Here is a 72089-nt window from a genome sequence, read left to right as displayed (position 1 = left end):
TGGAAAGAGGAAAAGGGGATTTGGTTGTTAGTGGTTTCCTGTAGATATCTATATCTATTTTTGGGAGGTACGTTCAATTGAGAGGTCTAGAAAATTGGGGGCGTTGTTGGTTTCTTTTTCTAGTGTAAATTGTACGTTTTTATGTAAGGAATTTAGGCAATTGAAACAGGAATAAAGGCCAAAAATGTCATCCACGTAGCGTTTATAAAACTTAAAATGGGTGTTGATTAAAGGGGTTTTGAAAAGATATTGAGTTTCTGGATTTGAAAGGAAAATTTCCGCTAATAGATGGGGAGTCCGGATTTATGAGTGTATTTAATAGTTAAAATTGAAAAAAATTTGTTTTAAGCAATAGTCAAGACAATTAATTTGGACATAAGTGTCGTCGTGAGAGTCAGAGTCTGAAAGGAATTGTAGGATAACCTTTTTACAATCATCGTATGGGACGCTGTTGGGGAATATTTTGATAATGTCAAAGGAAATAAGAAATTGGGAATCGTTAAGATTTAATTTAGAAATTTCGTGAGCGAATTCATAATTTTGAAACAGGGGTGTTTGTAAAGGAAACGATTGGTCTCATAGAGATATTGAGTTTGTGTATCTTTGGTAAGCGAGGGATTATCGGGTTCATAAGGAGGAAGAAATTGGGGTGTACATTTTCTGAATTTTTGGTTAAAGTTGTTGAAGTTGATATTAGAAAAAGAAAAATCATCACCTTTAAGGGAATCATCGAATTTGTCCACGTAGTCACATTTGTTTAAGATCACCAGAGCGTTGCCTTTGTCAGCCTTCGTGAAAATAGCCGATTTTATGTATGATACATTCGAGATTGAGTTTAAGTTCGTGCACTGTTTTTTTATCAGCTTTGAAGGAGTTATATTTTAGACCCAAATTTAGGAGATTCTCTTTGTCAAAGGTGGTAGAACTGAAATTCGATACATTGGAGTGGAAGTTGAATAAAGAAGCAGGGGCATTCGGTCGAGATTGTGAATGAAAATTAAGTTTCTTACGGTTTTTTAGTTTAGTTTAACCTCTAATTCTACGTGGTGAAGCCATTTATGTAAATCTTGGTGAAGGTAGTCGAGATGTAAGTTAAGGGAGTTTCTGACTTGATACCAATGGTTGATTTCATTGCGTAGCCATTTTCGTTTACCTGTGATGATACCGTTTTGGGATCTGTTGGAGTCGGTCTTCGTCTTGATGTTAATGTATTTAGGAAAAAGTTCTTCTTTTAAGAAAGTGCTGTTAAACCATATGTTAAGTGAGGTCCTCTTCATTTTTTTTACTCAGTTTTAAATAATTGTGGACTGTTTGCCCATCCTGGTTCGAAATGGGGTTCCAATTATTATATAAACGGAATACCTTCCCCATGAAATTTAATAATAGTTATATGTAAAATCGTATAAAAAGACGACTAGTTTCGACGTTTCAGTAATTTTCAGGTGAAAAACTAGAGTAAAAAAATTGCAGAAAAATTTCTAAATTAAAACTTATCGATTCCCGACGACACTTGTGAAATCCTACTTCATTGTCTTGACTATTGCTTAAAACAATTTTTTTTTTCAATTTTAACAATATTCAATACCCCCAAAAATCCGGGCTCCCCATGAGCACCTCTCTGCTCTATTAGCGGAAATTTTCCTTTCAAATCTAGAAACTCAATATCTTTTCAAAAACCCTTGAATCTACACCCATTTTAAGTTCTATACGCGCTATGTGGATGACATTTTTTTACCTTGATTCCTGTTTCAAGTGCCTCAATTCAATTTACACTAGAAAAAGAAACCAGCAACACTCTCAATTTCCTAGACCTCTCAATTGAACGTACCTCCCAAAAATAGATATAGGTATCTACAGGAAACCTAAATACTACCCCTAACAACAAAATCCCCTTTTCCTCTTTCCACCCTCTTCAACATAAACTTTCTTAAGTCCGTTATTATTTTCACAGACTATTCCACTTACCGCGTAGCGAATAGAAATTTAACCTAGAACTCAAAACCATCTATGAAATTGCAGAAAACGCTAACTACCCTAAAGAACTTATTTCCAACCTACCTACAACAAAAACTCCTTTACAAACACAACTTCAATAGATCCACGCAATTGTCTCCCGCTCCCGGAAAAAATCATCCCTTCTATTGTTTACCCTTTATTGGTTCAGCCTCGAATGCCTTTTTCAAAAAACACAATATAAACATAATCTTCAAAGCTGACAACAATGTTAAATCCAAAAGACCCCATCCCCCTCACCCAAAAAAAATGGCATTTACAAACACATTAATTCTCTATCCTGCATAAAAACCAACAATACTTCCTTATCAATCAAATTTTCCTTAGCTTCCCACATATTGGACACTGGTCATTCCTTTAACCCTAAATTAGACTTTGAAATTTTACATGTATGTGACAAACGTCAAAAACTCAACTTTCTTGAAATACGGGAAATTGCTACCCAATCAAAATTAATCCCGGAAAAAACACTTAACGAAATTCTAGGCTTCAATCACAACTTCCTATTTTTACCATAATTTCTTGCACCATCCTGTATAAAATTTGCTTTTACAGTTTCCTTTGCCAATCTCGGCGTCTTAATCTAACTTTTCACGTCTTCCACGGGCTAAAGGTTCTTCAATTATTCAATTAAAATAATGTAATCCATTCTCCAGTAAGTTTTTGTTATTTATTGATACATATTTTGTTTCAATTTTATTCCGTTTATAATCAACCCCCATTTAATGTTTCTGCCTTAATCGTGTGGTTCCAAACCAACCTGCCCTTAATTAGGTTATTAAAAACATAAAAAACTCCGTCCCGACCTTTATACCTCCGTTTATTGTAAGTACCTACAACGACTACTCTAAGATACTTAAATCATTTTTAGTTTTATCGATACAACAAGTATTTCCAACTTTACATTACTCTATTACCGGAAATTTTAACCACCAATTGAAAACTACAACCACCCTTTTAGTAAGTACTCCCTAGAATTTAGTACAAATTTTTTATAATGCATATTTTTTACTCTAGTTTTTCACTTGAAGATGACTGAAACGGCGAAACTAGTCGTGTTTTTATAAGATTTTATATATAACTATTATTAAATTTCATGGGGAAGGTATAATCCGCTTATTTAATAATTGGAACGCCAGGATGGACAACCAAATTTCACATTGGGGAGCTTAGGGGGGGGGGGGGTCGGGGACGGTGACAGCCTTTCTCTCGATGTTCCATTAGTTTCCGATGCCTCCATCCTTTCATCTCGTTTCCTTCTTTCTTGTTTCCCCCTTCCTTATTGTTGTCCTCTCCCCCTGCCTACGTTCCATTCCGAGACACCGGTAGGATATGGTATTCAGGGGCGGACTGGCCCGGGGGGGGGGGGGGCGATTGCCACCTGGCCTGTACGTCATAATGGCCCGTTGGAATTTTATAAGCATGTGCTGTATTTAGTTTCTTGCACTATTAATAAATTATTAACACGTTTCTCTAATTGGGGTTGATGTTAAGTTGTTAAAAAATTCTGTTTTGATTGTAGTGTTTTACAATGAATTTATCATTTTTTGTCGTAGTATTTTGAAAGTGCTGAAATACAATGATAGGCGACGCGCCTCGTTTGGATTGTATATTTTGTTACTTTTAATTATCAGCTGCAATTAAAAAAAAACCTGTATTGTAATTGATTTCCGAAAAAGGAGTACTTTAAAATGAAGCAAAAAATGTTTTTGTGGTGCACCGCAGAGCTACCCCCCGCCCCCATGATTACTACACTAATACTTTAATGGCCCGTAACCTATGCAATTCCACCTGGCCCGCCCCTGACTAGAAACCAATTTCGAAAGAAAATTCAAAGGGCTGTAACTTTTGAACTAGTGGCCCAATCTTGAAACTGTTTGAAATTATGGATTCTACAGGCCACATTCTATAAGAAAATTTTTTTTCCGGGTCGATCTGAGACAATTTTTTTTTCGGTGCTCAAAAAAAGGCAGTGTATAACCTTCCTTTTTTACCAAAAATCGACTGCACCAAAATTTCTCGGGAAAACACTTTTTCTTATTAATTTTGGTGCGTAGAATCCAAAACAATTCGTACTTTTTCGATAAGACTTCTCAATCAAAAGTTATAGACTAGAAACCAATTTCGAAAGAAAATTCAAAGGGCTGTAACTTTTGAACTAGTAGCCCAATCTTGGAACTCTTTGAAATTATGGATTCTACAGGCCACATTCTATAAGAAAATTTTTTTTCCGGGTCGATCTGAGACAATTTTTTTGCGGGCCTCAAAAAAAGGCAGTGTATAACCTTCCTTTTTTACCAAAAATTGACTGCACCAAAATTTCTCGGGAAAACACTTTTTCGTATTAATTTTGGTGCGTAGAATCCAAAACAATTCGTACTTTTTCGATCAGACTTCTCAACCAAAAGTTATAGACTAGAAACCAATTTCGAAAAAAATTCAAAGGGATGTAACTTTTGAACTAGTAGCCCAATCTTGGAACCGTTTGAAATTATGGATTCTACAGGCCACATTCTATAAGAAAATTTTTTTTCCGGGTCGATCTGAGACAATTTTTTTTTCGGGGCTCAAAAAAAAGGCAGTGTATAACCTTCCTTTTTTACCAAAAATCGACTGCACCAAAATTTCTCGGGAAAACACTTTTTCTTATTAATTTTGGTGCGTAGAATCCAAAACAATTCGTAGTTATGGACTAGAAACAGGGGCGGACTGGTTCGGGGACGCGGGTGGCGATTGCCACCTGGCCTGTACGTCATAATGGCGTAGTATGAAAGTGCTGAAATACAATGATAGGCGACGCGCCTCGTTTGGATTGTATATTTTGTTACTTTTAATTATCAGCTGCAATTAAAAAAAAACCTGTATTGTAATTGATTTCCGAAAAAGGAGTACTTTAAAATGAAGCAAAAAATGTTTTTGTGATGCACCGCAGAGCTCCCCCCCCCTCCCCCCCGCCATCTTCATTACTACACTAATACTTTAATGGCCTGTAACCTATGCAATTCCACCTGGCCCGTAAGTACCCAGTCCGCCCCTGATGGTATTTGTTCTTCCTGTTTATATGTCCCCAGTAACCCATCTGCCGGACCTACAGGAGCGGTATTGTATATGTATCCGCCTCTAAAAATGGACTCTGGATAGTGCAAACCATCAACATCACCAACGTGTTTCTTACATTGCCTTGTTTTTTAGGACCTTCTACAGTTTTGCCTTATTTAGGACTTTGTGACAGAGGTCACTGTTCACAGGCTAAAATTTAATGCCTCCGCAACTCTCACCCACTCACTTCTCTTACTGGCGTGACTTATAAAAGTGGGGCACCATTATCTCTTTCTCGTTCAAAGTAACGAATAACATTAGAAATAAGTTGCTTACTTTTTCTTGGTAAACCTGATGACATTTTTGGGTTACACAACTTTAGGCGCAAAATATTGCAGTGTCGCTATGTAAACGTAAACTACCACAAAAACAGAATTAACCATAGTATAATATACGAGTAGGTACGTGGATTGTATTATCATTGGCGGTTTATGAAAATTGAACAATTATCAGCAATGCAGTAAAGAATAGTTAAAAGTTATTTCTCATAAGTAATGTTGAGGGTAATATAATTGGTTACTTACATAATACATCAAAAGCTCGTTTCTGCAAATGGAAGCAAAAAGATTTAATGCACGCCCATAAAATATGCATCTATTTATTTGCGCGATATGGTGCGTAAAGTTCTCAAAGCTTCTATTTAATAAAATTTAAATTGCTTTCTAGAGCATATTTTGAATTTAAGTCGTATAAAGTTTATGATCGATGCTAACACGTTTTATGAATTCTGCTACGTTGGATGATTTCCTTAATGTACACCTGGTCACCGCATAAACGTGTAACAAGGTTTATGACCATCAGGTACTAAACCATTTGAAATTGACTATCAAATCTAATCGGATGATCTAATGGTATTGTTTCAAGAGATGTACTCATCTTAAATCGGCATGCGGACGTGTTAAAATATGCAAATCAGCGATGATAAAGATCCGATTGTTGTAGACTCCAAGTTGCGTGTCCTTTGTAAGGATAGTGCCTTAAGCATATAATAAATTTAAAAAAAATAATACCGGCCGATTGCAATAAATCATGATGGTTCTATGAAAAATCAGATTACAAAATGGAAGGTGTCCTTCACTCGGATGGCTAATTTTACAGAACCTACCCGCTACATTTCCGTTTAGTCGGCTTTGAAGGATGTTAAAGTGTAAGAAATGAGGATGGGGGTTGAAAAAATACACGTGAATGCATAACTAAATTGGCAATCTACAACTTCGAGGGTCACGTGACCCAAAACACTGGAAGGCAATCTGCCGAATCCGGTCCCGGATTTATACACAAGCGGAAGTGGGTGCGTTTAGGAATTCCGCCCGATGATTTGCGGCCGGTGTGTGACCATCCACCCTCATACCATCAGCAATTCCCTTAACTCACCGCAGGACTGCGGTATGTCAGAACTGCCCCGTTGTTTTTTGCGCGTGTGTTTTTGCAGATCGCTTTTAGGGGATGTATATATATTTATTAACTCCGGCATCTCCGATATAAATCAACATTTTTGTGCTTCGCTAAAGTGTGTGTAAAGATAAGGTGTTGATTTATTGGTCGATTTGCTCTGTTGTTTTTTTATACGGTGGTATCAGTGTATATCATGAGCTCTAGGGTATTTCATTTATCTCATCAACTTGCCTTTTCTGAAAACTTATGAGGCATAAACATAAATAAGACATTTACTTTTTGTTCTTAAACTCCGAACCGATCGAATTAAGACGTTACTTTTATTTTTGTTTTTCAAAGTGAAGTTTATCGAGAAATGACATGCACCGAGACTGAAGCACGAATCGTAAATTTGAATGCATTAATGGAATTCGTATAATAAACCCATACCACCCACCACGTATTATACACTTACAGTCCGTGTAATGAGTGTAATTCGCAGTTACAAACTTCGTAGCAGTCTGAAAACTTTGTAATGCAAATGGGGCAAAGTTTCCTATTTTTTTCAATAGGTAGTAGAAACGTCTCCTTCAACAATAAGATTTAAAAATGGTTTAAAAACATTAAGTTGTTCATTAGTTTGTGTTAGTTTGGTGCTGATTTAAGTACATTAATTTATATAATTTCAAATCGTTTAAGTGTAGTGTGTTAAAACTTAAAAAAGGAATCGAGGATTAAAAATTAAATTTTAAATTTAAATAAATGTTGATTGATTAAATTAATGAGACTTAAAATACCAAATTTAATTCATTTAATCCTCCATTTGTTTGTTTCTTTGATGATTGTTCTTCATTGTCGAATTCGACACAACAATCGTCATGTGCATCAGAGTCTAATCTCCAATAAATACCCCTTTTTCTTAACGCAAACAACTGGAGTCGCGTAGAAGAACTCCATGAGGCATGGAATCTTTGTAAAGAGCAAGTTTTGGGATCAGCTTCTCAAAGGCGATGCATTAATATGGGATTCCTAATTGAAATATGCACACCCTTCTAGATACTTGCTCCACATTAAATTCTCCAAATGAAAATTCACGCAAAAGTTTCTCCGCGACGTAACACAAACATTCGCTAAAAAATGACATGCAAATTCTAAAGAATTCAAAAAGATTCCAAAAATCTAAAAATTTCAAGCTCCTAAAACCCAAAAACTCTTCCTTTTCATTCGTTGCTAAAAACTATCTTTCTGGTTCAATTTTTCAATTTAGTTTGCAGAGGACATAGAGGCACCTATTTATATTTGATTTTCTCTTTGATTGATTTAAACTTAAATTTTGGGTGCTCTTCAGACACCAAATTTTATTGAGAAAATGGCCAAACGCATCAAAATCAATACTGTTTATTTCATTAAAGATTGAGTATGATTAAAAAAAACCTCTCTTTCGAGTTCCGAGAACATGTAATGTAATGGTATCACAGCCATGGTCGTGATTTTAGTCGCTGCAAAAAAGGAATTAAACGAAAACCTTCACGTAAAAAGCTACTTAGCTACGCATAACTAATTGTAGAATGAATAGTACCTATTTAACGCTCATACAACAATTGTAAACGCCATCAGAACGTTAATTTATTTCCTAGCAGTTTCTGTGGCCGTTTCTTATTTTAATTACAAAAGAGCGAAATATACCAATATATTAAATCACAATAGCTATGGTCACATAAAAGTAAAATGCCAAAAATAGATATATCGTCTCCATTGTGTCGTATATATAAAACTAATAATTTTGGTATTAACCCTCTAAGAAAAAATACTTTATTCGATTTTATGAACTGCAAAGATTTTATGAACAGCGCGATGCGACAGCGTTCTTGTGTAATAAAATATAAAATAGTACGGATATTTACTTATGTGCGTTTTTTATATTGCATATATCACCATATAAATAAAAATAATATACCACCGGAGTTTGACTTAACAAAAGCAATCTTTTTTTATGTAGCGTTAAAATGAAAGTGATCGGGATTAATTTGTATAACGTGCTCATCCCGAAAGAAACTCGCTTTGTTTGGAAATCGAAAAAATCAAATTAAGTATTGGATGGTTAAATAAGCTAACGGTTCGACTAAGACATCGCTGCCGCTAACTTAATTTATTTTAGCGGCTTTACAATTTATTACCGGCAGTAAAATACTATAAAATAAATAAGTAAATCCTAACATAGCCTGTTTCCAGATGCTTGTAAATATTCGCCTTCAGGAAAAGGGGTAGTGTCCCAGGAATATTCACTCCCTCCGAAATATATGGCAATTCGCCGCCAGGGTATTCGCATTCTAAGTACCATCGGAATTATTCGCGGAAATCCTTAAAATGCCAAGACCTTGCGATTTTCGGCATTTTTTAAGAGATTGGACATTATATATTCATTATTCAAAATGTCTTAATTTAGTTGAAGTGCGGAAAGAGAGCCACAGTTCGAAAATTTAGGTTATCGGAGCCAGTTTGGAATTCAATTTTTGATTTTTTTCCCGAAGAAATACAATTTTTTGATCTGCTTGAAAATTTCATGATATAAAGAATTTAACTGGATGGATGGAGTCAGTCTAATGTGCGTAATTTCCACAAGTTCAATATCAATGGACTACTGTTCTTTTTTGAGGCTTAGTCATTCTATTACAGCCGTTTTAATGAAGGTCAGCATAAAGCAAAAGTTGCTTACTGCGTAAATTGTGAACAATGCATGAACCTAAAACTAACTCGGATTTGTTATAAGAAGTCATTCATCAATAAACAAGTAAAAAGGATTTCTCTGTAAGGCGAGTAACTTTATCGCATTTTTCATGCATTGATCAGTAGTTCCCAAAAGGTCACAGAACGGACACAATGTGCATGCGCAGTCCAATTGTCAAGATTTTTCTTAGTTCAGGTGCCCGATACGGTTATCTTTCCCAGAAGCATCTGTTATTAATATTTAAAAAAAATATCCCTATAAATAAGAAATTTGACAGTTATGCGATATGCTTATCTGTACTAGAGACATCTATGGTTAAAATTTCAAAAAAATATCTCTATAAATAGGAAAGTTGACATTGCGCAATTTGCGAACGCGCAGTTTAATCGGCAAGATTTTTCTGGGTCAGATGCCAGAGCTATACGCTATCGAATGCAAAAAAACGATCTAAATATTTTGAAAACTGTAGGAGTAGTTAAGACCTCGGACAGACGGACGGACAGAGAAAGTGGCTGCAATTTTTGCATTTTTTTGGACGTGAAAAAGTTACTCAGTAATTAAGTGGGAATTTTTTTCCCTCTAGGCATTCGCGGTGTGAGCTTGAAAGCAGCCGGTACGGTCCCTAAGCACATTCGCAGTTTGATATTCAAGGCGACCTGATAGCTCTTAAGAGTGTCAACCCCTTGAAATAAGAAAGCTTATTTCATGGTCATTTGGGGCTTATTTTTTTAAAGGCAACCACTAGTTTTCATTACTTATTATACATATATTAAAGAGTGTCGATATAGAAGCATAAAAAACCTACATTACATAATCAAATCAAGGAAAACGGTTGCGTTAATTAATTTAGTAATTTCACTAGTTTTTTTAAGAAAAGATGCGCCAACTCCATCATGTAAGAAGGAGCACCAAAAAACTTTTGAGGCGGTAAAGGATTTGCTTTCGTCGGATGTTCTCATATGAAGAATTTTTGTGGACAAGATCACACAACATTGATTATTTTATATAAGTAGCATAAATATTGTTTAAACAATATAAATAATTATTTCCCCCTTCTAAAAAGTTTTTGATTTTAAACAATACAAACAAAAACAAACATTAAAAAACCAATAATCAAAATCGGAGCTGTTTCCGAGGACTTTCAGAAAAACGCAGAGATCGCAAACTCTTTTTTTGATTTTTGAATTGAAATCGACAAATCTACTTTTTTATAATAATCATTAATATGCAGCAGCAGTGTTGCCAATTTGGTGATTTTGTCACTAGATCTGGTGAATTTCAAGATCAATTTCAGACTTTTTCATCACGATTCAGACATGTCTAAAACCTAGTGATTTTCAACATACATGTGAAGACTATCTGGTGATTTCAAGAAAAACCGCAATGCTATTATATATAAATTTGTGAATTTTCGAAATGTTCGCGTTTTTTCAATAAAAGTGTGTATTCATTTATTTAAAAAGTCCTATTTCCTGAAGTAGGTAAATAGTCCTATTATGTTATGAAAGAAACAAGATACGAAGAATCGCATAGGATTTTCAGTAGGGGAATTTTTTGGCAGCTCGCTTTCGGAAACGCGACTTTTAATTCGGCTCATATTCAATAGCATTGATCCTTGAACTTGTAGAAATCGATTGGTAAAGGTTGACATCGCTGTCTCTTTTCGTTCTCGAGTTATACGAGGAACAAACGGACGCACAACACCGTCACATAAGGGAAAATTTTCTTCCTTTCGAAAAAATTCCCCTAAACCTAATGTGATTTTAGGGAATTTGTCAAATGTTGAACGTTTGGTTGCATACTTATTTAATAATAAAATTGGTGGTTTTGTTGTGAAAAGTTACTAGAAATCACTAGATTTTGGAGAAAAAAATCACCAAAAAAATTTCGTTATCTTTCTTTCTTTCCTGTTCCACCACCTAGTGACTTCTGGTGACTTCCAGGCGGCCATTCTCAGATTTCTGTCATTTACTACTTGGCAACACTGTGCAGCAGGTTAGTAACAGCCACGTTGTGTATGTTAGAGGACGAGGTGTTGAAAGAGGGTACTCACAGAATGACCAGATGTATCTGTCGCACTAATCGTATGGTTCCTAATTTGGAGATAATAATAATAATAATAATAATAATAATAATAACAGTCTTTATTAATATAAACTACAACATAAGTATATTTTATAATAGAAATGAAAGTTAATGTAAGAGACATACTCATGGTCATCATTATGACCGCCTGAGGGGTTGTTGCCTTATTCATTTTATGAAAAAGAAATTTAAAAAAAGAAAAAGAAGCACAACTCTTATAAACGTGAAATTAGAAGTTAAATTCCTGAACAAAAGAATATCTGTACTTCCATGCAAATGTACAATAAGTTGCGAGTGCTATCCAGTCTTTACCGTTTAAATACTCTTTGAACTCAACAAGTGTCAGCACATTTTTATGTAGGTATTTTTTACGAATTGTTTTCAATATTGGACAAACCCCAACAAAGTGAAATATGTCTTCATCTTCCTGAAAATTACATAGTGAGCATAATTTTATTTGTTCGTAATTGTATTTATTTAGATATATCAATTCCCCCCTGACTTTAAAAATCCAGCTAATATAATTGCCAACAAGATTAGAGTAAACATATTTGTTAAGTTGATCCAGTTCTTTGTATAGGGGATGTCTGATACTATTAACCGCTTTTAGTCTATATTGTTCTTTAACATCGTCTTTCAGCGCACTTAATATTACACTTGCCTCCATACTCCCACTTATAAGATCATTGGTGTTGAAGCCATATTTAACACATAGGATGTTCCAATCAGCGTACCAAAATAATTTCATTTTAATGATCTCCTTCGCCAGAATCTTGGGATAACGCGTACCTGGTAATTTTAGGCATCTTCTAATATAGTTGAAATGAAGATGGAGCGTGTACAAATACGTGGGGTAAAGATCGGTTTCCAAATAAATCATGTAGTCTGGCGTATTCCTAGGTAGCCTCAGGCATTTCTTTACGAAGAATTTAAGCGGTATCTCTACTGTTCTATGATTGAGGAAGCCCCATACCTGTGATGCGTAGCACACAATTGACCGACATGCAGCATTGAAGATGTCCAATTTTGATTGAAAAGGAATTTTGTTGTCCAAAATTAATTGGTTAAACGAATTTATAGCAAATTTTACACTTTCTACTTTCTCTTTAAAGTGATCTTCCAAAGACAATTTTGAGGTAAGCGTAATTCCCAGATACTTATAACTGTTGACCACCTGTATTTGTTCGGATTTATAAAACCATTTGTCCTCTTCGCTTCGTCGCCCGCCGTTCCGGAACACCACAATTTTTGATTTTGAAAGGTCCGATGCCAAAAGTACCAGATCGTCTGCATACGCTAGTAGTTTGATTGTGGTGGAATTTATTCTGATACCCCCATTCAAATAATCATCAATATCGTTTATGAACAGTGAAAAAAGTAAGGGACTCAATAAACACCCCTGTTTTACACCCATAGCTGTTTCAAAAGCCTTGGTTAAACCTCCCTGACACCAGACTGACGCTGAAGTATTTCTGTACATATTTCTAATAACCGTGATTATTTTACTGGACATGCCCAGATTCATGAGCTTGTAAAATAATGCGAATCTGTCTATCCTATCGAAAACAGCGGATAGGTCAACGAAAAAAGCAAACACTTTTTGCCTTTTCCTGCTTAAATGGATCTTGATTATACTCATCAAACTAAAGATGTTGTCAATCGTAGAGTAAGATTTCCTAAATCCCGCTTGGAATTCTTTTAGTATGCTTTCCCGATTCGTCCACGACGTAATTCTGTCCAGCAATAAACCAGCAAATAATTTACTCCCTGTGTTTCCGAATGAGATTCCCCTATAGTTATTTGGATCATTCTTCGCTCCTTTTTTGTGAATTGGGAATATGATCGATTCTTTAAAGTTGTTCGGTATGATTCCAGATACATAAATTTCATTAAAACATTTAAGTAAAGTTTCTAAAAACGTCACTGAACTATTTTTGTAGAACTCATATGGGATTCTATCTTTTCCTGGAGCTTTATTGTCTTTGGCTCTTTTCAACACCGCTAATAGCTCATTCATTTGGAAAGGTGCATCCAATAAAACGTTCTTAATGAGCGGCTCGGCGTGGGCTATTCGTCTTGCAGTTAAGGATGGGTTTAGTAAGTTTTTAAAGTGGGTATTGTTGGATATGGCGATCACACAATTTTAATTATACATAGAGAGTGTGTGTAGTAGTTGTTTTTTTGAGAAAAATAAGGTTCTAATTTTACTTGTCACGTTAGGTACTTCAAATAAAGTTCTTTATCCGTTATTCTTGAATAATTCTTCATCACGCGGTAAATCCATTCAGTTCAATAGGTTATGGGCCCAGAGAGTGAAAATTAGTTCAATAGATATTGTTTTTGAAGAAGTGACAAAGTATATTAGTAAGGTCCATTTGCGTGGAAATCAATTTCATTATTCACGAACGGCGAAACGAAGCAAATCTTACTAATAATATGGCTGAATTTAAAACGAAATTTGAAAAGCTGGATAACACCAACTATTCCATCTGGAAGTTTAAAATGGAGCTGTTATTAATAAAGGAAGGTTTGTGGAAAGTGATTAAGGAGAAAGCGCCCACACCAAAACAAGAATTGAATTCGTCAATTGTAACGAATCAATTAGAAATTGATGCTTGGTACAAGTTGGATAATCAAGCTAGGGCATGGATTGGGCTTTCAGTTAAAGACGATCAACTCACGCATATCTGGAAAGCAAAAAGTGCTGTTGAAGCATGGAGCAATTTAAAGGAATATCATGAAAAGAGTACACTCAGCAATAAAGTGCATTTGATGCGGTTGATTTGTTCACTAAAAATGGACGAAGGCAGTAACGCAATCGATCACATCAATCGAATGATGCAAGAGTTATTCATAAAGCTCAGTGATATTGGTGAATGGTCATTATCAGACAATTGGAGCGTTGCAATGTTGTTAAGTAGTTTACCACGAAGCTATGACACATTGATTACGGCTTTGGAAACGCGCCCAGAAGATGAATTGACATTTGCGCTGGTAAAGCAAAAGGTAATTGCTGAATATGAACGAAGATTGAACACGGTGAATAGTGATTCGACAGATTGGACAGAAAAGGTATTGAAATCTGTTTCCAAGGAAATGAAGTGTTTTTTCTGCAAGAGATCGGGTCATATGAAGAGTTCTTGTGAAAAATACCAAAGGTGGAAAGATAAAAAGAAGAAGGAAGATACAATTAAAGGTAATATTGCGAATGATCGTGAAGTTATGTTCATCACTACGAACAGTATGCATCACAGTGGCTGGATTGTTGATTCGGGTGCAACAAGACACATAACCAATGACAGGAAGTTTTTTTCGTCACTCGATGAATCATATAAGAGTATTATTGAGGTCGGAAATGGTGGTACTGTGTATGTTAAAGGTAAAGGTAGTGGTAAATTGACGTTTATGGACAGTAAAGACAATGTACGACGAGCTATCGCAAATGAAGTACTGTATGCGCCAAATATGGTTGGAAATGTACTCTCTGTTCGTCGCTTAGTTGAAAACGGTTTAACCATTGAATTCAACAAGAAGTTTTGTGAAATCAAAGCGGATGGACAACAAATTGGCGTTGCAGATCTAGTGGGAAATTTGTATCGCTTACGGCAATCGCATGTGGTGTATTCGGCGATTGAATCTCATAAAGAAAAAGTTGCAGCAGCGGTCTATGTGAAGAATAGCGTTCTTACCAAAGCGACGCGGCGTAAGCTGGACAATGCAGCTGTGGAAATGAAGTTTCTTGGTTACGATAATCACTCTAAGCATTGAATAAAAACACTATAAGAAGCCTAACCCCGTGGAAATAAAGCGCGACAGAGTTTGAACTGAGAATATAATGGGAACACTGTCAATAGAGTAGTCGATTCTTGAACTGAGAAGAATGAGAATTTGCTTTCCTCCTATTTACCGCAAAGAGAGTTCGGGGGTCACAACCAATGCGGGTGCAAGGGGATTTGTGAGATTTGTCGCGCTTTCTTCCATAAGCGTTAGGCTTCTTATAGTGTTTTTATTCAATGCTCTAAGGTATATCGATACTATGATCCACAAAGAGACAGTAATGACAGTGACAGTGTCACATCAAAAATTAATAAATTGGATGACAGACATAAAGTAACTGTTCAGGAGGAGTCAACTGTCATTGAAAGTAATTTAAATCAATGTGACAGCAATGAAGAAGATGAACCAGAGGTAAATGCAGAGTCGACATTAGTAACACGAAAGTCTGCCAGAAGCAATATAGGCGTCCCACCAAGTCGACTAATTGATGAAATTCATGTTGCCAATGATCAAGTTGTAGAGCCAACTAATTACCATGAGGCAGTCAACATTAAGTTGCGAACAATTTTGTACGATGACAATCAAAGTTGCTTAAAGTTGATTAAAGAAGAAAAATTCGCAAATCGGACAAAGCATATTGACATAAGGATTTATTTTGTGAAGGACTATGTGGATAAAGGAATAGTGAAGTGTGAATATTGTGCAACAGAATCGATGATTGCTGATTTGCTCACTAAACCACTAGGAGTTAATAAACATATTGAGCTCCGTGGAAAATGTAAAATTGCATGATCGAGGAGGAGTGTTGGATATGGCGATCACACAATTTTAATTATACTCGTACATAGAGAGTGTGTGTAGTAGTTGTTTTGAGAAAAATAATGTTCTAATTTTACTTGTCACGTTAGGTACTTCAAATAAAGTTCTTTATCCGTTATTCTTGAATAATTCTTCATCACGCGGTAAATCCATTCAGTTCAATAGGTATTCCATTCCGCCGCGTTAATATCCTTGTGAAAGTTATACCTTGTGTTCTTGAACTGGCGCACTAAGCCCCAAAAATCTTTCGCATCCCTTACCCGACTAAATTTTGCAATTGCATCTTCATAAAAACTTTTTTTCTTTGAACTACATAAGTTTTTGTACTTATTTCTAGTTTTGTGGTAATAATCCTTAATAGTGGCTGAATTCGTTCTTCTAAAAATATGCAGCAAATTATATAGGTTCTGACGTGTTATTTTACATTCTTTATCATACCACTTTTGTTTATAAACGTACGTTTGGTTTTTGTATGTCATGTCAAATTTACGTGCTGTGTCAACTATCACTTTTGTTAATTGTTCCGCAGTTGGTGTATATCTTATTGGATACTCGTCGAGTAAGCTATCTAATTCGTTAATATATCTGACTCTCATATTTGAATTCCACTTTAATTTAGGGACAAGCGGTAGCAGAACATTACGTCGTACTGCTCCCATTAGATACTTGATGGCTATGGGTAAATGATCGGAAAAAAATTGTTCGCACACACGGAAACTTTGTATATAAGGTAGCACATTAATGGAGGCCGCACACAAGTCTATTACGGAACACCCTGTCGTTCCTAAGTAGGTATATTCTCCTGCCAAGTCACCTAAAGTTCGTCCGTTTAGAACTATTAAATTAACATCCTCCAATAGGGACAGCAGGTGCTTTCCATTGGTGTTAAGTATATTATCTTTAGAATTTCTATGAATTTCAAGGTTAGAGCTCTCTGCTACATATTGGGGTATAATTTGTAGTGTACCAATACGACTATTAAAGTCTCCCATCAAAATGAACTGAGAGTTAGGATTATCATCTAATAAGCTAGACAACGCATTAAACTCAACCTTCCAATTGTTGCAATTCAAGTAGATTGGAAGAACATACAAGACACCCGCCTGACTTCTTATTTGTATAACATCTACATTTGACAAACTTATAAAACTAAACATAGTTCTACTCCAACTGTCCTTCCGAATCCCATATATTGATCCTGCACTAGCACGCCCGTATTTGCTATGCCTAACAGCCGGTATAAATTTTAAGCTATACTCCCCTATCATTCTTACAAATTTAGAGAAACCAAGCGAAAACCTTTCTTCATCGACTAAAAAACATTCGAATAACAAAAATACCTCAAACTGTCTTAAAAAATGTATGAATTCTAAATTGTTCCACTTACTTTTTAATCCTGCCACATTATAGGCCACAATGTCCACTGCACTTGCTTCTTCCATATTAGTTTTGAGATTTGCTGCCTCCTGTAGATGCGGATTCTGAATAGGTTCGGGAACGAAAAAATTCTCTCAAGTGAGGTTGAGTAGGTTTGCGAATTGGTGATTCCTTATTGATTTTCCTCTTCTTGATCCTTGACTCTGGTCGAGCTGTGTGATCTCTGCAAACTTCTTCGGCAGATTCATCATTCCCAGCGGTCTCCTGATCCTCCAGATGTAATTCCTTGAAGTGGACAAATTTTCCATCGAGCATTATTCCATTCCTCCTCAGCTGGCAAATCTGACCTGCTTCCCTGTAGATGTTTCTTAGTTTAATCATTTTCTTTCTCCGCTCCCGCATTTCTTCATCGTAGTCCTCCGAGAGATATATTTTACTGCCCTTAAGCTTTCCGGCGTTCCTCAAAATTTTTCTCTTGAGAATGTTGGAGACGCATGCCACAAGCACGGGTCGATTTTTGACATCCTTTTTTACCAAGTCGTCGCACGTAATTAATACTGTCGCTCGTTGTTGTTACCTCTATTACATTATTACACAGATCCTGGATCGTACTTTCCAAGTCCTCTTGATTTTCCTCGCTTGTGCCTTGGATCCCGTAGAAGATTACGTTGTTATATCTTCGTAAATTGTCTATCGTCTTTTGTTGTGATTGGACAATTTCATTCAGTTTTTTATTATCGCTTTTTAATTCTTCGTACCTTTGCACATGTTGTTCTAGCAGTGCCGGTATATTAAATTTATTAATTTCTTCTCGGATAGTTTCTCGCATCTCGATTTTGAAGCTTTCGAACAACTTGACCAACTCACTGCCTTCGCTTCCCATTTTCTTTTATGTGCAATACTACAGATTTTCGCTTTTCGGGAAATAGTTTATTTTGCGTGTGTACTATGCTTTAAAATGCAAGATTGCGCACTGCAATTTTATTTACAAACGGAGCGTTGTTGATACCTATACAAGTTTATCTTTATCACAAGAGGTTAAACGCCTTTCAGATAAATCGGTGTAGCTTTTGGAAAGGTACTTACATTAATGTAATTATTCCTCTAATATCGCACTGAATTAGGTACTGCTATTTTTAGATTAGTATAAACCGCCCACTAATATTACTTCCGTTTCATAATTTTATTACAAAATAACAATATTTAAGTATTTTAATACGCGTTATTCAGAGAGCACCGAATTTACGTGTTTCGTGTTAGACACTCAAACAACAAACCGAATTTGGAGATTGTCTTATTATAAAAGCAGTAAGTCTTGAAAACCTGCAAAATAGTTAATTTTTATAAACCTTTACTTTCCTCAATTTTTCTCAGAAATACATTAGCAATGTACTTCTTCCCGTTAAAATTTTTGCCTTTCATTCTCAAATTGTTTTGTACTCCTTTTCACGTTTTAAAGTGGACGAATTTTCCTCTCTAGACAAAACTGCGAGAATCGTCGAATGAAACCATATCAACTCAAAAATTTTTATTCACTTTATTGATGTTAATAGTGGAAATAAAGTGGCCTTATAAACATTTAATTTGCCCTTTAGATTAAAACATAAAATATTAATTTCACGATGAGATTCAATATAGCCAAATGAGCATTTTGTTGTTGGGAAGAAATTCTCCAAAGTAAACCAACTTAAGATCACAGTTATATTGTTTTGTTAAATATGAACTAGAAATTGCCTATTTGTTAAAGGAAGGGTTGGTAATCTTATAGTTATACCCGGTGTGGAATGCCTACTAAACGCAGTGTAGCTTTTGGCAATACGCAATAAAGCGATAGCAATTGTAAGCAGAATGTTTGATGGTTCATATGTACTTGCAAAACCCTTTACTTTCACTTTCCCATTATTAAATAATCAATCAACTTTGCTTACTAAATGTCATTAAACGACTATGAATATTTATCAAACATTAATTTAATGCATACGAAATGGGGGCGAAAGGGGTGCTCTCCCTGACATCCATCTGTCCATCTCGAAAAGCCTAATTGCCCAAAATATTATTTACATTCTGGTGTACGTAATCAGATAGTACTAGAACAAAATTATGAGCTGTAATTCAACATTAACAATGCATTACGTATCGTTTCATTTTTAGAATTCGTGCCTACGTAATGGCCCATCCACTTAAAGAAAATACTTTTAGGAGATAAAATGCTTAAATAAAGGCATAGGGTCTGAATTATTAAACGTAGATTAATTTTTGATTTTGTCAATTGGGAAACTTTCGAAGAAGATTATGCCAAGAAAAACATTAATCACGCGTATTTTTTTGGGATACGATCAATCAATCATTTCCCATTTTTTTAAATCCCAGCCGTAGACGGATACTACCTTACGCTATTAACACATTGGGGATTATTCATTCTCAGAAATTCCTGGTGGCCCTCGTTTGAAAAAAAAAACGGTCGGTGTTTCGGTTTAAAACCCCAATTGAAAGAACCTAGACATCGAGCATCCGTAGTAATTTTACGTGAAGCTGAATACCAAACAGCGGGACTACACATTCACATGTAGGTAAAACGGTAGAATGGAGGCCAGGGCAAATGGTCTTCCTACAGCTGATGGAACAGCTGATGGCATGTTCGGGGTGCAAGATATAATTGTGTGACGTCACAGACTCCGTATGCTTCCTGTCACCTGGTCAGAACCATTCTTAAATATAGACGAGCTTGCTATGCGCGTACAAAGATTTTTATCTACTTTTCTTCTTGCCCAAAAGTTTGGGGGCTTACGAATTACGGAGTTTAATTAAATTGTAGTTCGACTACGTGTAGAATCATTAATAATAATTTATGGAAAAAGGGATGATGTAAATTAATGATCTGTCTAACCTGATTTTCTAATTAATAATAAATTATGAAGGATACATATAGCCGTGCGTATCTCAAGTGTTAATTATTCTAATTGCTCTACCAGGCAAAATTAACTAACTATGGCAATAACAATGCTTTACAATCATCTTAGCGAAAATAAAGACAGGAGCATAAAGTTACTGTATTGCTTACTGTGGTATTTAACGTCTCCCATTCATTACATAATTAAACGCGGCTTCTATTAAAATGTCATCATTAAATACAAATTTCATCCTCTGTTTCTATGTTGTGTAGTGATGTGGATTGTAAAATAACGATTTGTAAGTTACATAAAAAACGGTTATATTACGCGTACATAACTTACAAGAGGCCTTTTTTTGAACCCCGAAAAAAAAATTGTCTCAGATCGACCCGGGAAAAAAATTTTCTTATAGAATGTGGCCTGTAGAATCCATAATTTCAAACAGTTCCAAGATTGGGCTACTAGTTCAAAAGTTACAGCCCTTTGAATATTTTTTCGAAATTGGTTTCTAGTCTATAACTTTTGATTGAGAAGTCTGATCGAAAAAGTACGAATTGTTTTGGATTCTACGCACCAAAATTAATAAGAAAAAGTGTTTTCCCGAGAAATTTTGGTGCAGTCGATTTTTGGTAAAAAAGGAAGGTTATACACTGCCTTTTTTTGAGCCCCGAAAAAAAAATTGTCTCAGATCGACCCGAAAAAAAATTTTCTTATAGAATGTGGCCTGTAGAATCCATAATTTCAAACAGTTCCAAGATTGGGCTACTAGTTCAAAAGTTACAGCCCTTTGAATTTTTTTCGAAATTGGTTTCTAGTCTATAACTTTTGATTGAGAAGTCTGATCGAAAAAGTACGAATTGTTTTGGATTCTACGCCCCCAAATTAATAAGAAAAAGTGTTTTCCCGAGAAATTTTGGTGTAGTCGATTTTTGGTAAAAAAGGAAGGTTATACACTGCCTTTTTTTGAGCCCCGAAATAAAAATTGTCTCAGATCGGCCCGGAAAAAAAATTTTCTTATAGAATGTGGCCTGTAGAATCCATAATTTCAAACAGTTCCAAGATTGGGCTACTAGTTCAAAAGCTACAGCCCTTTGAATTTTTTTTCGAAATTGGTTTCTAGTAGTGATGTGGATTTTAAAATAACGATTTGTAAGTTACATAAGAAACGGTTATATTACGCGTAACTTACAAGAGGTCGGTTTTTTAATGTAATTCATGTCTTTTATGAAACTTAACGTAACGTAATTTTTGTAAGTTACATAAATGTAATATCTATTTGATACATTTTGATCGGTACTACCACAGAGCATCAACGGTACTACCAACGTAAACGATTCTCCGTTGAATCTAGTTTGGTTTAATGAAGATGATACAGCCTCTAATTCGCGATCTGGAGCTTCTTCCTCCAAACGACGCGTGATGGCGAAATACCTACTGCTTGGGTATTTTATTTAATACCTACACCAAAATATATAATTTAACAAATGTTTTTATTTTCAGACACTCACAAAATTCAAAAAGGTTTATACAATATTGAAAAAAAACATAAACGACAGGTAATTTTACAAAAATATTTGTAAATTACATAAAAAACATAAATTACTGGTAATATTACTGTAAAATTACGGTTTTTTAAAAAAAAAATGGTAAGTTACATAAATTACATAAAATACATAAAAAACATAAACAATTGGTAATTTTACACGTAATATTACGCACTTTAAAAAAAACATCACTAATGTTGTGATACGAAATGCTCATTACGTTGTATGATCAACATTCCTAGTACAATGCTATGGGTTGAATTGGAATGGGTACCGATTTTACGTTAGCATTTTTCAAATCAAAATTGAAATGTACAAAACATACGGCACCGAATGCAAAAAAACCCAAAAAGCAGTTTGAATAATTAAAGCAGAGGCTGGACAAATGAACTTTCTTTCGTTTGAATTTTAGACCTTGATAAGATATGGGGGAAATTTAGAATAAAATCTTTTAAAAGACAAAAATCAAAAAAATTAGTAGCAGTCCTTTTAATATTGTGATAAATAGTGTAAATAATTGTTATTGCAATTTTTCTTACAAATAAACTTATGATTATGATTATGATTAAAGCGATCCGAATGAGGTGAGTTTTGTACGATGTTTTTTTACATAACATCAAAGTTCCCTGGAAAATTCTGAAAAACTAGCTTTTATTTTTGCTCTAGCACGTGAAAATATTTATTTTTATTTACATTTTATTTTGACGTTCAGTCTAAAAAGAGAACTCATCTTCAACCAAAAATGCCCATGAGGTAAAACACTAATGTGCGCATAGTTTTACGAAATCATTCTAATTATGCAGCGTATCTTAGATATATTAAACAAGACTCTTAATCAGACCTGGGCAGAATACTTTCAAAAAGTATTTGAATACTAAATACTTGTACGTCCAGCACAAGCAAATATTAAATACAGATACTTTGAAAAGTAGTCGAATACTTTCAAAAGTATTCGATTATTTTGAAAAGTATTTCATTAGATTTCTTTGAAAAGTATTCAAATACTTGTCACTCAAATACTTTAAAAATTTAAAATGTTATTAGTCAGGTACCAGGCCCTCCGGAACTTTCTTATATCAGTTATATCCTTAAGAAAACGTGTACCAGTTTTCAAAACGATCGTACTTCGTGCACATGACACGTACACCTTTCTGAAATTAATCCTAGCGATTTTGAAACAGGTCCTTTTCTGTCCGTCCGTCTGCCCGTGTGCATGATAACTTGTTTAGAAACGTGCGATGAAAATTGGTACACATGGTCTTAAGGATATAAGAAAGGTCCCTATTGTTTTTAAGTTACGTAGACTATCAAGACAAAAAGTTTCACTCCAGGATCGTTCGGTGTATTCGTTGTATCGGATTTTTATATTTGATTTTGTGATAATGGAAACTTCCCCTAAACATTTCTAAATAGTTCTCAAATATTTGAATAACTTAAAGGTATTTGAATACTTTTTGAATACACTTTGTGAAGTATTCGAATACTAAATATTTTCGAAAGTATTTTGAGTTACAAATACAAATACTGCTTCCATAAAAGTATTTAATTATACAAAGTATTTGAATACTTTAAAGTATTTGAATACTTTAAAGTATTTGAATACTAAAAAGTATTTACAAAATCGAATACTGCTCAGCTCTGCATGGGCAGATGATTCTGTCACGGTCCATATCACGCCACATGCTTTCACCCGTTGCAATACAAAATAAACAACCTAGCAACAAAATTTGTGAGTTTCTGTACATTGCAAACCGCAAATCCCTACAACTTAAAATTAGATTTTAAATACATGGAGGTTTCATGTGTTGGAAGGGAAGGATTACATTTAAACATAAAAATTGACTTTTAAATAGATAATACTTAGATCCGCATTGCTCAAGTCATATTTTTTTGTGTAATTATTATTTTATGGACAGAAATTTCTCTGCAAGTATTTCTCGAGATGATGTACAACTTGAATCTTTTAATGCAGCCATAAACCGCAGATGGAGTCAGACTGTATTATATCTTAAAGGTTTGAGGTGCCATTTAATTTTGGATTACTTGGAAAATTGGCGCCACACTATATGTTTAATGATTTATTATATCTAAGTTTTAATGGGTTCTGCGTGCGTTACACTACCGATGTCTTTCACTGCCTACTTAACGTAAATGCTAGAATTTTTCTCGGTGCTTATATCTATAATGCGCCACTTACTCATCGCATTCGTCACTTTTCTCTACATTATGAAGCCACATTTCTGTGTTCAATCAAATAACATACTTTTGACAGTTATAAATCAAATGGAAAAGGGGTGCGATACATCATATAACCAACGCCTGCGGATCAAACGACCCCCGTGTCGTGTTATTTATTTTACCCCATCACGTTTTCTCCTCTTTCGTGCACACGTATGTATGTAGGAATAATTTCGGAATGTATAGCGCTTAACGCCACTAAAGTTACTAACGTTAAATATTAATTACACTTGCAATGACCAATTGAAATGCGAGATATAAAGACTATACAGGGGGGGGATTTTGTCCGGAACACTGGTATATATCTTCAAAACAACAAGAAGCTTTTTACGGTATCAGAATTTAGTTACACATTATTATTCCACTTGCTCTTTCATAAGGGACCAGAAAATAGTTATTTGTTTCATTAGTACAAAAAATGTCAGTTTTCGGGACGAGGAAGATAGTTGCTGGACGACGCGTGAGTGGAGTCCAGCAACCTTCCGAGTCCCGAAAACGCATTTTTTGTACGAATAAAACATAAAATTTTTTCTCCAACCCCCTTTACTTCAAATTATATTCGAATTTAGATTCAGTCACAGTTTCACTACTAGTATAAGAACTTCTGCTTTCTTGTCCTCAAGTGTCATGCCACTCTAGTTTTTAGGTTAACTTATAACCTATTCGTTCTTACTTCTCACCTCTCGCGACTTTGTAGGGAGCAAATCTTGAGGTAGCATGTTCTGCCGTTTCTATAATCTCTGGCGGAGGCAATCCATGTCGCTATCAGTTTCAGTCATTTTATTGTATACACAATTAATATTGTTATATTTTGTATTGAAATAAAAAACTTACCATACAGTTTTTTAATTAAAATTAATTGCAATTAAATTTTTCAAATTTTGAATTCAAAATGACAGATAATAGTGCAATGAGTCTGAAGTAGATGGCGTTACGCGCGACGGCGGGTTGTATACGTATTAAAATTACGTTCACCGAATATGTAAATTACACTACCAACTTTCAAGGTCAATTTCTTTTTGGTACTAGGACTAAAAGTATCCACTTTTTGTACAGTTGCCATGGTGAAAGCGATTAATCCGCAAAACGTCAATTTTACGTACCGAACACTGTCACAAAATAGCGTCTTATTCAGGTGGTTGGAGAAAAAATTATTTTGCAACTCAAGTTGTTACGATAGTTCCCAGAATTTTTTCCTAAGTTTGTTGATTGTCACATTAGTTTTAGTAATTTTTTGAGTTTTTCTTTTTAACGTAAATTAGGATTTTCGTTCACCCTGTGTGGAAACGGGAAAAGAATATTTCCACTGCAGAAATGAACTGCATGCGGTAAGAGTCCTCTAATCAAAATCATCCCTCCTGTAACGGGCTAGTTGCACTTACTGACTTACAGGGTTTAAACACCCTGAACTCCAAAAATAATTTCTACGGCCCCGGGTTTCTGTAATAATTAATCTTTTTCAATGCCACGTCCAGCTCAGTAATAAATAAACCTTTAATTACTGTTACCTTGGGGAACGTTGGTTCTTTATCTCTTCTTATAACCTGAAACTCAAAAACCCGATGCTCTGATTTCTTGATAACCCTGAAATAAATACTAATATAACTTGACTTGTTTGAATATACGAGAGACACTAGAAAAGAAATCTACCTTAGCTTGAAACAAAAGACATGCAATTGTTTTGATTATTTTATTTTCGTGCGGCCAGGTAGCAGTATTCGTGGAGCTCGTCCTAGAGTTCGACGAAGGTGGTGAAGGAAGTTCGTACTACCTTCTTTCGGTGATGTTCTTTCGCCCTGTATATACATTACATAGCTAACCTTTAACAAGCTACAACTCGGTTCGTATAGGTCATACAGCAATGATTAAAAAACCATTTTCTTCGTTTTTTTTAAAAGCTACGATTTTGTTCTCCGCCGATTTTTTTTATAAAATGCATATTTTTCGAGTTTTTCACGAATAACCAATTAAAAACATTGATCTTTTCTATGAAAAACTCATACTTTTGGTCGCAAATAACTGGAGAAGTATTCACTTTCCACAAAAAATGAAATAGAGCACTTTTTACTTAGAATTAATTTGTTCTGTTTATTCCTGGGCTAAAATCACAATAAAAAATTTCCACACCTGAGATGGAGTTGCAACCACCCCCAGGGTGAAAGCGCCCTTTGGCATGATTTTGATCCTTAGGCTATTCCCTACCCACTGTCAAAAAGTTCAAGTTAATCGATTCGTTTTGAAAAAATTGCCAGGGGCAAAACCTGGACTAATATATTGATCAAGTGTTTGGATGTAACTCAGTTAATTTACAAGATTGAGAAGGGGTATTAAGAATCATTATGCGCGTCACTCTGTAATCGGGCGCAAGCCTTATGAGGGATAATAAATAAATAAAGAAGATCAGAGCAATCGTTTTTGAGATACTTTAAATAATTGTAGAATTGTAAAAAGTCAAATAAAATATTGTTCCTTCTTATTAAATTTAAATCAGTTTTCATTGGAATTTGGATGAAATATAACAAACAAAGCATGTATCATTTGTAAGTGCGGTTTTACAGATACTTGAAGGTGTGACACCACCAACGGATACGTCTCGTCGACATTTATCATTTTTCCTTTGTAATTAATTACCTTTTCCGACACTCCCTTTTCAAGTTATTCGCATTTGATACGCTTCGTCAACGTGCATCATTTTTTATTTGTGAGCACCTTCTTCCGCTACTAGGCTTTCGCCCCCCCCCCTCACCCCCCTACATGTCTATAACTAGTGACGAAGTATTATCAAAGGTCAAAATATAAAGTGCTGTATGAAATGAATTATGATAATGCCAAATTTAAGGGTTCAAAAATTTCTGATGCCTTTGCTTGCCTTTTTTTGAGCCCCGAAAAAAAATTGCCTCAGATCGACCGGGAAAAAACATTTTCTTATAGAATGTGGCCTGTAGAATCCATACTTTCAAACAGTTCCAAGATTGGGCTACAAGATCAAAAGTTACAGCCCTTTGAATTTTCTTTCGAAATTGGTTTCTAGTCTATAACTTTTGATTGAGTAGTCTGATCGAAAAAGTACGAATTGTTTTGAATTCTACGCACTAAAATTAATAAGAAAAAGTGTTTTCTCGAGAAGTGCAGTCTATTTTTGGTAAAAAAGGAAGGTTATACACTGCCTTTTTTTTGCCCCGAAAAAAAAATTGTCTCAGATCGACCCGGAAAAACATTTTCTTATAGAATGTGGCCTGTAGAATCCATAATTTCAAACAGTTCCAAGATTGGGCTACTAGTTCAAAAGTTACAGCCCTTTGTTTTTTTTTCGAAATTGGTTTCTAGTCTATAACTTTTGATTGAGAGGTCTAATCGAAAAAGTACGAATTGTTTTGGATTCTATGCACCAAAATTAATAAGAAAAAGTGTTTTCCCGAGAAATTTTGGTGCAGTCGATTTTTGGTAAAAAAGGAAGGTTATACACTGCCTTTTTTTGAGGCCCCAAAAAAATTGTCTCAGATCGACCCGGAAAAAAATTTTCTTATAGAATGTGGCCTGTAGAATCCATAATTTCAAACAGTTCCTAGATTGGGCTACTAGTTCAAAAGTTACAGCCCTTTGAATTTTCTTTCGAAATTGGTTTCTAGTCTATAACTTTTGATTGAGAAGTCTGATCGAAAAAGTACGAATTGTTTTGGATTCTACGCACCAAAATTAATAAGAAAAAGTGTTTTCCCGAGAAATTTTGGTGTAGTCGATTTTTGGTAAAAAAGGAAGGTTATACACTGCCTTTTTTGAGCCTCGAAAAAAAAATTGTCTCAGATCGACCCGGAAAAAAAATTTTCTTATAGAATGTGGCCTGTAGAATCCATAATTTCAAACAGTTCCAAGATTGGGCTACTAGTTCAAAAGTTACAGCCCTTTGAATTTTCTTTCGAAATTGGTTTCTAGTCTATAACTTTTGATTGAGAAGTCTGATCGAAAAAGTACGAATTGTTTTGGATTCTACGCACCAAAATTAATAAGAAAAAGTGTTTTCCCGAGAAATTTTGGTGTAGTCGATATTTGGTAAAAAAGGAAGAATGTGGCCTGTAGAATTTTTTTAAATCGGTACTCTCAACTGAGAATATAATAATAATAGTAATGAGGAAACCAACTTCCTTTCAGAGAAGTTTTGCCTTAAAGTTGTTGATATTTGTATTATTTCAAGAGCCATAGACCAACTTAGAAATAGAATGAATAGTGGCCCCGATGAAAGTCCGACATTTTTTTTAAACAATTAAAAGGTATTATTTTTTGATAACCGCACTTTGGAAAATGACAAAGATTACCCCAGTCCCCAAATCGGGTCCTGAAAATGTAATAAATATAACTATAGACCTGTCTCAATTTTGAATAGGTACTTCTGCAAAAGTATTCGAAAATGTTATGTATTTGTCGTTGATAGACATCGTTAGGTGCTGTATAACGCCTGCTCATCATGGATTTTATCCTGGTCGATCCACCGAATCTAACGTTTAATTATATGCACAAAATTTTGGATAGTAGCGGTAGAATTGACGTTGTGCATACTGATTTTACGAAAGCGTTGTCCATCATGCTTTATTACTTATAAAACTGAAAGATTTGAGTGCTTTTATTACTGTTACAATTAGAAGCTTCTTAAATTAGGAGTCATTTAGTTTTTTCAGGGGTTCCGTAGAGCTCTAAGCTTGGGCCCCTATTTTTTATTTTTTTTATTAATGATCTCCCAAAGATTTTTACCTCCCTTTGTCTTCTCTGTGCTGACGATTTGAAGCTTTACAAGGAAATAAGCTCAAGTTTTGATTCATTGGCTTTGCAGAACTATTTGGGTGCACTCAATAAGTGGTGTATTAAAAATAGATTATTGTTAAATGTCAAGAAATGTTCTGTAATGTCCATTTCTCGGAAGAAGCCCGAATACAGTATTAATAAAGAACGCCTTGATTCAAATTCCACTACGAAAGGTCTTGGTTTTTAACAAAAATTTCTCATTTGTAAATTATATTGATTATTTAGTAAGTAATTCTTTTAATGATTGGGTTTATAAAAAGAAATACTAGACACTTTAGTAAGGAAATCATTATGTTATAGTGTGCTTTTGTTAGATCTAAGCTTGAATAGTGTTCTACCATATGGACTTCACACACAAGCAAAACATAAAAAAAATGGAATCAAAATCATTTTCTTAAATATTATAAAAAATTGAATTGGTTTTAAGAGGATACAATTTTGATGTGTAAAATTCTAGTTTTTACTTTTCCGCAGATTACTCTACGAATGGAAATGAATAAATAACTCAGTCGCCGTGGGAAATGTTGCACTTTTTGAAACTTACTTGAATCGCGCTAAAAACGAGGATTAATAAAAAATGTATAAAGTCGTATCGGTTGAGCTGAGTAATGCAGTTTAAATAATCAATACTCGTATACATATTTACCGTTCGAATAAAAATTAGGGTCCACTATGGCTTCCGTGTGACTAATATGAAAAAATAACACCATTTATGCGACCGTCAAAATATTTTGATAAACTAAAAGGATAATTTACGGTTGAAGAGTAATGCACATAGTACGTATGACGTTGTAATAATGGAATAATAATGGATTGTTAGTGGTGTGTGTACGTGTGAGCTTTTATATTAAATAATGCGGCGGGAAAGATAATGCAGCTATTGCAAACGCAACGACCAAATTACTTTTATGATAAACGACACTTTCATTTAAGCCTTTCGTTTTCCATTCTTTGCTTAATTAAGGATTCCCTCATCGACTTATTTCTACATTCGCGCGTTGCGTCGACCAATAAAACTATCTGTCATAGAACAAAAGCCCTGATTTCGCTCGCGTAGTGGTCGCTGGTCATCATTCAATCTTCACACAAACAGCCTGTCAAAATGCCACACACGGAAACCATGATTCCCTAGATAATGCATAAAACATTCAAACATTGTAATTTATAATACAAAATTTCCCAGATCGTATCGCGGCCATTTTTCAGGCACGCATGTTGAAAGAGCCAGAATTAGATGGACATAAGAGTCAGAGTGGCCGGGCAGCTTCACGGCCAGTGGCGTTCGTTAATGGGCTATTACCGAATAGGTTTTTTAATTAGCTTTAATCAACAAATAAAATCAACAATTGTTCTTCGTATGTTTCGTGCTTTTAGCACTACATAATTGATGTAACATATTTTATTCACGCATATCCCCTGTTTGTTAAACTATCAAACTCCTCCTCCACGTTACACCGTTTTTTTATGACAAATTGTAACAAAAATTAAAATTAGCGCCTCGTACACATTCTTAAGTCACGCAACGTGAATAAGAACTAAACAAGAAGTGTCGGACTCCTATAAAAGGTGTACTATAGTGCTACCTTGAAATGCAAAAAAAACGGTAGTATTATGCGAGATGTAATTAGTAAAATGGTTGATAACAATCGCAATGTTATGAGGTGTTTACAGGTGTATAGAACATGCGTTCCAACTCTGGTCGAGTGCGGAAACTTCCCGGTTGTTGTTTCAGAATATTTATGCAGGAGAATGCATTGATGTTCTTATAAAGTTTAGGGAGCGGAAATCGCCACCAACCAAATATTTACGCCAGCGCAACTGGAGGTAAACGAAAACTTTCCCACAAGTTTCAATTTCCTGTTCAGCAGCCTTGTAGACAGTGGATTACCATTTTTTTCAAAATCTATAATTTTCAAGATATGAAACAACAGGTTTTCCACATTTCACTTATTCCACCGTTCCTGCGATAAAGTGCGTTTTCAGCTTTGGGGAAAGATATTGCTGCGTAAATTTAATAAAATTAATTATTAATGTTTACAGAAACTAACACTATTAATGAGAAACGGTCTTTAAATAGATTGATTTATCGGATTTATACCACGTAAATTTATACTTACAATGCTTAAGACTGAAAGACAATTTAATCTGCTTATACATATATAGAAAACAAAAAGTTTCTATAGAACCCTCGCATCATCATATCAACTTCATAGAAAGAACCGACTTGATGGTGACTTGATGGCGCCTTGATGTCACCCTAGAAAATTTGCTACAATATCTCGTTTTAGTATCCATATTTTCCTAGTAAATTTCTTGCCCAACAAGTTTCTGTTCTGTGGGACAAGCCTGTAAATCTATCTTTGTTGCACTGCAGGAAGCTGGAGAGAAAAGAAAAGAAGTCATATTGCAAGTCAACGCTACTCTTAAAAAATGACAAATTATTCATTTCAAATTGGCCAAAGAGGAAAAAAAGATTCTTATGATCAACAAAAAAGATTCTGTACTGTAAACAAATTCACCTTGCAATTGAGGAGTTCTTATTTTGGGTAAAGTAATATGGGCTCTTACCCTAGCTTCGTGTGGTTTGTATCTTGGCCAAAGTTCATATTTTAGTTAATGGCTCGTGTGATTTGTATTTAGGGTAAGGCGGATTAATGTCGACTTTTACCACTCGCACCTTTGTAAGGGAGGTATTGCATCAGGGTAACAAACGTCCCCTCCCCCCAACATTTTTAGGGATATACACAACTAATCCCAATCAAACAAAATCTCGATCCTGCCGGTCTGTCTGCCTGTACTGCCATTTCCGACTGAACCGAAATTTTATCGACATGAGTACTCAGGGTAGTCGAACCCCTGGGAGCAGCCACCCATGCCCATTTAATTTGGTGTCTCTGAGGGGTTGTGATAAATGGCTTGAATATAGGAAAGAGAACCATTTCTGCTGAATATAGAATAGGAAATTTTTTGGGGTGACAATATTGTTATCGCCCCACACGGGATAAGCAGGATTGCTTAAGTACGTGTCTAACTAATTTACAACAAAATTACTTATGATTGGATCAATGAGCTTATTTCGTTATTTAATTCGCCGTTTAATACGTTTCAGAACGTGTAAAAATATTCGAGTTTAGTTTTATAGTTTCTTCAAATAACTAATGAGCTGTCGTGTACGCGGATTAATGTGTCCATATTAATAACGTTTAGTACAAAATCCGTGTTGAGTTCTGAAACATATTTCTACTACTTCTACTATTAACTTAAAACAAAAGGCACACAAAAAATATTTGAAAACCAAAACCGACAAAGATAGGAATATGATTACTCAGTTAACCAGGTTATACGGAGGAAGAAAGATGCATATTTTAGAACTATAATTGCAAAACAGGAGCATAATCCTAGTGCAGTGTGGTATAGCTTTAAAAACATTCGGCGGTACAAAACTGAATGCAAGTAGGTCGATATTTTGAGAGTTTAAAAATGTAGGTTTATAGCCTTTACGTTCCATATTAGTCGAATCTTTGAAGGAATTGAATGCCCCTGAGTGTAGAATACTAAGAATTCGCATTACTACCTTTTTAGTTACCAATATGAAAATAGAGAGCTTTATAAAACCTTGGGACCTACATTTACAGAACCTCAGTTGAATTTCAAGGTTTTGTAACTCCTCTTTTCAGTATACAAAAATTTCCATATGTATTTTTGTTAAAAAAGGAAGGTTATACACTGTCTTTTTTTGAGCCCCGAAAAAAAATTGTCTCCGATCGACCCGGAAAATATAGAATTATAGAATGGGACCTGTAGAATCCATAATTTCAAACAGTTCCAAGATTGAGCTACTAGTTCAAAAGTTACAGCCCTTTGAATTTTTTTTCGAAATTGGTTTCTAGTCTATAACTTTTGATTGCGAAGTCTGATCGAAAAAGTACGAATTGTTTTGGATTCTACGCACCAAAATTAATAAGAAAAAGTGTTTTCCCGAGAAATTTTGCTGTAGTCGATTTTTGGTAAAAAAGGAAGGTTATACACTGCCTTTTTTTGAGGCCCGAAAAAAAAATTGTCTCAGATCGACCCGGAAAAAAGTTTTCTTATAGAATGTGGCCTTTAGAATCCATAATTTCAAACAGTTCCAAGATTGGGCTACTAGTTCAAAAGTTACAGCCCTTTGAATTTTTTTTCGAAATTGGTTTCTAGTCTATAACTTTTGGTTGAGAAGTCTGATCGAAAAAGTACGAATTGATTTGGATTCTACCCACCCAAATTAATAAGAAAAAGTGTTTTCCCGAGAAATTTTGGTGTAGCGATTTTTGGTAAAATAGGAATGTTATACCCTGCCCCCAAATATAATTAAAATTACTTTAAAGCTCTGGTCGTAACAGTCTTTTGAGGTCAGCAGGGCGATTTTAAGCCTTATCTATAACAACAATTCAAAAAACAAGAGAGATCCTAACTAAAACCGTAAAAAAAAAGATTCTGAATTGTATTTATTAATTTAAGTCGAATCCAAACAAAGGACTTTGGCTATTTTGCTGTCTTGATTTAATTTCAGTGATACCATTCCTTTGGTTGCATTAAATTTTGTTTAGGGGTGTATGTATATTTTAAACAGGAGAATGTTCAAGTAATTTATTACGTTATCACGAAATAAGCATCACTTCTTTTTATGAATCAAACTGTTTCCAATTCCTGAGCTAGCCGTGGAATAATTAAAAATTAATTGTCACATTTTAGTTTAGAGATTCAATTTTATTTTATGCAAATGAGGTCTTCCCTCGTTGTAAATGTAACTAAACCCATTGCATGAGATGGGATAAAAACACAGCGGGTCTGGACCCTTCAGTAAAGAAGGTAATTTTTGCCCTACAATCATCAGTATAATTATGAAATCTTCAGGGGTTACAATAACTATATGATTATTATTTTTGTGGGGAAATGGGTCGAGATATTTTAGCGGCCAATTAATTCAAATTAATCATCTTCCGTCATCATTTATGCTTGCACAAACGTAAACCCCCCTTAGATTTACCAAACTACATGTGAGAGTGTTTCTAAAATTACGTTCCCCAATTTGTTTGGAAGGCGGAGCCGCATCAGCGAATAGCGTCTCACTAATGACGTGGATAATATTTTCGGATGCGGTCAACAAAATAACCCATTGGTCGTTATTACAAAAATATAATCCATAGATGCTTCTGGCGACTGATTTTCTCCTGTTTGTCAATGCAAAAAGGAGCTAAAGAGCGTTTTTAAGTTTTGCGGAATTAAGGAAAGCGTGTAATTTCGCAATTATTCACGTGCAGCTACTATTTTACATACGTTTTCACAGTAGTTGTTAGCTAAAAGGCTTTCTCAATTACCAAGTAAATGTATTTGCAATATAATTTGCGGCGGTCTTTGTAGAATTACGCATGTACGTCTTTTACATAATAAAATGTAATTTCGTGTACCCAGTTGTACGCTATAATCGCAATTCCGTTACATCGGATATTGCACAATTTAAGGTATACTATTTTTAAAATCAACGCAGAGGCCTCTAAAGAAGTGTAAGCAGTGACGCATGAAAGTACATGTCAATTTGAAACGATGAGGCCGTTTGTCTTTCCAACACGGTCTATTAATATAGTTTCAGACTCCCTTTGAGATTACCTTTCGACCCAGTGCACGTTCATATAAGAAAAAGGGACGCGAAAAGCGCAGATTTCATGCAATACTAATAAGGTCAGGTCCCTCTGTTTCTTTCGGGATAGAATTCTGTAATTTACAGTTGATTTATAGAATGAATGTTTAAAAGTTATAGAAAAAAGCCGCAAGAAAAACCGATCGGCCGTCGGCGTGAAGTTGAGAGGTAATCTGAATAAGGAATCGTTTTTTGATGTATGACAAATTTCCCCAAACTTAAATTCGCTTATTATTTTTACATGTGGGTAAAGTTGAAAAATAGTCGCCCTATGTGTGGATAGTAATTCAACTTGTCAAATACACTGTTCGGGCATTCAAACGGAAAGGATTAACTGTACATCGACCGGACGTATTTGTTTTTGCGAGGTTATGTAAGTTACAAATGAAAAATATGTAAATTAGTGCGAGATTTAATTCAAAACTAAAAGCACCATTTACAACGCCGAGCTTTTTCTAAAACCACGTGATTTTTTCACTAAAAAAACACTATTAGTGGGCCCTGTAACCGTAAACCTACCTTACAATAAGGGGCTAGTAAGAATTTCTAATCCGTTAATTAATCCTATTTACAATTATCTTACTGCACGAAAGGTAAAAAACGCTATCCTAAAGTGGAGAATAGCAAGCTTTTTGGGAAATTTTTCAATAATGCCTCAATACTCTCTTTCACTTATTTGCTTATTCAGTTTTACATATTGTACTTTGACCATCACCGTGCTCTCATTACTTATTTGTTAACTAATTGTCCTAAAAATCTATCATCCCGTTACATTGATGCCACCTTTGAAATCAAGTCATATTTCAAACATACATCATTGTAAAGCTTCTGTGGCCTCTTTTTGACTCTGCTGCTTGGTCGGTTACTCTATGCTTCCGATAAATCCTCATACTTAAACATACAGAAAATGTATTAATACAACAATTAGGGTCCGTTAACTTAGCACCGCCATTTCAAATTTCTGACTAAAGATAGATTGCGCTAGAATCTCTATAGCTAGCGCTAGCTAGCGCCACTTTGAGTTCAGCTAGCGCCATTATAGATTTTGCAGAAAAGCCCTTGACTTTCGGGGGGTGCTATGTTAACGCTAGCACCACCATTGCGTCCGATCACTTCCAAAAGCAAGCGCTGTGTTCGTCAGACCTAGCGCCACAAATTTTAGAGCTAGCGCCACCCCCCAATAGGGTGGGGGGCAATTTTTTCTAGCACCACCATTTTGTCTTTTCGGGTTAAATTTTTACGTTTGGTGCTCTGCTGACCTAGCGCCACTAATTTTAGAGCTAGTTTTATAATTTTGCGGTGTCTGCCCGCCTGTCCGCACGATATCTCGATAACGAATTGACCGATTACGATTAAATGGATGGATTCTTTATCAAATTTGTAGTTCGGAGTTGGTGAATTGGCAATATAGCCCAAAAAATAAGGAAGGCCCTTTTGACGTCTCTGTGAGCTATGAACCGAATTGTATGAAATTCAATTTGCGTATAGCTTTAGCCATATAAAACGCAATTCCAAAAGTTGAGCCTAATCGATCAACATTCACAGTGCCCTTTTCGCATCTCGGCCATTTACAAACCGGATTGAAAACTTTCTTATTTATGGAAGCATTTAAAAGAAATTTGATACATAGCAACTTGGAATAAAAGCAAATTTAACGCCAGTTTCAAAATTTGGTTTTGTGCATGATGTGCGGTGCCAATTTTCTTATTTATGGAAGCAATTAAATGAAATTTCATACATATACACTTTAAATAAAAGCAAAACTAACACCAAGTTCAAAATTTGGTTTTGCACATGCTGTAGCCATACCCAGGAGCTCGTTTTCTATATTTATTTACACGTCGATGCGAAAAGGGCACTGTGACTGTTGATAGATTAGGCTCAACTTTTGGAATTGCGTGTTATATAGCTAAAGCTATACAAATATTGAATTTCATGCAATTCGGTTCAAAACTCACGCAGATGTCAAAAGGGCCTTCCTTATTTTTTGCGCTATATTGCCAATTCACGAACTTCGATCTACAAATTTGATAAAGAATCCAACTACAACATTTCATCGTAATCGGTCCATTCGTTATCGAGATATTGTGGTAACGGACAGACGGACAGACACCGCATCTGGGATGGTCAAACTCTTTACCATTTTTAAACCCGAATGTGCAAATCTGTCCCTCTTAGGGTCGGAAATAATAAACAAATTATTTTAATTTGAAATCCTTTACTTTTTGGATTGATCGTTCTGTTTAAAGTAAAAAAGTTCCAATAAAAATACTAAAATTTGTATGTAAAGTAGCAAGATTGTAAATATGAACATCCCTTCATTTCAAAGTAAACAGACGGTGAGGTATGCAGGTACAAACTTACTTAAATCCTTTATGAATGCGCAAAGGTTGTAAATTATTTGTCACATCAAGGGTTTACAGGCGCATCAATTGTGCAAAGTTTGGTATATCTGTATTGTTAAAAACAACACCTTTGGATAGTAGTCGACGCGACGTACATATAGCAAATACACAAGAGCTTGATTTTTAATCGGATAATTTTATTTTTACACGAAAGTTTTGTTGCCACCGAAAAAACTCGAGACCAAAAGTGTGATAAAATCGCGACAGTTTTAGCTGGAGCGATTTTATTAATATTATCCTTTTGATCGAGAGTTTTTTCCAGGAGGCAACAAAATTTGAGTGAATTAAAAATAAAATTATCCTGACTTAAAACCAAGGTCGAGTGTATTTTAGGGAGATTAATAAAAGACAGTCAATTTTACAACCACTACATATTTTACGCATTCCTACACGCATTTTTATCGCTGTTAAAAAGCTACGTAGCGTTTAATCAGATAAAAAATCATCTGATTGGTTAGAATTTGAAACAATCACCAAGCTGATTGGTCGTATATTAATGGAGTGTATTATTCATATAAAATACATATGCCTTATGGTTATTATTTGCACATTACACATAAGTATATAAGAATCTGCTTCTTTGTTTTTTAGCAGAATTAACAAATAAATATGCTGGTTGATGTGAATACTTTCAAAAATATTCTAACGCTACCAAAGATATTCGAATACTATAAAAAGTATTTGAACACTTGTCACTCAAATACATTAAAAATTTAAAATAGTATACTAGATAAAAGCCTTAATAATACTTAAAAAATGTGAAGTTATACTTTGTATAGAGGCAACATGGAAGAACAGCGTTTTATGCATTGAATGTAGTCCCTTTCCCTGAGCGGAGGTTAGCTTTTTTTATATTTCTATTGTTATATACAAATTTAAGTAAAAGCGTATTATTGTTATTATATTATTATATAGGAGGTACCAGGACCTGTCTTATATCAGTTATACCCTTAAGAATACGTGTACCAGTTTTCAAAGCGATCGTACGTCGTGCACATGATACGTACACCTTTCTGAAATTAATTCTAGCGATTTTGAAACAGATCCTTTTTTGTCCGTCCGTCTGTCCGTGTGTATCAGGTCAAAAAGTTTGCTCGTTCGGTATTCATGTTGTATCGGATTTTTATATTTGATTTTGTGCTAACGGAACCTTCCCCTAAAAATTTCTAAATAGTTGTCAAATATTTGAATAACTTAAAAGTATTCAAATACTTTGCTAAGCATTCGAATACTAAAAATTTGCAAAAGTATTTGAGTTACAAATACAAATACTGCTTCCATAAAAGTATTTCATTACAAAGTATTTGAATACTAAATCGAATACTGCCTAGCTCTGGTTATGAGTAGGTACGTTCGTTGAAATTTTCAAATTTTGCACTGCGCTGTGTTCTAAACGATTTAGCTCGCAATATTGTGGTAGTGAAATTAATACTGTGATTTACAAAAAGAATTGTGTAGTGAGTAGAGCACAAAACGGAAACATTTCACAAGAAACCGTAATATGGAAATTTTAAAATTAAAAATTCATAATAAATGATAATTTTCTTCCATGGGGATCGTAGTCCCCATTACACTGACTGGCCGCGTTACCTGCACGTTGTATGGCAATACTTAAATTTGTCGTAAGTAAGTTGCAGCTCGGGGTTCCCCAGTAATATTGGTAATGCGTTTTCCCAGGTATTCCACAAAATTTTCGAGCTCTACACCAAGGTTCCAATGTCTCTACTGCGAAAGGTATAAAAATGTGGTTCTGTTCTATAATTGAACTGTATTTCCTTATTTTTATACTTGCCGCAGATTCAGCTACTGCACCACTCGTTTTACTCGAAAATGAATCCAAAATATTTCAGTGGCTCCAAGTCATAAAGCTAGGAAAAACTGTCCCAGAGTACTTGGGTGTAGCGCCAACTCCTAAGATTTTGACTCTATCTGGGAGATATGTCAGCAAAACACAAAATAGCAAAATTGTACACGAAAAAACAAACAGGTGGTTATATAAAAAAAAGGACCCCCCACAATGTTGGGGATTGGGCGCCAGCTCTGTAATTTGTGGCGCTAGCTGGCGCTACGTTTAAAGAACACAGCGCAGCGCTTGCTGATGGTAGTCATCGAACACAATGGTGGTGTTAGCGTTAATATAGCACCCCCAAAAGTTAAAGGCTCTTTGCAAAATCTATAATTGCGCTAGGTTATCTTGAGCGCTAGGTCTACAGAACAGAAAACATCAAATTTTTACCCGAAAAGACAAAATGGTGCCCCCCCCCCCACACTATTGGAGGGTGATGGAAGCTCTAAAATTGTGGCGCTAGCTGGCGCTAGGTCAGCAGAACACAAAACGTCAAAATTTTACCCGAAAAAACAAAATGGTGGTGCTAGGAAAAATGCCCCCCGCACTATTGGGGGGTGGCGCTAGCTCTAAAATTTGTGGCGCTAGCTGGCGCTAGGTTCTGACGAACACAGCGCTTGCTTTTGGAAATGATCGGACGCAATGGTGGTGCTAGCGTTAACATAGCACCCCCCGAAAGTCAAGGGCTTTTCTGCAAAATCTATAATGGCGCTAGCTGAACTCAAAGTGGCGCTAGCTGGCGCTAGCCATAGAGATTCTAGCGCAATCTGTCTTTAGTCAAAAATTTGAAATGGTGGTGCTAAGTTAACGGACCCCAACAATTAAATAAAAAAGAAACTTATAATCCGTATATCTATAGCTTACCAATTTCCAGGATCCAGGAAGGTAGCCACTGATACGAAGCACAAATGACGTCACTATGCAAAGTCCTTAGTACTTCACACCAGAAACCGGCTACACCTGTGGATCAGGATATAAACTTAGAAGCTGGAAGTTAGCCACACCTTTTTTTTTATTAATGAAGAATGATCTGACAGAATCCTTAGTGCTTCGCTAGTATTCATTTGCCGAAGAAGCCGAATTCCAAACAAAAACTGTGAGCATGTTTGAGGTTTCTGTTTTAGAGTGAGTGTCTGAAAGGGCATTAAACATCTTTCAACCACATATTTATGTGAATCTGGATTTTCCAAGATGACAAATATAAAAAGTAACTATCGAAACAGATTGCACGTTTCATGGTCATTAGGGATGAGGGATGACAGTAAAAAGCGAAATCCAACCCTGAATTGATAAATTGTGATCCATCCAGCAGGACCATTGCAGCCACTCGTGACTAACTTTTTTCGCCTTTTCTAATTTTTTTGATTTTCTTGTTTTTTTAAGCTTCTAAGTAGTGATCTTGTATTAATAAAAACAAAAATAAGATGTCCATAAAAGAGAAATATTTTTTGGCACTATTCCTTTTCAGTTTACACTTTTACAGCTATATCTTCACACTCAAATACTGATACGGTTATCTCAATGAATTTAAGTAAGTTGATTTAAAATGCGTATTTGGTAACATTGAATTAAGCTTTACTATTAAATTGTACCGATGATCTTTCCATTATAAGCGATCTCAAGAATCGTTACTAATTTAGCAGAGTTTCCACCCCAACATGCGCCCTCGGTCAGACGACTTGTTAACAATATAATTTGTTTACAAAAAAATGTTTGTATGTACAAATTGGTCCTTAATTCAAACGTTGCATTTCTTTAATTCCGAGATTGTCCTTTTTTAGAAAAACTTGGGTAGAAATTAGTCTTTAATTCATTCAAGTTAGCACCCCCACCTTAGAATCGATTTTCCGGCCGAACTAAGCGGGTACAAATTCTAATTTTGTGGGTATAAATTAGTCCTTAATTAGTCCTAAACATTATGGACCTCCTTTCAACGCCGTTTCGATTTGTAATCACAATCATCAAGTCGAAAAATGAACTAAAAACATTCGATTTCCTTTTCAGTTATAGAAGTGGCATGCACCTTCTGATAATAGTTATTAACGTCATAAGGCCGATATGTAGCAAATAACGGACGTGGTTGAAGTTTGTAAACCGAGGCGTCAGCCGAGGTTTATATTCAACCAAGTCCGTTATTTGCGTATCGGCCGTGTGTCGTTCAAGATTTTTCGTCATCCCATTATGTGGAAATTATATATTTCGACTTCATAAAGATCCATCTTTTCGCAATACTTAAATATAATAATTATCTTGATCATGGTATGCTTATGGTCACATGTTAGCGGTTGTCATGGACGCAACTACTGAAAAATAAACAATTTGTTAAAAACGCGTGCTGAGAAGCTCTACGACGGTTTTCCAAAAATATGGACGTAATTGAAGGAAATATCAATATTCCTCCAGACGTATTAGCAGACTCCATGGCTGCAAGTGTCGATTTGCTACCAGAAAAGACCAGGGAGCGATATCAAAAAGAATACGAAGATTTCAAGGAATGGCTTAAGATTAAGAGGATCAATTTAGTAAATGAAGACGTGTTATTAGCGTACGTAAAGGGAAAATCGGAAATGTACTCGCCCAATTCATTATGGACAAAAGTTTCAATGTTGAAACTCACTTTGAAGGTATATGACAACATTGACATTTCAAGGTTGGTAATTTATTCATGTAGTGTATTTATTGTGTATTGGGGATGTTTATTACATTACAGATTCGGAAAATTATTCGCCTTTTTGAAAAGAAAGTCTGAAGGTTACAGACCAAAAAAGTCTAACATTTTGTCTGAAGAGCAAGTCATGACATTTTTATTGGAAGCTGATGATGGTGTATGGCTCCTAGAAAAAGTCATCTTAATATGTGGAATATTTGGCGCTTGTAGGGGTGATGAGCTTTTGAAGTTGAACGTGGAGGACTTTGAAGACACCAACAAAAACGTAATAGTTACATTGCGGATCACAAAAAATAAGAAAAGCAGAGTGTTTCTAATTCCGAAAGAAGGACTTCCCTTCAATGCGTATCAGTTATACCAAAAATACGCGGAAAAACGTCCTCAAAATTTAGAAACTCGGCGATTTTTCATTGTCTACCGCAAAGAAAAGTGTGTTAGGCAGGTTGTGGGCATTCATACCATTGGGGGGGTTCCCAGGAAAATTGCTAAGTTCTTAAAATTAAAAAACCCAGAGTTATACACGGGCCATTCGTTTCGGAGGTCATCCGCTACCATGCTTGCAGAAAATGGCGGCGATCTCCTAGCAGTGAAGGAACTTGGAGGCTGGGATTCATCTGCGGTAGCGGAGTCGTATATTGAAAATTCTGTTTCGAAGCGATTAAAAATCACCAAACAACTATTTCAAAGGTCCAATGGAAACTCTGAAATTACAACATCCATAGCCACAGCTTCTTCATCAAGTGTAACATCAACAGGTGATAGTGGTCCTCAAGTTTCCTACGATGGACTACAGATTTCTAGCAATAATAACTGTCACTTTAATTTTCATATTCATTATAATAAGTAGTTGTTTGTATTTCAATAAAAGCATTATTTCTTAACGGCCGCATATGCGTCCGTTATTTTTTAACGGACGCCGTCCGTTATGAATGATATTTCATTTGTCAAATGAGTTGAGTTAAATTGAAATAACAGTATGGGATGACGAAAATGTTTTAACATTCTACAAAATTGCATTTTCTCCAACGAAAAGGGAAATTGAAACTTCAAAGTATAAATGCAATTTAAGCGAAACAAAAAAATTCACAACTCGGAAAAGCGTTTGGGTCGAATTGCCTTTGGCGACTGGACATTCCTGAATTGTTCTAGTTGGACACTTTTCAACTTCGCCGAGTTTTACAATGGAGACGTGTAATTTAAAATGCACGAATGTGACAAACGATCAATGGAAATTAAGGTACGTTTCCAAAAAGTAAAGAAAAAGCGCGATATATAAATAATGCATATACATATCAGCTATCGATTTGACAAAATATATGAGTGATGGCGTTAGAAACGTTGAGATTGTCACTATTGAACGCGATGAAAATGAGAAACATGCCGGATTTCCCTTACAGAATCGTGTAGACGAGCGGCAAGTACATTTTTAAGTTGCCAAGTGTAGGTTTTCCAGTACAGGTGACCTGAAATAGGGGCAGGTTGTTAGCATATCAATATTTAAATGCATGACATTTGGGATAGATCTGATTCGGATTTGATGCAATAAAGGCACGCCGCACCAAGCAATCGAAAGACGTGAGAGACTTGCTGATATTTTTCAGTTGCTTTTTAGGTGAATCGCTATATACCCCTAAAGATGCAATATCATATTTTCGTTTCCCCATCCAGGCCGGGATATTTACTGGTTATAACTTCATATTAACATACGGGCTGGTTATAAATTCTTTAGCGCGGTTGGCGCATTTTCAATTCAACGTATTCGCTGTGTGATAAACATCTAATATTAATAACAAAATTAGACTGAGACTTTGTCATTTTATTTGCTTTTATTAGACAACCCTAGCGCTAAAATGTGAGGCCAATCATTTTGCAAATAAAAAAGATGGTTCCGAGATTCCTTGCTTATCCTCCATTGATATCTCCACAAAGTTCAGAAAGTCCAGCACCTTCTCAGATACTCTTTCGCAAAAAAATTCGCTTTTCGTATTGATGAGCCGGTCTGAACTAAATAAATCGAATATAGGCAAAAAGGTTATCAAAGGACTTCCGATGAACCTTCAAAATGTCGATCAGGAAGGGCAATGGGAATAAAAATAAAAATGGAGATTATATAATGATTAACGGTCATGAAACTACAGAAGAGAAAAAGAAGAGCATGAAGAATGCGATAATCAACGTGGTTGAGAAGAAGAAGAGAAGAAAAAGAGCAAAATGCCATGGATAACATTTGAAATGATGGAAGAAAAGTATGCGGCAAAATACGGCAGAGGAGAAAAAAGAAATACCGATCACCGAATAACGAATTAAGAAGAGGCAAAATTGACAACTAAGAATTACGTACCACGTAACAAAAGTATTTCGAAAAATGCAGGAAGGTCAGCTGTGCTTTGATAACGACATTCTTCACCTCCGTTTCACACTACTCTTATCATCAGCTAATTAATACCGTTGAGTGAATAATTACTCAATGTTAATACTCATATCACACCTGCGAAATGAGTGAAGGATATTTCATTGAAATGCTTGTTTTGTTTCCTGTTTCCGCCTGTGTACTCATAGATTACCTACTTTCAGGTGGTAAACAAAATGAAGAGAAAGAAATTAGGTCTAATAAATAAATGGGAGTTCACTGCAAATGTCATAAAAAAAATGACGACATTTATACCAACTTGAATGACAATTTAAATTGCGTGTACATACTTCCAAAAATCATTCTTTTTACTAGTTTTGTGTGAATTAGTTAAAATGGTACCTAACAGTAACAGATTAATTTGGGTTTTGGATTACCAGAACAAATAAAAAATAAAATAAAGTAAAAATGTGCCAAATTCCTGACAGAACAGCTTCCTAGCCCAAACCAAAAATCGCCCTTGTGGAAGAGTGTTTTCAAAAAATGGGAAGTGTTTTTCCGATGTAGAATAAGAATATTCAATAAAAAGAATAGGTTTCTATTTGAAAAGAATAAGTTGCTCTACACGTGACCTTAAGAGACAGTTATGTGAAAAGAATATGTGAAAAGAATATAGGACACCCTGTATATATAACTTAATTAAGGAAAGTCTTTGATGTTTTGTGAGTTACGAAATGCGTTTTCAGGACATGGTGGTGATGTGTTGCAAAATCACACAGTGCACATTTTAAATGTTTTTCTTTTTAAAATCGTGCGTCGACTTTTTTAAAAATCAAGCGATCAAATCTGCTCATACTTCGCACTTCGAATTTTGGAACTTTTTCAAAAAAATTAAGAAAACTCCTTAAGTATAATTACTTACCATTGTAGTAAGCTGCCCTGTCACACAATTATTAATTCTGTTGACGAGTTTTTATTTTTTTAAGCGAAAACCGTGCATCGGATTGAAAAAAACAAAGGGATCAAATTTGCTCAGAAATGATTGGGGATTTCAAGAGTAATTTTTATTTTCAGAGAAATCAGTGGCGTACCATCAATGTCTGCCAAAATGGGCATGTGAAATTCCGTACGAACGCCACTGGTGGAAATTAAAAAATGCATCTAGATACATAGTACATACATTCCAAATTCATTAAAATACTAAAGTAGTATACAGATATTAATAAAAAATGATTTGTATTTTTGAAAACTTTACCACGTTTAGGACATAGGTTCATATGAGGTTTTCTTTTTAAAATTGACCCAAAAATCTCCCTCTTAAATATTAACATTCAATTATGAAACACCCTGTATAATGCAAGAAGATTCAAAACCCCTTAGAAAAAATGTTCCACAATCTTGCATTTTTCCTTTGTAGATACCTTCCTTCGACACTCCATTTTCGAGATATTCACACTAAGTACCTCCTCGACACTCGTTCGCAGATATTGGCACTGGATGTTTTAACATCACTAGAATATTCTCTACAGTACGCATAACAAAGATAATAAGAATGATAAAGAACATTTAACAATGAAACATTACATTAAAGTTGTTTAAGATTATACGCTCATTTTCTATTAGAGGTTATAACGTGGTTATTTTTAATAATATCATTCTAAATTTTACAACAATCAAAAAACAAAAACATAATAATATGGGCCGTCTGTCGTAATTGGCGGGAACGCGGCCATGTCTTCTGCCACGACTTTGGCTCCTAGGGGAACAACTGCCCTCGAACAATGGAAGTGGCGTTACAAAGTTACTTTATTCTTGAACGGATTGTTATAACAGTTTTATGCCCCGCACTAGTGGGGGTGAAGTGGGGCGTGAAAATTAAATACTCGATTCCTATTTATGCGTTGATTCATTTTATAAGTTACGTGGATGATTTTGTTCCAAAATATAATATATAGACCAAGAGATACTGACAGATTTTGTGCGATTATTTTTAAACGTTTGTCACCGCAATTTACATAGGTTAAAACTAGCGTGTAAACGTATATCATACGTCTGTTGAGCGGTCTGTTCTATTTTTATGTAATTTTTCGAATTTTTACAACACATCACACCGAAGTTTATTAGTAAACGTGTGCTATCAATTTTAAAATAATATTAGAGAGAAAATATAATAGGGCCCCCACCTAAGAATCGGTTTTCCGGCGGAACGGAGTCTTTAATTAGTCCTATTTTTATTTGATTTGCGCAAAGTGGGGGTGTCAATTACTTTATCGACCTCATTGTGTGCAAACGTTTCACGGGACACTCGCCCCCTGCACCCCCTATTCGTTAGTAATCATTCTAAATCTCTTTAAAAAAGCTTTTCAATTGTGTTCAATAACCAAAAATCCAATCTAGGTCAGTATTAAAATGGGAGACTAAGTATAAGCGTAATTTCTTTTCTTTTGGTACTTGGATATCGTGTATTTCGGTACCTAGTTAAATGTAAAATATGGACGCGCCCGTAGTTCTTAATTTGGGCTTTGGATGAATAAGCTAAAGGCCTCTAAACTTTTGATTGAGAAATAAATCCGCTTAACATTTCCTCATTATAATTTATGAACAGGCTTAGCGTACGTACGTATTATGTCAATTAATGCGTTTCTGAATAGAAAAAATAGATTACGGATTAAATACGTGCACGTGCGCCCTATATTTGCAATGTGCCGATTAGTCATTAAATTACACAACAAATATAATAGGTAATATGCTAATCTACAATATCGACGTCCTTCAATTGAAAACTGTTGCATTTCATGGATTTTGCTCCCAAGTTTACTTAGTCATTCGGCGCACGTCGTTTTCCTTGCGTTGCGGGTCTTAAAAAAAATAGATTCGACATTGAGTTGGCGCACATTTCCTATCAATACATCCTTTGCAATCAACACAGATGTGGGTACCCACATTCTGAAGATAAAAAGAAGCACTAAGGACATAAAGGCAGGTATCCGGTATCTGCAACCTTTTATTCGTCCTTGCTTTAGAAACTACTGATACAGCTGGTACCCTTATATAATTTTTTTATATCTCCAAGGAGACGCGTGCTTCCTTACAATAATAGGTTAAGTATTTTCAATATTAATTACTCATCTCGAAAGATAACTTTTAATGCGTACACATTACTCACGTAATTTTTGAAACAAAATTTAAAACCAATAATGAGTAAGTAACTAAAGCATTTCCTCCATCGATAAGATGTCCTTAATATCCAAAATATCAATTACGTTTAACCCGGTTACGAGCAGTACGATACCATTGCATGAAACTCAAATAGAACGTAATGTTTAAAAAAATAACTTAATGTATTAATAATTGCCACAATTTAAAAATAAACGGTTTATGTGATAAACGCCGTATATAGTACTTCACTAATTACGAATGTTAATATTGAAATAATTACGGATAAGATTTTAAAATGTGAATTCCAAAAATTAAAGAGATATTAAAGCGTTTAACCCAAATAGAGATGATTTTACCTGCAGCATTCTTTAAATTGGAGCAAGTTCAATTACTCAATTATTCGTAGTAATTCCAAATTGGAATTATTTTAGTTTTGCTGAAAAAAGTTTTTTAACTTTGACATTTTTCTGTTTTTTGGAATAAAACCTAGCACAGTTTTTGTAGGTTATACACAGACATTTTTGTATAACTTAATACAAATTTTAGGGAAAATTACCAACATACGCACATATATACAAAAATGGCCCTTCCGTTAATCTTAAATTTCTGCTTTGGAAGTTCAAGTCTCACGTTGGATACCAAATTAAAAAAATGGCATGTGCAATGGAAAGCGGTTAATAAGTCACCCACAAAACACCTGTTCAGTTAATTCAGATTCTAATAAAACCTTTAAAATATATTATAAAACCTTCCATTTCCTTCCACCCTAACCCTTTAAATTGTTTCTTCTCTGTATGTACTTGATTTTAGAAGAGTACTCTTGTAAGATCAAATGCCCAGTGATCAGGTTCAATTGTACTCTTCCTTCCTAAAAATAAAATTTTAATTTCGTTACACCATTCAACTTCGGTCTTCAGCCCTCAACCCCTGCAATCGCTTTCTTCTGCTTCTGAACTTGAACGTCTTCTTTCTCTTGGACTACAACTTCTTGATAAACTGTTTCTGATCTTGAACTTCTTGGATTTCATTCTGTTGCAAAACTTCCGACTGTTTCTCCTTTTTTCTAAACAACGTTCTTCTTTATTAACGAGCTCCTAGCGAGTTTATAATTTTGTGGTGTTCGTCCGTCCGTCCGTCCGTCCGTTAGCACGATAACTCATAAACGAATGGAGCGATTACGATGAAATTTTGCAGGCGGATTCTTTAGCAAATTTGTAGATCGGAGTTCGTGAATTGGCAATGTAGCCCAAAAAATAAAGTATGCCCTTTTGACATCTCCGTTATTTATGAACCAAATTGCATTAAATTCAATATGCGCATAGCTTTAGTCATATAAAACACAATGCCAATAGTTGAGCCTAATTGATCAGCATTCATAGTGCCCTTTGCGTATCTTGGAATAAAAGCAAATTTAACGCCAGTTTTAAATTTTGGTTTTGCGCATGCGCAATGCCAACTTTCTTATTTATGGAGGCATTTAAATAAAAAATTTGATACATAGGCACTTGGAATAAAACCAAATTTTAGGCATGTTTCAAAATTTTGTTTTGCGCATGCGCAGTGCCAACTTTCCTATTTATGGAAGCAATTAAATGAAATTTCATACATATAAACTTTAAATAAAAGCAAAACTAACATCAGGTTTAAAATTTGGTTTTGCACATGCTGTAGCCATACCCAGGAGCTCGTTTGCTATATTTGTTTAATTTATTAACAATAACATTCGATTAAACCCTTCCATCTACCCCTGTAATCAATCCTATATGTTTTAGTGGGTATGCGCAACAAATGGGAGAGCCCCACATTATTCTGGAACTTACTTCCTTTTAGAGTGCGCATAAGGAGCATTTCCCCACCTATGCACACACAAAATAATAACACCCCTGTGGGTTCGGGGATAGAATAGGCCCACTCTCGCCCTGGAGATCGTAAAAGGCGATCAATTGGCACTAAAAGTGATAAGTCAAGAAAGATTTAACATAAAACTCTAATATAGGTCGTATTTTTGGGCTCAAAATCACAAAACTAGCCTTTTATCTTTAATCTTAATTACCTTAAAGTGACAATAATCCAAAACTTTTGTATGTAACTGCCATTTGCACTCCTTTTAACTAGTGACATGAAGATCTTCTCTTAAGCGACGAACGCTTTTTCGTAAATGGGAAAATACGATTGCGCTTAAACCGACTTAACGTTCACTTTTAAACACGACGCTTAAATACAGTTGCGTTTTAACGTGCTAAAGACTCAATTCATGCGTCCTCATCTTGAAATTTAATTAGCGCACGCAACAATAAGATAACTTCTTATCTACGACTGGAGAAAAACATGAGATACACTTTCACAAATATACTACGCAAATAATTTCCAGATGTTTGAACCAAACGTTATAACAAAAGACATGATCGGCGGTACGCTCAATCCCAATCCGTTACCACATCCTGTTCGCCATGTGAACGTGTTTCAAACTATTTGATAAGGGCAGGAAACTATTTGACACGTATCAAAAAATGTCTGCAGTTCTTTATAATACGCGTTTTAAAGGTGAATTAGAAAGCCGTCGTTGTTTCTGCGAATGGCACACAATCTTCCGTATTAAATGACATGGTCTAATGGTCTAATTTAATTTAATTTTTTTTCTATTAAATTGTTGTATCAATGGTTACTAAATACGTATATAAATCGTTAATTGTGCTAGCTAATTATTTATGTATTTACAAAAAATCTTTGCCCAAAAAAAACTATGCTATACATCATTGAATTCAGAATAAAAAGAGTCTTAAAAATATGATTTCGGAATGTCAATTAAGAAAATTAAGTGGATGATAGTTCTGCAAAGACTAAATGTTGGATTAAAAAATTAACCTAGAAATTACCACAAATAAAAGTTTCTGTGAAGAAGTGTCATTGGTTTTCCAACTTCAGAAAAAAATATTTGGTAAAATAGAAATATCCGAATTTTCAGGAGTTTATTTTTAGGCCTTTGATTGCGCAACTTTTCCCCTAACCAAATTTGTATATCTTGCCGTTTCTAGAATGCCCATAGAGGCACTCCTTGTCTCGGGCATAGGGTATATTGATTATTAACCTGTAATTTCTAAAAAAATGCGACAATTCCACACTTTAAACATTGTCTTGCTTGCAAAAAAACGCACATCCACTTGTTTAGCTTAACTTGTACTGAAATCAACGATTAGTTATTTACATAAAAGTCAGGAAAATGTCACATTGCGAGGAAATGTTGATGTACGAGGTCCTTTTGGGGCCAAGTACTTTAATTTCCGAGTCAAGTAATGTCATTTTACTGACGAGTCTTGTATTAAATTTTACCGGAAATCGTGTTTTAATATAACATTTCAATTTTTATATAGAACTTTTGATTAATGTCAATCTGTTCTGAAGGTTTCAGGACGATTTTGGGCAAAATGAATTATTATTAGTCCAAAACACGTGAAGATTTTCCACTAATTCACAAACATTGTGCTATGCGCCTTGTTACTTGCAGAACTGCAGCTATACCATTTGTTTTTCCCCTTGGAAATAAATTTACCCTCAAAACGATCTCCTTAACTCCGTGGACATACATTATAACTCCATTTTTGCGATTTTGATTGTAATAATTCGAGAATAATACGGACTTGAAGGTAATGGATAAGTGGTTTTGACCATAGGCAAGTATGAATATTCTGTTACACTTCACACCTTAAAACCGCATGGTATTTTGTACTTCTATCGGGAGCAGAATACTGGTTAATTTACAAACCTAAAAGTGCATGAAAATTCGTTAAAAAATATGCCCTTATAGTAAAAAATTTGAAATGTAAACGAGTCCCCCAAAATTAATTAAAATCGGCCCCACCTACAAGAGCAACTTTAAGAAGCAAAAAATTAATCCAATCGAAGGCTCTTCTTCGAAAGGTCATGATGAAAACAAGTTGCCACTTCCGATTATTTGTAATTTTTGACAAAATGGCTCGTGGAAAAACTTGTCTGTAGGAGAACCTAAGACTCAATTGTCCAGTTCAGTTACGAGCAATGTTTTCTGATCTCGCTTCTTAGATTTTCCATTTTTGCTCGTAGAAGTAGATAAAAACGTAGACTTTTCCGAGAAGAAGACTATTAATTATACAAGTAAACAAAACTGTTCGCACATCCATAGAGTTTCCAAGGGGGAATATTCTAGGAAGTTACAATATTTTTAAAGTCTATTTTTCTAGCATTATTAGTCACCAGTACTTCAAATCATATTTTCGTCTAGAATGACTATACGTTAACGTGACTGAAGTGATTGACCTATGGTACCCCACGCAGCGGTAAGCGAAATTACTGCCGCGGCTCACTGGGAGGGTGTTAAACAACAAACATCATAATTTCACCACTAATAGCGTATGATTTCCAAAATAGAGACAAACGGGCCGGCAACCTTTCCAAAAACCCATTTTCTCACTTCAGAATGGCATTTCCGTTGCAAAGTTAAATCGAAAGAGCAACGCACCTTTGACGCTATTTTGAAATCGTTTTGTATAAGCACAAATTCTATTTTATTGTTTATACTGTGAGGAAATTAAACAGAAATTCGTACAGCTGCTGCAGAACTAGGTGCTTCAAAATAAAATTGGTTTAGTAAACTTATTCAAAAGAATCGCGTTATTTTATATTTTTGTTGTCACATCATGTTACAATGGAAGTTTTGGCATTGGGCATTTAAAATAAGCGATTCTGGAAATGTTTAGAATTGATCTACTCGTAAGTTTAATTTTTAGCTGTTTGAAAAAAGCTAAAGCGATTCGAAGGAGTGCGTATAGATACTTAGAATAGAGAAGAACATCGATTTTAAGATAGGGGTGCTAACTTACAATCAAGTTAGCACCCCACTTTTTCCGATTGAAATTTTATTAGTCACATCAAAAATTATAAATTAGACTAATTTGTACCCAAGTCAGATTTTCATTGTTTAAACAATTTTTTTCTAAAAAAGGACAATTCTGCGAGCAATTCTCGGAATTAGTAAAAATTTTTACTATTTATTACTGTTTTATAAAACAATGTGTAGCCAAAAAAATCAAGATGGCGGTCAAAATGGCGGTAGAAACTTGCGTTACCTAATTTCTTTAATTGCGAAGAAAAAATTTGCATTTTTTTATATGGTGGTGGTACAAATAGGTTAAAATGACTTTGTGTACCTACCATAGTTAATAATAATCATTTGCGAAAAAGATCAAACAAAAAGTTTCCCAAAATGCCGGTATTTTTATGGCTTGATGATATTTTAATAGCAAATTATCGTAATTTTTTGAGTGCAGGGAAGTATTAATAATTTAAATTTACAAATAGAACGCCAAATATTGTTTATACAGCGTTTAAAACACGCACGTAATTACCTAAGGACCTTCCGGCACGGCGACAACGCAACGCGCGTAGATTACCGATACCGCGTTATTTTTTTTACATTTTATTCTTCGTTTTTTTTAATAAACAAAACCTGGTACAATTTTTGTAGGTTATACACAGAAAAATAAGGTATTTAAAATATTTTTTAATAAAAATTGTAGGTTGCTAATTGAAAAAAAAAGTTTGATGCCGTTGCGGCTCTCCAAAATCCGTCGAGTAACTAGAGAAGAAAGTAACGTTTTTCAACTCGAGTTCAAGGTTTGACACAGTAGTAAAAAATAATTTCTTCTCAAGTTTAGCAAATATTTTTTTCTGAAACTACAATTAAAATTGAAAAATTAACGTATGCAATAATGAAGTTTGACACATAGCAATCTAAATACAGGTATGTTTCGATTTTTAAAAGTCATTATTAAGATTAACGTAGCAATTGGTTTTTACTTTCTTCACTAGGGAGGAAAATCACATTTTATATTATACTTATTTATTTTATATATTTTATTCACCCTTTTTAGAGACCAAAGTAGTTGTTTCTAAAGTAGTTTCAGAAAAAAAATTTATTCTTTAAAAGTTGCTTAAAATGATCTAAGATGTCCAAAAATGGTAATCGGTTAATTACATCAGCAAAATTAAAATCAATAGTCTTGAATTCTTGATGTTTTTGCTCATTTCTAATTGTTTTAAATTTTGAATGAAATTTGAATGAAATTATGAATTTAAACGAATAATTATTTTAATACCACCCTGTATATCGCATACAAAGAGTCAAACTAAGCGCCATACTGTCCCCGCCATCTCTGTCATTTTTGAAAAAGTGTAAATAAAGTTATTGTATTTCTTTTTCACTTGAGCAGGCACTTTGCAAGCAAATTATAATTTTTTTGCTCACTTAAAATAAACTAAATCAAGAATACTACAAAACTCGGTATTTGGAGCGCCATTGCAGCCGCAGTCTTAATTTTTATTGGCTTCAAAATTGTTCATAAAATAGTAATAAGTGGAAAAATGTATACGTTATATAAAAATCATAATGACATTCTTGTTAAAAATGTGAAAGTGTGGTTTAGTCGCCATTTTGACATCCATCTTGATTTGAGGCCTTACTAGCCGGAATTCGAGGTGGTGGCAGGCAAAATCGGATTCAGCAGTGTCCAATTACCACAAAAACACATTAAAATTCTGAAAAAAACTGAACTGTGCATATTTTCGTATCTCTTGTGGAACGTTTATTTCATGATTTGGATTCGCTTATTTTAGATTGAAGTGTAAATGGGCCTTACGTATTTTTCTTTTATTATTAATAAATCATGTTTACTTATGTTCTTCCTTATTAACACACCCGTTTACTTACAAAAAAAATATAATTTAGACAGTGCGTTATTTATTTTATATTACTGGGCAAAAAGCAGGTACCTCCAATATATATATATTTTTTTCTTAAAACTGAATAATCAAAAAAGAACAAAGAAAATCTTAATCACCGTTATTTACAGCTACGCGTCATTAAAAAAATTTAAATATATGGTTTTATAGAATACAAATTTATAGCAACGTTTTTTACGCCTCCTGTAAAATTTTAAAAAGTGGAGATACCCGGTTCTTGCACTGGACCCCTCATTACTTGTTACATTGTTTGGTAGAATAAATTTAATTACCTGGCCAGTAGGGGATCGCGCTTCATTTTACTTGAAGACAAAGGGGCAAATTTGTACAGAATGAATAACATAATTTTTATGGTTAAGCAAAACTCTTGCCTCTGGATGGTAGAATCTCCCGTACCATACAAAAAACGTGAACTAGGCCTAAAATGTGAAAGTAATACATGAAACTAAACAAAAACGAATACAACGCATTTCAATACTAACGGACATAAGAAGCACAAATTCAATATTGAAAGATTTGGACCCGATAATGTACTGGTATTAAGTTGTAATCCCCAAATAACCCTTAAATTAAGTTTCTGCGTCTTTACACAAAACGATCACAGATTTTAGTTTCTTAGAGGTTCACGTCGGCGGTGGCGTTTGCAACTTGAAAAGTATATTCTCGTAACTTTTGCTATATACAGCACAACTCGCAGCAATGTTTATTAAGACACCAATTCATCAGTTATACGGGACGAACTGGAATTATACTAATAAAAAACGTATACTATGAACACCGAATCCTTGCCATTTCTGTGCGCTGCTGCCATGTAATGCGGCGTGTTCTCCTGCCGTTCCTCGCATTTCCTCATTTCGGTCGTATAATACTTCGTGCGGAAGATATTAAATAAATTACTACGATTACTGTTTGCACAGAAATGACGAAAGGATTCTTAAGGAAACTGGAAAAAAAGCAATTATTATGCACCAAATTCTATAAACGAACCCCAGAAAGATAAAGATAGAACATCCAGTCTTCATTTTTAGAAAGTAGTGGATTTTATTGAATAACAGAATTGCTAAGTGTACAATTTATTGTACATGTAATGTAATGTTATCTTTTACGAAACGTTTGGAGATTGTAGTGTAGTGTAGTGTAGTGTAGAACTTTTCCCGCAGGACGCAAGGGGAAAAAGTTATTGGGGAAAAACCGGAGGAAGGTTAGACATTTTTCAGTTTTCCCCCGTACTCCTCTTTTCGCAGGTCGAAAACTTGAGAAAATGTGAAATAACCATCCAACATATTTTTCCAACCTGTCGACTGGTGTTTGCGCAGATTTTCTCATTTAATTCATTTTTCTTGGTGTGAGAAGTTTTCTCTCTATCTTTGGAATCATATGTTTCTACTTTGTATCTCTTTAGGCAAGTCTTTAGGTGATCACACCTTCCACGAATTTGTAATTTTAATGAGACTTTTGCCATTATGTGGGATTGCAAAGAAACTTACTTTCATTCGCCTCCGGGCCGAATGTAATCTTCACTAGAAATGAATATTTTCCACAATATTACAGCCCTCCAGTTACTTTTCTTTTGTTTTGGAATTTATTATTATTTCGTTCGCCTACAGCGTTTGTCTTATACTCGTATTCAATCCCCAAAACGATTTAAATACTATGCAGACCAGTGTAGTCTTTCTTGTTCAAAGCACGGACAAAGCTTTTTATTGCGTTAAAAATTTCAGAAAATAAACTTGTAACAGAAGCTATTACGCAGTAACAAGGATGATACGTCTCTAATCCTCTTTACGAACACGTTACAAAACACTCGGCTTAGTTGAAGTATCGCCCAAATGAAATATGGATCACGTAACGTTACGTTTCTTTAATAATATTTTATCCCAATTCCGCGTAATGACGATCAGTTCGTCTTCCCTTATACACGTGGGGCACCCCGTTGAGTACGTTACAGAACGGACCTGTGACCCTCCGTTGCTACGGTTACCCACCCGGATGCGTACGTTACGCACAAAAGTCCGTTCGCTTACCTACAGGCCAGTACGCTCCTTTTTTCTCCCTGCTTTATCCCGCAAGTTTACCGACGGGCATCCGTTTAAAGTTTTCGGGTGTTTATCATTAATTCGCTTCGGGAGAAAAAGAAGCTTTAGTTTCGTAAACTGGTCTTTTGTTTGCTCCGCTCCGATATCTGTCAGATACAGACGGAATCTGAACCTGAGAAGGTTTGAAATTCCTTTCCGATGATTTCCACCACTCGGAAATACTCCACGCGTGAAAATAAATGGAAATGCGATAGCCCCCGCTTACTAACAACAGGGGGTCCCTACAGACATCCGAAACAAAATATTGCCCAAATCACTGGAATATGTGTTCGGGAAAATGGAAAGTGTAACGTGATAAAAAAAATGGAAATAGTGATTTTTATACACCTACAGTTGGTTATTCTCCCGTTAGCGCGACTTCAAACCCTCCAGACGTAAATAAATTATTCAGATTCGTATGGTCAATGTTAATAAAGATATGGTAACGGAAAGCAAACTAAAGCGTTAGGGCCCATTTACGGTTTCTCCATATAACAAAAACCTTTTGACTTTTTCTTATAAGCGGTATAAATATAGAAAAAAGCTTTTAGAGGAAACGCAATAAAACAATAGAAACGTAACCTAAATCTATATCTACCCCACTGAGGTTTTAGACGGCTCGTTTCTTATACTCGAAGATGTAATCGCGATTTCATTTGAGAATTGGGGCGTATTAGTGATTACGTTGGAAAATTTTACCCAAAATCGTCCTGTACATACATTTTACTTACCTTATTGTAATTCTAATATTTTGAAGAATTCGCCATTTTATAGAATGTGTAAGTATTGTAACATGTTTTCTAAAAACTATGATATCTTGTATTTGCCAAAAGTTCAATTTTTAGATTTTCATTGTTAATAATTAATATTATAAGAAATGTTAAATATTTTTTGTCTTTGTTATATAGTGTATTTTTAAATTTATTGTTATTCTACTCATATATTTAAATTTCTCTTTTTGTTATTTGCTTGCTTATTTGTTATATGGATTTTGTCCGTTAATTGGATACTCATCTGTTGGGCAAAATATACATTATTATTATTATTATTGTAACCTTCATTTTCATGCCTACTTTCTGTCAGGAAATTTAAGTTTCCATGACAGAGGCAGAGCAGACTTCTATTGGCGACACGAGAAAGAGAAACAGCGATTCGAGCTTTAAGAAACTTTTGGGTGCCCAAAGTCGACTACCCCTCGAAGCGCGCCGTGCAAAAGGTGGTCCATTTCGCCCCTCCAAGAATATTTTTCAAGCTGCCTCGAAAATTCAAAATTCTTTCTTTCCTTTACGTGAAATACCAGTTATCCTGCAGAATTTTCAAGCTTTCAAGCGTAGAAGCCTTCAGCTTTCGAGACTTCAAGACCTCGAACCCTCAAATCTTCAAACCCTTACGCCGTCAAGCCTTCAATCCTTCAAACCTTTAAGCCATCAAGCCCTCAAACCGCCAAGCCTTCAAGTCCCCAAGCCCTCAACCCCTCAAGCCTTCAAGTCCACAAGCCCTCCAGCCCTTAAGCCTTCAAGCCCTCAATATATATAGATTCAGTCTTCAAGCCTTCAATCCCTTAAGCAGTCAAACTTTCAAGCCTTCAAACCCTCAAATCTTCAAGCCCTTACGCCGTCAATCCTTCAAGCCTTTAAGCCATCAAGCCCTCAAACCGTCAAGCCTTCCAGTCCCCAAGCCCTCAACCCATCAACCCCCCAAGCCTTCAAGTCCACAAGCCCTCCAGCCCTTAAGCCATCAAGCCCTCAATATATATAGATTCAGTCTTCAAGCCTTCAATCCCTTAAGCAGTCAAACTTTCAAGCCTTCAAACTTTCTGCTTTCAACCCCTCAAGCCCTAAAGCACCCAAGCCCTCAAGTCCTCAAGCCTTTACGCTGTCAAGCCTTCAAGCCCTCAAGCCTTCTGCCTTCAGGCCTTCAGGTTTTCTTCCCTTCACGCCCTCAAGCCTTCAGGACTTCAAGTCCTCACGTCTTAAAACATTCAGGCCTTCAGGTCTTCTTGCCTTCACGTATTCAACACCTTCAAGTCTTCAGGTCGTCCAAGCCATCAAGCCTTCAAACCCTCAAGCTTTCAAGTCCCCAAGCTGTCAATCCATAAACCCCACAAGCTCTCAAGCCTTTACGTCGTCCTTCATCCCCTAAAGCCCCCAAGCCCTCAAGTCCTCAAGCTCTTACGCTGTCAGGCCGTGAATCAAGCCTTCAATCCTTCAAGCCCTTACGCTGTCAAGCCTTTAAGCCTTCAAGCCTTCTGCCTTCACGCCTTCAGGTCCTCAGATCTTCTTGCCTTCGCGCCTTCATACGTTCAGGCCTTCAAGCCTCCAAGCCTGTAAGCCCCAGGCACTCAATCCCACCAGCCCTCAAGCCTTTAGGCCTGCAAACCTTCTTCAAGCTTTTAATACTTCAAGCCTTCAAGCATTTAAGCCTTCAAGCCTTTACTGCTTTTTGTGGGGGGCCCAAAATCTTGATTTAAACTTTAACTCTTGCGCCATTATCGTTTTTTAGAAATCCGAAAAAACATTAGAGGGGGGGGCAAGTGAACGTAGCCCCCCCCCCCTAGTACGTATTTTGTCCCTTGTAACTAGGTCACCTGATACATTTGGTTATGCGCTCAATTGCGCCACTTGAATTAACGCTAGCGCCATTACGGTTAAGCCGTGACAAATTTTGAAAAAGTGGGGGGGGCCAACTTAACGTTTTTTAAAGTTACTTTTTTTTAACACCTTTTCATACGAAATTGTACTCTCAGGTATGCGCTGAAATGCGCCGTAAAAAGATATCTTTGCGCCATTATTGTTTTTTGGTTATCCTTAAATATATTTGGGGGGGGGGGGCAAGTGAACGGAATCCCCCATAACGCATTTTGCTACCGGTATTTCTGCCACTCGATACATCTGGTTATGCGCTCAATTGCGCCACTTGAATTAAAGCTAGCGCCATTACGGTTAAGCCATAAAAAATTTTTAAAAAGTGGAGGGTCTAACTTAGCGTTTTCAAAAGTTATTTCCGGAAGTGCGTCCATTTTGAAAATATTTTACATCGATTCGGCCTTCGGAGTAACTCCTAAGTACAAATTTTTAAAAACCTACCTATTTTACTTTCCCAGAAACGTTTAACTAAAGCTCCCAAAAAAACACCCTGTATAGTGTTTCTGAAACACTATAATGGTGCAAAGATTTTTGTTTACGGCGCATTTTAGCGCATGATGAAATGTACGATGTAGTAGAAAAAACATGTTAAAAAACGTAACTTTTGAAAACGTTAAGTTAGCCCTCCCCCCCACTTTTAAAAATTTTTTTTTGACTTAACCGTAATGGCGCTAGCTTTAAATCAAGTGGCGCAATTGAGCGCATAACCAAATGTATCAGGTGACCTACTTACAAGCGACAAAATACGTACTGGGGGGGGGGGCTACGTTCACTTGGCCCCCCCAAATGTTTTTTCGGATTTCTAAAAAACGATAATGGCGCAAGAGTTATTATCGGTGGCGCATATGAGCGCATAACGAGCGCATTCATTTCAAAATAATACGACTATGAAATCTCTCAGTGGGGGGGCCAAGTTAACGGACCCGTCGTTATTGAAATTCACTCCGACAATGGAACCAATTTTATAGGCGCTAGGGCTTGTTTAAATGAACTATACAAATTCATCTTATCTCCAGAATATAATGATGCTGTCCGAAATGAATTAGCTAAACGGGAAATTGAGTGGAAATTGATACCGCCCTCAGCATCACATATGGGTGGACTGTGGGAAGCAAACGTGAGATCCGTAAAAACCCATTTAAATAAAATCGTACACAATCAGCTACTAACGTATGAGCACAGACAACATAATACTACAGACGGTCCGGCGCCGGCCCAAAGTACAGCGGCCCACCGGGCACTTGCCCGGTTGCCCGCCGGCCCAGTCCGCCACTGCGTCTGGGCGAAGTGCTGATAATCTTTGCAGGTACACATATAGAGCAAATATCACTTCATATTCGCAATTACGTATTACCATTGTATTTTTTTTTTTCGAAAAAAGTAGCAATTTTCGAATTAATATTTCCCTCATATGTAATAAATCCCATATGAGGTGTGAATTATCGGTCAATTACCTACAGCGGTAATTGCATTGCATTGTAGAAAACGAAAGAGTCCTGCGATAATTGCACATTTCATGGGAATACACTGACAATTTTACAAGTAGGTAAACGTGAGTTCGTAATGTTTATTCGGGAAATGTTCCCGCGAACTACACTCGTGCATCAAAATAAACCTGATAATTTTTTACGTTTGCAGGTTTGCTTTAGGTTATTATAACGAAATTAATATTTACTTCACGTCAGTACCACGAAATTAATATTTACTTCGAGTTGCCTGGTATCACGAAGTTAATATTTACTTCGAGTTAGTACTACCACAAAATAAATATTTTTTCGACATACCATATTTAATTTTAATATACTGTCCAGGGCCGTATTTAAGCGGTGGCGAGATGGGCGGCCGCCAAGGGCGCAATTACCGAGGGGCGCAATATTGGTACTGAAGAGACATTGCAATAGACGATGGTCCTCCAGGCGTCAAGCCGTGACGGCTCTTAAGAACAACTTATTATCAGTACACAACATTTTAAAGAATATGACTGACAGTAGTGTCTTGGAAATTCCCAGCTGTTTTCCTATTAAGAGACTGAAAAGAATCAAAAGAATGACTGGTGAAATGGCTGACGATGAATCCCACTTGTTGATTGCTGAAAAATCTTTTCAGAGAGAGTGTTTTGTTGTGTTTGATAGGATTAAAAGTGAAATGGATAAAAGGGCAAACATCTACCATTCGGTTTCATCTGACTTTAGGTAATTTTTTATCCGGAAAGTCTAAGTGAGTTTTCTGATTCTCTTCTTAAAAAGTGTGCAGCTGATCTTGGTACTAAGTACGCCAAAGATTTAGATACATTAGAGCTTGTGAACGAAGTAGTTATTAAGCGGAAGAGCAAAGTGATGGAAGCTTTATAGGGGAGTCGATGGTGTCCGTCTGCCCGTGAACACGATAACTGTCAAACGCTTGGACCGATTTGGTTCAAACTTTACACAGTTGACCTATATGCCACAAGTAATAAGCCTATTGAAAGTGGGTCAAATCCAATGACTCCGTGGGGTCACACCGAGATGCTCTGTCGCTTTTTTAAACGCTCTTTATGGGTTTATTTTCAAGTACCATGCTAAAGAGCTGATAAGCGACATCAATGGGCCTCCCATTTGGACGTCCTAAACATTATTTCTGATTATGACTTAAGAGACGCTTATCCGAATATTGAAATTGCGTTGCGGATATTTTTAACAATGCCTGTCAGTGTGGCTTATTGTGAACGGTCATTTATCAAGTAAAAAATGACTTTCTAACCTTTAAGTATACAGGGTGGTGCACGGTAAGTAGGAACATAGAGATTTAACATGGGAAATTAGTTTTATGCAAAATCCTGCTCTCCTGTACATTTTACAGAAAAAACTGTAGAGGTTAAATTTGTTCAGAATTAAAAGATGCATACAAAACTGTTTTTACATGTTTTATTAAGCTTTGGGTATACCCACAAATTTAAAAATAAGTTTTTACATTTCTGTTATTAGCAGCAATAGCTATGACTTTTGTTATTTTATGAATTGCCATTAATAACAGAAATGTTGAAATTTATTTTTAAATTTGCGGGTATACCAAAAAGGTTAATAAAACATGTAAAAACAGTTTTGAATGAATTTTTGAATTCTGAACAACTTTAAACTCTACAGTTTTTTCTGTAAAATGTACAGGAGGGCAGGATTTTGCATAAAACTAATTTCTCTATGTTCCTACTTACCGTGCACCACCCTGTATATAGTAATCACCCAATTTATAAAACCAAATTGTAGTAATTTGTAATAAAAAACTAACAATATGTTTGATTACTGAATAATTTTTACTTGTCATTTATTGCCCTCAAATATTTAAGTGGCTTTTCGTTTAACCCCCTAGTGCCAGGGGCGCAAATTTTAGGTTTCGCCAAGGGCGCGACCATATCTAGATACGGCTCTGATACTGTCTCTTCTACGCCTTCGTACCTTCGTATCAGTCCTAGCATTGACAAACATTTTATTTTGTTCTAAAGTATAATTAGTAATAATAAAATTTATTTTTGTTTTGATCCTCAAGTTTTTGCAGTACATACATGTAGGCAGGGCCATGTGAAGGGGGGGGGGGGGGCAGGCCTCGGACGCCATGTCTGGGGGTCGCTGAAGTCGCCCGTTGTCGCCTTCGGCGGGAGCGTCAAAGGCGTGAGTGAAAGATTTACCACGAATCATATAAACCAATCCGTACATACGCTTGTCTTGTTTCGTATTTTATAAATTCAGAATCAGTAAACATTAAAAACTGTCGCGTTTATAAAGTCGGTAATTCCATGGAGTTAGGAAATCAAACAAAAGCGCCTGCACTTATTGCTATGTTTGATCTCAAATTGCCATGGCACCACTGATTTTCTTAAAAGCGCCAGTTTTTAGTTATCCAATTTCTGGGTTTCAAAGTTCAGAGAATTAAAAGCTATGGATTCCTAATTTTTTTCTCTGCAAAAAACCTAAATATACTTTCTCTCTAAAATAATTAGGGAAGTCAATAATCAAAAATGAAAAAATTACTATTCCTATGGTGCGCTGTTCAAGTCACCACCCGGTATAATAATATATTTCTTATGGAAAAACAAAAATTATGTTTATTATTCTAATAAAATCTTTCCCTGTCCAACCTCATAATTTTATATTTGGAGGGGCGCCAAATTTAGTTTCCGCCCTTGTATATAACCAAACCCGCTCCATCCATTTTATGTTTAGAAAAGAGAAAAATGAAGAATTAAATATTTGTAATTTATGATGTTATACAAGTGAGCGCTTATCTTATCTGTACGTAAAGGTCGGCGTTATGAAGCCGAGGAAATAAGGTTTGAGTATATGTATTTTATTTTTACAAAAATGGCACCATCTATTACACACTTTTACCACACACAATAGTTTTCTGTGCGTCTACCACATTTTACCACAAATTATTTCGACTGCTTCAAGGTAGACAACACGCTAACCGTACTCTATTAGGTGTTGCGTTTATTTCTATAGCATTGCATTGACCGTCTGTAGTATTATGTTGTCTGTGGTATGAGGAATTCAACACTCTATTAGTCCAAATTGAATGTGTACTGAACTCTCGGCCTCTATGCGTTCTTAGTTCTGATCCGTCTGAACCCGCCATTTTGACTCCAGCGTATTTTTTAACCTTAGGCCCTTTGACGCCTTTTCCAGCATACAGTGGCGATATTAATATTAGCAGATTAGATCGGTTTCAACTCATCGATCGGATGATACACGATTTTTGGAAAAGATGGAAATTAGAATACCTCACAACTCTACAAGTACGATTGCAATGGAACACAGAACATAACCCTGTGCTAATTGGAACCATTGTTGTAGTAGAGCAGCCAAATACTCCACCATTGCAATGGCCCTTAGGGATTATAGAAAAGATGTATCTTGGAAAAGATCAAGTCGTACGAGTTGTAGACATACGTACCAAATATGGTACTTATCGCAGACCAGTTATTAGGGTTTGTCCCTTGCCTTCACAATAGTTTTTAGCGCATTTTTGCAAATTTATTTGTAAAAAGTAGCTTTTAATCTCACTTTGGCTGGCTGGCTGGCTGGCAGCAAATGTGGGCGCGTAGAAGAACTCTTGTAAAAAGGCAACGGGTGTACGTGTATCTACAAGGCCGTGTAATTTGTAAACTTTGGAGGCAGGGCTACATGATGTGGGGTTGGCGACATCTGGGCGTCATCCTCGAGCGTAGTATACTAACGTGAAGGTTTTTCAGCTTTTTCCTATCTTCTACTACAGTTTTGGTCCGATTCTTTTCAAATTGGTGTCGTCGGAAAGATGTAAACGCGCACAACTCCTGCGTGGCGGAATTTTGTTTTTTGCCCTAGGGACGGAATTAACGAACTTTTGCAAGGCGCGCGCGCGTCTTCGAGAGGTAGTCAACTTCGGGCACCTTTTACCTTCCGTTGCGAATTCTGTCACGCGTATTAACGTTTCGTAAATCTCGAATGGCTGTCTCTCTTTCTCGTGTCGCCAATAGAAGCTCGAGCAATGAGAAGTGCTCCCCAAAAATTAAGTACTATCTTGTGGAAGGTTTTTAGCGAGATCCACCAAAATGTGGGTGTAATATAAGTATGCACCGAAAAAGGAAATGTGGTAGCCTCCGACAAGATCTAACTGATGGTGGAGAAAAATCTTCAAACGCGAATTGCGGGTGAACGGGACGTCGGAAGTGGATACCGTCAAAGGGAATGTGGTATCCTTCGACAAGATCTTTTATTCATGGTTGAGTAAAAAGTGGCTAATAGAATACTGATCTGCCACACAAAAATGCGCTGAAGTCCCTTTGATCTCACACGCGGACTTTGATAATTTTTTATTTTTATAAGTTAACGTTAAATTCAAATTATTAAAAAAGAACGCTTACTTGCTGATGCACGAACCAGAAAAAACACTATTGCCTTCAACAACATTTTGGTAGTGCAGTAGTGGAGGCACTCGTTTTTATATTGATAAGGTACGTTTGGCTAAGATAATGAGGTGTATACGTACATAATTTATATTACTTTTAACTGTTATCAACACACGAGCAACTGTTTGATAAAACGACGCGAATGGTAGCTACTTCCAACAAATGAGCGACACGAACAGTTTTGAATTAAAAAAGGCACTAAATAATGAAAAAAGGTTTGAAGCACTTAGGGGGTTAGACATTCTCATTTTTCGCCTTGGTGCAGTTGATCATTGGTCAATCTCTCTAGACACTTTGGATACTTATCTCCTAATCTCCTTCTTATACATACCTGTAACTTTGTTTTTTCTCGCCCAGCTGAGTTTTCTGCATTTCCAGCGCTCTGCCCCGCAAAAGATGGTTATAGGGTAGTTCTCAGAGGACAGGCCTATTCGAATGACTCCACAATGGAGTTTGAGAGAAGATCTACTTTGCCCTGTATGGCAACAGGGCTCGAGAGGCGTTCCCCAAGAAGGTGCTCTTCCCCTTGGGGTTGCGATAGCCCTTTCGGACGGGTCTCTTGCAGAACTTCATTTGAATTTCTATCACTTCTACCATCTCATTACTGGGAGGTAGATTGTCACAACTTAACTGTATATAGTCGTGATATCACGGCCACACATGAGGTGGCCGTAGAAGAGGCTTAAAATGGCTTGGGACATAGATACATGTTCTTGTGGTTACTCTCGTCGTGTATCCAAGAAAACGGCTCTTTTAGTACGCCCAAGACCAGAAACCCCCATGGTTCTTAGGGCAGCCTCCAACACTTGTGGGACACCACCTTCCTCCATCCACTCAAACGAATGGTTGTTCTATCAGGATATTCTCAGAATCTTAGAAAGTTGCCTTCCGGAAGCTTGCTTATAGTTACGATTGCGCCTTACTGACACCCACCTTTGGTTGAGGCTGTGGTCTGCTTTTCTTTGTCGGCGGTTGGGTCGTCATCCGCCCTCGGCTCCTGTATAACTCAACTCCAGGACTACTCGCGACTGCGACGACTTGGCGCTAGAACCACTCAACTGTCAGACAAACCGGCTCTGCTCTGCCGTTACTCGGCTTCAGAACTACTCTGCTCTGGGATAACTCGGCTCCGGGGCGCATAGGTTCATAGATTACCCCCCTTGCAGTTAAGTCCATTCCTCCCGCTTTACTCTGTATGCATCCCCGCATGTATTGGGTACTAAGATGAAAAATATGAATTCCTCTTTGGTGATAAAACAATTTGTTATGTCCATAAAGAATCCATACGAACTGTCAAACTCGGGGTTTTTTCAGAGCCCAATGATTCCTGTGCCGAGTAATACTAGAGCCGAACAGTCTCGGAACCGAGTAGTCACAGAGCCGAGTAGTTCCGGAGCCACCTTTTCGTATTTTCTGAATATTCAAGATCTTTAGTCTTGTAAGTCTTATCAATCTGGCCAACATTCTTATTTTCCAGCCCCTGATTTTCGGTTGTTTCCGTTCCTCCCAATTTTGCCAGTACTATCGATTCCACCGAATCTTCCAAGTTGGTAAATACACTCGATATTTCCTAGCTAAGAGTACTCGACCTCCTCTCGATTTTGAATTTTTTGACATTCTCTGGTCTGTGAAGTCCTTGGGCTTTTCTGTGTTTCTCTGTTTTTCTGAGTGAACACGATCGTTTGATTTCCAGATGTTTCCAGTTTTTCTGCATCTTCTGGACTAACCTGAGACGTCAATTATAAACTTGTCTGGGTCGTTTGATGCAATAGATCCTTGTAGTTCTTGCTGTTTTAAACCTTTTGAGTAATTTCAAGCTTTTAAATCTTCTAGCTTCTTTAGGTCACGGGTTCGTTGAACGAAATCTACCTTTATAATGCTTTGACGCCCTCGAATCCTTTGGACCCTCTTGGATTCTATGAACCATTTGCGCCCCGAGTGCTTTAAATCCAATTTGAATCTTCCGACTACATTGCATTTTAAATCTTGCAAGCGTTCTGGACCTTTTGACCGGCGTGAAGCTTCAGGACTTTCTTGTTCTTATGGATCCAATGAACCTGCTGCGGCTTCTGACTATTCAGATTCTGTTGAGTATTTTAATCGTCAGGATTTTCTAGATCTTTTGCGTGTTTTAGGTTTTCCGAATTTTTGGACCCTCTCACGTTCTCGATTATCTGAATTCTCCGAGTAGTCTGGATTTCTGGGACTACTAGATCCTTGGGATGAATCTACCTTCCGGATCTTTTGCATCTTCTCAATCAGTCAAAAAAATCAAAGTGTTCGGAGTGGGAATAAGAAGATGCTAAAAGTAACAGTGCCGAAAGGAAACAGAAAATCGAAATCAAAGATCCGGATGTAACAGGCGAAAGAAACGTGATGGAGACGGAGTAGCCAAAGATATTAAAGGAACGAGGAAATTTATAAGACGGGAGAAGCGAAATTAGCAAAAGAAATGGATGAGGCAAAGGAGATCAATCGAACCACGAATGGTACAAAGGAGATGAGAGAGAGGTGGAAGAAATGGATGGAATGGTAGCAACGAATGGGAAGGAAAGAACTGTGGGAACGGAAAGTTGTAAGGTCGACTACCTAGCAGGACTAAAAGGACCAGTGACGTCAGTGAGACAAATTTTATAAAAGCACGAAAAACAAAAACCAAAACTCAGAAGGACTAAAAATGAAAATTCAAATGAAATCCGATAACAGAGAAACAAGAATTGAAATTCTAATCAAAGCCTAAGAGCGAACACCATAAGATCAAAGAGTTAGGAATGATCAATGATCAAAAATATATTGTAAGAATCAATAATAATAATTATTGTTTTCTTATTAATTATTAATAACAAAACAAGCAATTATCAGGGACCATTGTAAGGGATCCAATACCAATGATCAAGAAACAAGAATGAAGTACCATGCAACAAGGAGCAAAAATCAAAGGCTGAGGGTGGGAGTAAGGAAGCCATACAAGGATAAAAGAATAGAAATCAATGATCCAGATGAAAGGACGAAAAATGTAAAAGAGACAAAATAAACGAGACGAATACGTGCCAGGTACAGAGGGATAGAAGGAACGGAAAAAATTAAAAAGTAGCTGAAAAGACCAGCTACAGCAATGAGAACAAAACCCCTAAAGATACGAAAAATTAAAATCCGGAGTCAGTGACAATAAAGATGTCATAATAAAGAAAGGCGGGAAGCCGGAAAAGTCAAATAAAGATTTAACAAACATCAAAAGCACCAAAAAGAACAGACAAGTAAACAAAATACTTGAGATGCTAAAGGATCAAAAATACTGAAGGGATCAAAAAGTATGGATGGACTGAAGACAGACTGAAACGCTCAAAAATTTCCAAAAACGTTCAAAAAAACGGCAAAAAAGCAAAGAACAAAAAGATAAAGAATGGAAAAATGACCTAAACGAAAACGTCCGAAAGTTGAAAATCGAAACCAGAATACGGCGAGAGTCTAGAAACGTGGAATTTGGAATTTTCGTCAAGAACCAAGGGCCAATAGCAGAAAATCAAGGATTAACAAAGAGCCAATGGTGAAAAATTAAGTGCCACAAGGAGAAATTCATGATACAAAATGATAGAAATCAAGGAGACGATTGTGGTGAAAAGTTCGAGAGAGAAGGGACGAGAAGTTGATGATAGGAGGAGGAGACGGAAGAAACGAAAAAAGACCAACGAGATTGAGAAGATGAAACAAATTAATCACATAAGACGAAAAGACTAAAAATACTACCCAAACAGCCGAACAGACCAAAGGGCTTTAAAAACAGAACAGATTGCGAAGGCCAGAAACCCTATAATGTATAAGAAAAGATCGAAAAAGTGAACAAACAACATAAAGAGAGAAGATAACTGGCAACCAAACCATTCAACCGAAACAGACAGGGTGAAAATCTAGGAACTAGGACTGAAGACCAAGGATAGAACATCAGAGAGTAAGGAGTTGGATAAAAGATGAAAGATCTATTATCAGGGATGAATGATAGTCGAGAATTAATAATCATGGACTCCGATCACGTACCAAGGATGAACGAAGTAACAAGCAATACGCGCCAAGAAGTAAGCATGAAAAATCAAAGGCTAAGTGTTAAGGGAGGTCGATGATCACGAATAAAAGGAAAATGAAGAATACATCGTTCCAGAAACGAAAGTGGCGAGGAAGACAGGAAAGGAGAAAAGGTAAAAAAAACAATCATTAAGATCGAAATGTCCCAGAAGATCAAAGGGATGAAAGGTCCGAGAAGACTAGCACTCTAAAAAAAGAAGTAGAGGAAAAGAGAAGGGGGAAAAAAGATTTAACGCACAGGGTTCTAAGATCAAAAATCAGCAATTAAGAATTTAAATCGAGGAACAAAGACAAGAAGACCCAAGATATAAATCCAAAGAATCCAGCGCGACCAAAGAACCAAAGGTTTAGTATATGTTAGGTACTCTTGAAATAACGTTGACTAAAACTCTTGTAAAGCTCCGTGTAGAAATAGGGGCCCCATCCCTAACTTGTTCTTGGGGCACGCTGTAAATCCGGCCCTGAAATTAGAAAGTCGAAAAGAAAGTCAAAACCCCATTGAGTGTATTTCGCATAGTGCAGGCTGCAAATTCCGGGTGAACTTTTACGTTGATTGTCGTGAATATTGAACAGCCATCTTTTCTGGAGATTTTAGGCCCACAGACTATGAGACCCTGGTAATCTAAAAAAAACTACCATTTAAGAGCCGGCCCGTGTGGCGCAGATCAGTTAAAGTTGGACTGTGGTGCTAAGGGTCCCTGGTTCGAATCCGGATTCGAGCATGGATTGTTGTAAATGTATAGTGGGTTGGGTTGGTAGAGCAGCCTTGGCTGAAACCGGGCCCACTCAAAAATAAAGGCAAAATAAATGTAAATAAAATAAAATAATCCAAAACTCAAATCGAATATAGTCTACTTAAAGAAGATAAAGTGTTGTATTTTTTTTCATCTACATTTGTAAACCAGCGGTACCATTTGCAAACGGTCGCTGGCTGGAAGTCTTTAAGTAGTACGCCCCATCTTCTGTCGTGGGATCGAGTCGGTCCCCCACCACAATTGGCGAGGAAGTGTTGCAACCGTTTCGTTTAAACTGATCGCAGCTAGCACATGGAGCCGCCAGGAAATTCAAAGACGTTATGCTGATAATGTAATAAGGTACCGCACGCACGTGGTTGCAAAATGCTAAAAGAGGCCCCTGCTTAACCCACCTACCTATAATGGATGCACTTACTCCTTTGAAGAGACACATTATCAACGGGCAAACCGGAATCATCAGGACATCCTGGCTGATCAACTGCGCAATTTTTATTAATGGAGGAGCTGAAATAAACATCCACGCGACCGCATCGGGCAGCCATTCCAGTCGTGCTCGTGTGGAACACTTGCACCATATCCCCGTCGGTTTTATCTAGACGTTGAGCGATCGGTCTGCCGTCGAAAAGTGGAGCGGCCGCAAAAGCCAATAACCTGCGCCCCCAACGAGAAACCGACGAATCTGGTCGTAGTTACGTTGATCAGGTTTAAGACTATCCATTGGTGGATCCGCTGCGCCAGGTGGGCGCCCACCAGCGGCACGGAATTTACCGCGTGACCGTAGCCCAATGCCTTGGCGTCCTTCGACCAGTCTAACGTGATGATGTTCTTGTCCGCAGTGGAGAGGTGCGTGGTTTTCGCCAGAATTACCCATACGCTGTTGGCGGATTGCTCCCATCCGTGGACCATTACAACCGTCGACCTGGATGGGCTCGCCTGACCCATATCCGTTGTTCCATTTTCATACGCCCTGGTATAGAGCGTAGTCCTCCAGTCACTGGGAGAGCCTGTTGAGAGAAATGGAGTTTTACGTAAAACTTACGAAAGTAGAAATAGAAAAAACGAAGCAGAATGTGCGGGAAGTGGAAAAGGAAAAACTGGACACCAAAACCATAAGGAGAAATATGAGGAATATGGGAGAGGGCAACGAGGAAAAGAAGCAATAAAAAGTAGAGCCAGACATGTCTGAAAAAGACTTACGTACGAAAAAATAAAAGGAAAATATAGTCACTTTGAAAGAACGAAGGATTGAGAATGTGGTGAAAAAAAAAACAAAAAAATGTGGACAATGATACTGTATGAAAATATGGGTATATGGATTGAGTAGTCGGTTTTGAGGGATAACATAATAGAAAAAGAAACTAGAGAGGGATTTGGTAAAGGGAAAAGAGAGAAGGACGTAAATGGGGAATGTAGTAAAGGAAAGCAATGTTGTAAAGTCTTTGGAATTGGTGGAAATTAGGGTAGAAGAGAAGAACTGGGAAAATTAAGGAATGGGACGTCGAAAGAGCTCAGTGGAAAAACCGATTCGCCATGAATTGAAATGGAGAGGGGAAGGTATGAAACTAAAAAAGGACGTAGATGATATGAAAGAGTAGAGAAAGAAAAGGGCGAGATCATATTTGTAGGAGAGTTGAGCTCTGGGACAGGGAATAAGGTAGATGGAGAATAAAGCGCAGAGGGTGATAAAGAGGAACAGTACACACACAGGTTGTTACAAGGAAAATAGAAGAAATAAGAAATGATAGCGTAACAGAGGAGAGATGAGAGAGACCAGGGGAACCAAAGAGTAGTTGAGAAAGGAAAGTGTAAGTGAAGGGGCTACTAAAAAAAATGGGATTTAGAGAAGGGATAAAAATGCTAGACTGTGCAATATATACGTACTATTAGTGGGTGCTTACCTGCGACAAATGTCCAAACTAGAAAAAGAACTATTGCATTCATCGCCATTTCTGTAGTGAAGTAACAGGTGCAAACATTTTTATTTACATTTGGTTAAGATAATAAAAGAATAATGTATTGTTAACTGTTATCGATATACAAACAACTTGTCTTGATAAAACAACACGTGTAGTACTTCCAAATATTGAGTGACTATAAATAGCGGTACAAACAATGAATTCAAAAAGGCTTGAGCATTTGGGCACAGAATATTCAAGGCTGTTGGACATTTTCATTTTCTGTCTTGGTACTGAAATTTTTGAGATTATTTTCAAAGGTCTTGGAAGGTACTAGAGTTCAGCGACTACGTCGTGGTGTGTCAGAAAGCTTTAATGATCCTGAAGGAAGGTTTATGAACCCGTAGAAGTAAGTGATTTGTGAACATTTTTGGGACAGGATTTTGTCAAATTCTATTTTTGAAAGTAGTCGAAAGCCTAAAACCACTGAGCGACTTAGGACATTTTTCCGCAGTTAAAATTCTGGGCTTAGAAAAGTAAGTGGAAATGTCTAGACGTTATGGATACTTCTCGAAATTTTCTCAAAATTCTGGAAGGTTTCTGAAGATTTTAGGAAATATCCATATTTTCAAAGGTTTTGGAAAGTATTGGAATTCAACTACAGTTTCGTAGTGCCTTTCAAAATATTCTTGAGAAAGCAAGACTCCACGTCCAGAATTCTAGTTGATTGCCTTATTTTTGAAGGAAATTTATTTTGCCCTATTTGGCATTCTCACTATTTCGATTCCGTATTTCCTTGAGTAATTTAAAGGAACATCCAGATTTCCAAATAAGCAAACCTTAGGCCAGTCTGGATTACGATAGGAGGATGGACAACCTGTCCCTGACCTTCTCGATCTTACCAATCCGAATGATAACCTCAATTTTTAGTTCTTTCCGTTTCTCACGGTTTTTCCAATACTCTCGGTTCCACTGAATTTCCCAACTTTCTAACTTTCTAGATACACTCGGTAGCTTAGAATAATCGATCATCTAACTCTTCGGGAATTCTCTGCAGCACCGAGGACGTCACCGGCATTTGAAACTTTAATTTTCTAG

The 72089-nt window shown here is 36.1% G+C and overlaps 2 protein-coding genes across 2 annotated transcripts; one reads left to right on the top strand and one right to left on the bottom strand.

The window, feature by feature from the left end:
- Positions 1-40966: 40966 nt before the first annotated feature.
- On the top strand, positions 40967-42185 carry LOC116180103 (tyrosine recombinase XerC-like). Its single transcript, XM_031499938.1, has 2 exons — positions 40967-41320; positions 41381-42185. The coding sequence occupies exons 1-2, from the start codon at positions 41037-41039 to the stop codon at positions 42183-42185; spliced, it is 1089 nt and encodes a 362-aa protein (XP_031355798.1). The 5' UTR covers positions 40967-41036.
- A 27499-nt stretch (positions 42186-69684) lies between these two features.
- Positions 69685-71026, bottom strand: LOC116180102 (lipase member H-like). Its single transcript, XM_031499937.1, has 2 exons — positions 70995-71026; positions 69685-70100 (listed from the first exon to the last, which is right to left on the bottom strand). The coding sequence occupies exon 2, from the start codon at positions 70036-70038 to the stop codon at positions 69685-69687; it is 354 nt and encodes a 117-aa protein (XP_031355797.1). The 5' UTR covers positions 70039-70100; positions 70995-71026.
- Between the last annotated feature and the right edge of the window lie 1063 nt (positions 71027-72089).

The sequence above is a fragment of the Photinus pyralis genome, unplaced genomic scaffold, assembly GCF_008802855.1.
Source record: "Photinus pyralis isolate 1611_PpyrPB1 unplaced genomic scaffold, Ppyr1.3 Ppyr1.4_LG9, whole genome shotgun sequence".
NCBI lineage: Eukaryota > Metazoa > Arthropoda > Insecta > Coleoptera > Lampyridae > Photinus > Photinus pyralis.
This window is presented reverse-complemented; position numbering and strand designations above follow the sequence as displayed.

Bases quoted from the DNA above. Each gene is read 5' to 3' on its own strand.
- LOC116180103 (XM_031499938.1), top strand. From the start codon at position 41,037: ATGGACGTAATTGAAGGAAATATCAATATTCCTCCAGACGTATTAGCA. The intron at 41,321-41,380 runs GTTGGTAATTTA...ATTACATTACAG, and splicing joins GACAACATTGACATTTCAAG to ATTCGGAAAATTATTCGCCT.
- LOC116180102 (XM_031499937.1), bottom strand. From the start codon at position 70,038: ATGGGTCAGGCGAGCCCATCCAGGTCGACGGTTGTAATGGTCCACGGA.